The sequence below is a fragment of the Quercus lobata genome, chromosome 4 (genome assembly GCF_001633185.2).
Source record: "Quercus lobata isolate SW786 chromosome 4, ValleyOak3.0 Primary Assembly, whole genome shotgun sequence".
Classification (NCBI taxonomy): Eukaryota; Viridiplantae; Streptophyta; class Magnoliopsida; order Fagales; family Fagaceae; genus Quercus; species Quercus lobata.
This window is the reverse complement of record NC_044907.1, coordinates 22,658,449-22,730,537: the sequence shown is the minus strand read 5'-3', so window position 1 is coordinate 22,730,537 and position 72,089 is coordinate 22,658,449. Positions and strand designations below refer to the sequence as shown.

The 72,089-nt window shown below is 34.7% G+C and overlaps 1 protein-coding gene, 2 non-coding genes and 1 pseudogene across 3 annotated transcripts; 3 read left to right on the top strand and 1 right to left on the bottom strand.

The window, feature by feature from the left end:
* The first annotated feature begins 11,451 nt into the window (after positions 1-11,451).
* On the top strand, positions 11,452-11,522 carry TRNAC-GCA. The gene has a single exon. It is a non-coding gene; the product is annotated as a tRNA-Cys (tRNA).
* Positions 11,523-15,022: 3,500 nt separating this feature from the next.
* TRNAF-GAA lies at positions 15,023-15,095 on the top strand. Its single transcript has one exon. It is a non-coding gene; the product is annotated as a tRNA-Phe (tRNA).
* Positions 15,096-25,249: 10,154 nt separating this feature from the next.
* LOC115984853 lies at positions 25,250-25,870 on the bottom strand. The gene has a single exon (XM_031107847.1). It carries the CDS (start codon positions 25,868-25,870, stop codon positions 25,250-25,252), a length of 621 nt encoding a protein of 206 aa, XP_030963707.1.
* Positions 25,871-42,451: 16,581 nt separating this feature from the next.
* LOC115984852 lies at positions 42,452-55,987 on the top strand (annotated as a pseudogene).
* The last annotated feature ends 16,102 nt before the right edge of the window (positions 55,988-72,089 follow it).

The window sequence follows — 72,089 nt, the reverse complement described above, 5'->3', positions numbered from 1 at the left end:
TTAAAGCCTTGAGAGCTAATGCCAATAGCTTGTTTTAATTGCCAATGTTTGAAAGTTAAGATTTTACCAAAACAAAGGACTGTCTCTAAGCAGCCGTTATGGAGTGCCTAGCACCTTCCCCACACATAATCAGACTTTCGAACTCCAGAATCAAGATTTTTTACCCATCCGTATTAGATTAGGAAAAATCACCTTTTTGTTAGCCTAGGATTGGTACTAAAATCAATAGAGTTAGGTGACTAATCACACCTTAGAAAAAACCCAATGATTGGTGGCGACTTCATTTATTAATGGCCTTACTAATAGTCCTATAGGTAGGGCTCCAAACACCAACTAGATAGTCCAAATTGTATATTTTTTGTGAACTTTTGGACCTTTAAACCTTACCCTCTGGTAGTTCTTCTTCTTCCCTCTTTGCTCACACTACCTCTCTCTGTGTTTTCACTCTTTTCCTAGTATTTCCCCTTTTTTTCAAGTTTCCAACCAACCCTTCTTGCTTGCCTTCCCTTCCCTTATATAATCTCTCTTTAGTGGACTACTAATCATTATTGTTTCACCAGTTTTCATGCATCTCCACTTTTGCCAGAATCCCGAGGAATCATCATGCCTTCTGAGGATTCTCTTGAAACTTGTTCCAAATGCCAAATAGCATTTGGTAGCAAGTTCCCCAAAGGTACTAACAACTCTCAGCAACTGACTTTAGTTTAATCATTTCTTCATCGATTTCCCACCACCTCATCAATTGGTAGTAGGTCAAGCACTATAGGATTCCCCCAAACAATAATTTTTATGTCCCAATACACATGTTACCGGGCTGAGCTCACTCCTATATAGTTTGAGGTCCACTTCCATCTTATGGGCTGGTTTTGGCTACTCAAGCCGATCTTGGGCCTAAGTTAAATGGGTTAGTACTGATTTTTTGGGCCTAAACCCCTCCACAGAAAACATGCTTGTTTCCCCCTTTATGTGCTTTCTTTGTTTCTTTGTTATCTCTTGTACTTGTCTACTAGCTTTGTGTTTCCTTTGTTGAAGCAAGGGTGCAACTTCTAAAATGCAAGTTAAGAAGGGCAATGTTCAGTAGATTAGGAGGCTTAGTCTCTCCACGTAGTTATCTCTTTCCCTTTCTCAACCTTTTTCTTTAGAACCATGTATCTAGAGTAGGGTTGCTCTCTTTGTATCTTGCTTGGGTCACATTCCTAGCGTATGACAATGTCTATTTTATCTTTCCAATACCTTGTTGGGCCATACCTTTTGCATGTAGGCATGTATGCTTTATCATTCTTGTACCTTGCTTGGGCCGCATTCCATGAGTATGGCATTGTCTGATTTACATTTCCTATACCTTGCTAGGCATACCCTTGGAGCATTGGCAATGTCTAGTTTGGATCCCTACCAATGTTCTGAATACCGTTTCGGAACCCGTTTCAGTTTGTCAATTGGAATGGAAAATTTCGGTATCGGTCTATTTTGGTATGCCATTTCAGGTTATAGCTATTTTTTATATATTGTAGGTTATTCATCAAAATCCATATAATTTTTTAAGAATTTTATAATTATAAGTTCATATTTCAACTAATATGTCAAACTTATTAAGCCCAAATCCCAGATATCACTCAATAATGATAATAACTAGTCGCTAATCCGTGCTATGCATGGGAACCTACCTATTTGTGAGGTAAACTAAAATAATTTTATAAAATCTTAAATTGATTAAGAAACTACACCATTGCATGATTTGCTCTTGTATAACTTCAATTTGTGTTACAATTTGATGAAAAAACCATTACTTGAACATGCAATGGCTTACCAAAAATTTGTTTGTCAGACAGTTTCAGATACTGCAAAAAAGAAAACTCAAAAATTCAGATATTCAGATATTAAAACTTTTGAAAAACCAAAAAATTTTAAAAAATTAGATGATTCACTACTTAGAAATTATTGAAACAAAACAAAATATGTATGACTAAATAATGGAGAAATATAAGAGAAAGATGGATTACATTAAAAAGAATAATCCATGACTATAACTGTTGAAAGGAATCAAAAGATTCAGAGCCTATATATATGTGTATATATATATATATACACACACACATACAACAGAGAAATATAAAAAAAAAGGACGTGTTACCATCAAAAGAATAGTTCAGATGTTAAAACTTTTAAAAGACTAAAAAATATTAAAGAATCATAAGATTTACTTTATATAAATTTTTGAAACAAAAAAAAAAAATGTATATGATTACACAATAGAGAAATATAAAAGAAAAAGTGATTACCTTCAAAAGAATAATACATGGTATAGTCATTGAAATAAGTTAAACATGTTCAAATATTGCAAAAACTAACACAAATTCAGATGTTAAAACTTCCAAAATGCCAAAAAGATATATAATTAAAGAATAAGTTATTGAAACAATTTAAAAGAGAAATATAAGAAAAAGAAAAAAGTACACAAACCCATAAAACAATAAGTTTTAGATTTTAATGGGTCTAAACTTTAAATGATGAAAAACCATAAAATAATTTTTTTAAAGTTACATGAAAAACCATAAAATAATTTTTTTTTAAAATTTTTAAACAAAGTAGAGGAGAAGAAAATAACTAAAGAAGAACTCATACCTATACTCAGCTTTAAAAAAAAAATATTGGGGTTTGCACTGCTTTTATAGTGTTCATGATTAACCTTGCAAATTTGGAGATAAATGATCAACTTTTGAGTTTGAATTTAAGTTTGACTCTCTCTCTTATGTATTTGTGTATAAAAGAATACACAAATTTGTATGATTCAAGGAAAAGATGTAGATTACAAAGAAAGTATCAAAATATTCTCATAAAACCCAAACTCTAAAGAGCTCTCTCAGCACAAGGAGAAGCCTTAATTTTCCTGAAGTAAATTGTCTCAGCATGAACTCTATAACATTACAAAACCAATGTTGAGGCACAAAACATGTGTGTGTGTATATATATATATATATATATATATATATCCGTGGAGCATAATTATGGAAACCAAGCAGGACTTTTTTTATAAGCATCCAATTAGGACTTGGATTGCTTAAGTCGGCAAAAGTATTTTATATGGATTTCTAATCTATATATATATATATATATATATGTAAAACCGAAGTCATGCGATGCACCGTATAGTTAACAAATGTTAAATATTTTCACTTTATTCAATGTTACAATGAGTTAAAAAAAAAAAAAAAATCAGAGGATCCAGAGTTAGAAATTAATGAAACAAAACAAATATATATATATATATATATATATATTTGTTGAACGATGGGCTACCCTAAAAAAAAATTACATGGCTATACTCTATAGTTGTTGAAATCTGCCAAATAGTTTTAGACATTGCAAAAAATAATCCAAAAATTTAAAAGTTTAAACTTTTGAAAGGCCAAAAAATTTAAAGATTCAGAAGATTTTAAGCGTAGAAATTATTGAAACCAAAAAGAATAATAATATATACACACACACAATTGATAAGTATTAGAGAAAGATGGGTTACCTTCAAAAGAATAGTCCTTATAGCTTTGCAAAAATTAAATTCACAATATAAGGAAAGACATGACATATTTTCAAAATTTAAAAAAAAAATAAAAAAATATGAGCCACATCTACATATGCATATTTTCTAGTTTCCACCAAACTTGAGAATATGTAATAAAATTTTTGCAAGGAGAATATATATACCTATTGGAAAGTCATGCCTAATTGTTGGAATTAAAGTTGGGAAACCTTGAATATGTCTAATTCTCTTCCTCAGGCCCTATATTGTAACAATTGTATGTATATGTATCATACGCATTATAGTATTAGTTTATATACGAATAAGAAACCTTAATTAATAGAAATAGCTTATACATATATTTTAGTAAGAATATGCGTATAATTGATATGTAACAATTATTTTAAATATCATATATTACATTAGCTTTCAATAAGTATAAGGTTATTCTAAAAAAAAAAAAAAAAAAAAAGAATAAGGTCGAAAGAGTGAAATTTGTGAATTAAATTAATTGGTGGTGTTCCCATAATTTTGTTTTTTTGTTTTTTAAGTGTCAAGTTCCTTTTGTGAATGCTACTACTCTTCCTACAATTCGGCACTTTATGAATTTATTTTCTCAATTTTTCTTAACTATATTATTGAATCCAAACAATTTTAGTGTTTTAACATAGCCAACCAAGACCTCATGAATCTAGATTCCTAAGCAAATGAATTAAGATTCATAAGCAAATCTAGATATCGCTCAAAAGAATGTATTAATTCTGAAAAAGATGCCAACACCAGCAAAAAAAGGACAAAAATTTCAATTCGAAAAGAAATTTTAATTGGAAGAAATTTGTAATGATATGGGAGGAAAATATGGAAAAATAAATAAAAGCCATATGCTAACCTCCATGACCATCATAGGCACCAAGGAAAGGTGGAACTGTCCAAATTTGGATAAGCTACATGCTACAAAAGAAAAGAAAACATGGTAAAATAGCATAATCTATAGAAAATCATTGAGATTATGAGTCCACTCAATAGAACCATTGAAAAGGCAATCCAAAGAAGTCATTGAAAAATACAAAACAGATTTTGGCAAGCAGTGTTTATGAAATAGAAGCAAAACAAAAAAAATATAAAAAATTTCAAACTTATTTAGAAATTAGAACACCCAAAGTCCTTTTCACATAATCACAAAAATCAATATCTTTGTGAAGAAAGGCCAACCCCATCACCATGAATGGAGAAAAGGCCATGTTGAATTGAAGGAGTTTTTCCCTCACATTGATATTTGCTTTCTACGTTGCCTTAGTCCTTAAGTTCAAGTTTAGGTTTAAATAACACTTACGTTTAGGTTCAAGTTCAGGTTTAGTTTTCCCTTAGGTTTAGGTTTAGGTTTAGGTTTTAAGAGATTTATATATTACTTCCTAGTGGCTTCCCGTCTTCAGTTTTTATGTTTTTTTTTTCTTTTTTCTTTTTTTAAATTTGTTTTTATATTATATTTAAATATTGTGCTTGTTTTTTATATTATATTTAAATATTGTGTCGACGGATGCTCTATTACACTCATAGTCTCTGAAGGATGAGAACCAACTATGTAGCATCTACATCGAGAATTCAAGTATTGTATACGTCTCGAACAGTGATTCGATTGATGATAAAGAAATAGAATTCTTGGTTCAGTTCTCCACCTTAACAACAGAAAAAAGGATTGATCAAATTCATAATATGGATGATATTGTCTATAATGATAGTCAAATGAAAGACTTTCTCAAGACTTTTATTGATCCGCCTAAGATTTTGAAAATGAGTTGGTTGAACTTGAAAATTAACTCATTGAAATTGAATAAATAAACAATTGAATTGGATTCGATTGGATGGTACCAACGAAATCTAGTGCAGTGCGAAACCCCATTTATTATGGAATTATTATTGAATTAACCGATCAACTTGCTTTTCTATCGAACATTTTTTTATTTCAATAATTTTCGCAAAAAAAATTTCGACATATTATATTTTATTATGAGAATAAATCCTACTACTTCTGATCCTGGGGTTTTCGCGCTTGAAAAAAAAAACTTGGGACGTATAGCTCAAATCATCGGTCCGGTACTGGATGTAACTTCCCCCCCCCCCCCCCCCGGAAAATGCCTAATATTTACAACGCTTTGGTAGTTAAGGGTTGAGATACTGCCAGTCAACAAATTAATGTGACTTGTGAAGTACAACAATTATTAGGAAATAATCGCCGTATCTTGTTGGGTGGGAACGAGAGAAAGAAAGAACGGGGGGCAACCATGCATGGTACTTCTCGACCGTGTCTCCGAGGGACAGTTGAACGAGCGACTCATGAATGCTGCTGGGTTGGACGAGCCAATAACTCGAACACGTTCGGTCTGTTTTTTGAGCAAGAATCACAGCGTTACCTTACCTTCACCATGATACGGACTCCAAGTTCTTATGGTAGAGCACGAGGAGATTTTTCATCAATATGATGATGGGAATGGAAACCAGAAGCACGACTGGGGTCTTCGTGGTCCAAGATAATAAACAAAGCAGAAATTTGGAAATGAGTACGAAATGTCAATATATGAATTGTTTCATTATTCGTTATTTCCGGGTCTTTTCGTTGCATTCACTTACAACAAGAAACAACCACCAGCGTTTGGTGCAGCACCTGCATTTTGGTGCATTCTTCTTTCTTTCCTTGGTTTTTCATTCCGTCATATTCCTAATAACTTATCCAATTACAACGTATTAACCGCTAATGCACCTTTTTTTTATCAAATCTCAGGGACATGGTCTAATCATGAGGGTAGTATTTTATCATGGTGTCGGATCCCAAGTTTTTATGGATTCCTTCTTTGTTACCTCGCTCTCAGGTTGGCCCTTCTACTTGACTAAGTAGTATTCCACTCGTGCAGTGGGTGTATGGCCTAGCCCATGGTGCGGTCAGCCATGATATACTCAACTTCTTCTTTAGTAAGTTCATCTACAACATCTGGTGGTGCCCTCGTGGGCACGTTCCTCTCTTTGGGTCGGTCTGGTCTAATCAAAGTCAACTGACTCACATGGAATACGGGGTGAGTTTTCACCGAGCTAATCGCTTGAGTCTATAGGCTACCTCTCCTATCCGCTTCTCTACAAGGTCTACTTTCTTCTTCCTTCAGACCGGGCCAAGCCTTTAGGTTGTCTAAGTAGACTTCGGGAGAAGGGGTGCCTCCTCATAAAGGGGGTCGCAGTGACCAGGCCCAGACGACTATTTACCAAAAACATAGGTCTCCGCAAAGTCCTAAGACCATGTATGGGGGCTGACGCCTGCCCAGTGCCGGAAGGTCAAGGAAGTTGGTGACCTGATGACCGGGGAGCCGGCAACCGAAGCCCTGGTGAACGGCGGCCGTAACTATAACGGTCCTAAGGTAGTGAAATTCCTTGTCGGGTAAGTTTCGACCCGCACGAAAGGCGTAACGATCTGGGCACTATGTTAAATCATAAAAATAAAAGTAAGAAATCAATCTTGTATCAGACTACTTGTCGTCTTGTAGTCGGATCCCCAAGTTTTTGGAATGTTCCAAATTCTACTTGAGCATCCAAATCTGGGTCAATACCGGCAAAAACATCTCGGAACAAGGTTCTAGCACCATGCCAAATATGTCCGAAGAAGAAGAGCAGAGCAAATGAAGCATGGCCAAAAGTAAACCAACCCCTTGGACTGCTACGAAAAACACCATCGGATTTCAAAGTAGCACAATCTAATTCAAAAATTTCGCCCAATTGAGCACGTCGAGCATATTTTTTCACAGTAGCAGGATCACTATAACTGACTCCATTCAGTTCGCCACCATAGAACTCCACAGTTACACCTATAGACTTAAGCGACGAAAAATCTATTATGAAATGTTTATGCAGTAAGAGTAGAGGTTGATCGACTAAGTATTCGACTTTCTTATTAGAGTCCCCTCTAGGAAATGCACTGAGTGTTAAATGTATACATAGGGAAAGCCATGGGTGATAATTAAGACAATAGGTTCAGAAAAGAATCATGAAAATTAGAGCGTTGACATGCTTTGGCCAAGGAGACTAATGAGATTGGGGAAAGAGGATTTATTTAAATAACTAAAAAAACACGCATTTTAAGTTATTTAAATGAGATGGATACGTCTCGATAAAAAAAAGGCGTATGCCATAACATAAATTGTGCAAGAATATATGGTTCTATTCTTTTTTATTTTTAGTCCATTTACTTTACTGGAATAAAAAAAAAAAAATAATAATTAAGAAATGACACTCGGATTCTATTCTATTCTGTATGATAGGAATAGAAATTGCCTTTATTATGATTGTTCTTGAAACAACAACAATCATTAATCATTTTTTTTTTTTTTCAAATCAAATAAATCATTTTTTTTTCTAAAAATACTGTAAAGAGTGGACAACAGGGAATGAAAATTTCCCTACCGATCCGTGATCCATGATCCTTGAATGGGAGAAAGATCCCCATATCAAATTCCTTACTTTTGTCGGTCTTTTTGCTTAGGCGAAAGAGGGAAAAAGTGTTCAAACCCTTGTTGTTTTATTTTAATTAGGTTTAATCTCGCGGACCAATCACTCCCCAAAAGGTCCTATACCTCGTATTATTTCTATTTGACCTTTTTTTTTTTTAATATTTACTTTTTAATAGAAATATCGATTTATAATGAATATCAATTTATTCGTATATTTATTTTAGTTCTTATATTTATTTGACTCTCTATATTATCGAATCTAATTATTCTATGTATAATTAATTAGAAATAGAATTGGAATAATATTTCAAAGATTTGTTGTAATTATTTGTCCTTACTCGCTCAAAAGATTAAAACATTGTAATACGTAAATTTTAATAAATAATAGTAATTGAAATTTTCATTTTTTGAAGCTTCAAAAAAGTAAGTATTTACTTTTGATCAATTCTAACTTCTTGATTTGAAATGTTTTTGTTTTGAAGAGAGTATAATTTAATTTAAACAATAAATAGAGAATTAATAGTAAAGAACAATTGGTTTTGAACAATAAATGTCTTTCACATTCAACTATAGAAATAAATAACTTATTATAATTTTTTAATGGCTGTTCCAAAAAAGCGCACTTCTATATCAAAAAAACGAATTTGTAAAAATATTTGGAAAAGGGAGGGGTATTGGGTAGCATTGAAAGCTTTTTCGTTATCGAAATCTCTTTCAATAGTGAATTCAAAAAAAAATTTTGTACAACAAGAAATAAATAAGTAAATAATCAAACGTTGGAATAATTGGAATCTATCTCTGACTCTAAAAAAAGTAAAAAGTATACTTTAAGTTTCATTTTTCGGTTCTTTTCTGATTTCTTATAATATTCTATAAATATTATAAGAAATCATAATAAATCATTAAAAGAAAAAAAAAATCCAAAAGGAATGATTCCCATTCCTTAATGTTTTGAATGTATCAATATGAAATTTAAGTAGAATAAAGAGTCTTTTGTCTACTTCATTTTTAAAATGATATTTTTTGGATGTGAGCTCTTGGGGAAGATCAGCCTGTTATCCCTAGAGTAACTTTTATCCGTTGAGCGACGGCCCTTCCACTCGGCAGCGTCGGATCACTAAGGCCGACTTTCGTCCCTGCTCGACGGGTGGGTCACGATTAGATCATGCGAAACTCTTTTTCTTCTCATTAGAGATATTATGAGAATGAACCCACTACTGAATCTAATGAGGTCAAATCAAATTAAAGTAAAAAAGAAAAGGGAAAGTAATAAAGTAAAGTTAAAGTAAAAAAAGGGAGATTCTAGTATAATCTAAGGTCATTCTTTGTTCGAAAATACACAATGTATTCGATACAATAATAAAAAAAAAGATCAAAATTAAAATAGAAATGATTTTCCAATTTTAATTTTAAAGCGATTCAATTTCATTTTTTGAATGAAGTTACACAACAGAGTTTTTTATTATTTCTAATTTTGATTATTAATTATAATATATAATATTAGTATAAGAATATTAGTTTTTAAGATGAATCTGTTGATTGGGAATTAGGGGATGCTCAGATATCACAGATGATGAATTGATTTCTTACCTATGTCACTCCCATTTTTTTTTTATTACTATTTAGAAGGATTGATTAATCAAAAACTTTCAATTGAAAGAATAAGTGGAATTGGTCTTTTTGCTTATTCTTGTTTGTATCTTTCAAAATTTTGAATTTAGGGAAGTGCTTTCTAAACATATGTATAAAAAGACCATATTTCATTTAGCCTCTTTATGCTTACTATAACTAGTTATTTCGGTTTTCTTACCTATGTCACTCCCATTTTTTTTTTTATTACTGTTTAGAAGGATTGATGAATCAAAAACTTTCAATTGAAAGAATAAGTGGAATTGGTCTTTTTGCTTATTCTTGTTTGTATCTTTCAAAAATTTGAATTTAGGGAAGTGCTTTCTAAACATATGTATAAAAAGACCATATTTCATTTAGCCTCTTTATGCTTACTATAACTAGTTATTTCGGTTTTCTACTAGCGGTTTTAACTATAACCTCAGCTCTATTTATCGGGTTGAACAAGATACGACTTATTTGAAATTAATTGAACAAACGATTCATAAAAAAACAAAATCTTTCTGTGTTATTCCATATATTCTATAGTTTCTTAAGTTTCTTACCGTGTCAATTTCCAATTTTTGGTCATTGAGATTCATGGGCAATATGAATTAATAGTTAAGAATAGATATTACCTCTCCTTTTCCTCTTTCAAACAAATTGAAATGATTGAAGTTTTTCTATTTGGAATTGTCTTAGGTCTAATTCCTATTACTTTGGTTGGATACCTAGGCACCCAGAGACGAGGAAGGGCGTAGTAAGCGACGAAATGCTTTGGGGAGTTGAAAATAAGCGTAGATCCGGAGATTCCCGAATAGGTCAACCTTTCGAACTGCTGCTGAATCCATGGGCAGGCAAGAGACAACCTGGTGAACTGAAACATCTTAGTAGCCAGAGGAAAATAAAGCAAAATGGACAGACCATTGATGAAAATAATATCCAAGTACCAAACTCGCCCGCTATATAACCTTCGCAAAGCAAAGGAAGCTCTTGGGAAGATCAAAGAAATAACCCCCCCTTCCTCGGTAAAGAATTCTTGGAAGAATCCCGAATCCACTCTTTTTAAAAAAGCGCGTGCAGTACTTTTGTGTTCACGAGCCAAAGTTTTAACACAAGAAAGCCTCTTTTTTTTTTGAGGATCCGCTGTAATAATGAGAAAGATTTTTGCATAAGTTGGCTAAAGGTATGGGTCATAATTATTATGGAGAACCCGCATGGCCCAATGATCTTTTATATATTTTTCCAATAGTAATTCTAGGTCTGTCCTGGTATGGAATGAACTTATAATCTATAATCTGATGATCGAGTCGATTCCATGATTATAAGTTCATAACCCTAGCCCATTCCCATTTTGGGCGGAACAGATCTACTAATATTCCAGTTAGGTTAAGAGGGATCTTGAACTAAGAAATAGATTCTAGAAGCTAAAAAAGGGTATCCTGAGCAATTTCAATAATCGGGTTCATTGATATTCCTGGTATAGTAAATGCTATCACACATATAATCATACTCAATTCGATGGAAATTTTCATTCACATTTAATAGTTAATGGTTCCAATTTGTTCTGAATTTTTGCTTTGTGATTGAAAATACACAAATGGTTTTTCAATAGAAAAGGGGAGGGGTTTTTTTTTTCAATATTGTGTTTGTTTTAAGATACTATACAAACAATCGAAGATATATATCCAATCCAAAGAGAAAGGTAAGTATTTTTTTTTTTAGGAAAGGGGATTATTAAATAAAAGAGGATTCCAGATACAAGTACAAAAACGAATACCCCCCCCCCCCCGAAAAAAAAGTGGAATATTTTCATATATTTTTTTGTACCGTTTTGGCGACATGGCCGAGCGGTAAGGCGGGGGACTGCAAATCCTTTTTCCCCAGTTCAAATCTGGGTGTCGCCTAATCAACAAAAAAAATCGGCGTACCTTATTATATTTTGCTGATATAACTTAACATACTTTTCCAGCAGAAGTAAAGGGGGGGGGGGGAGAGTCCTCTTGATACTTGCTTGATTCTATAAGCATCTCCGGCGGTTCTGTTCTCTAAAATGATGTAAATCCTTGCGGAAAGATTATATTAGTGAATATTGAAAAGGGATCGTTAAATCTTGATATGACAACTCTTCTATTACTAATGTTTATTAATTGAATCTTGAATTTTTTTTGGATAGACGAATGGGGAATGGAATTATTCGTTGCGGAAAAGTCGAAAGATACTTTGTTTGTATACAGACTCATGAAATTCTCTAAGTGCCCTTTCTTTTTAGTTATTTGTATTTGCGGTCATTTTTATTTTTATTTTTATTTGGTATATAGTAATAAAGATAATAAAATAACAAATAGAATAGAAAGAAATTAATATTAATGGTTTGAATCGTGTATCAATGGCCAATATCCGTTAGAGGTAGAAACGAAGGTTCCATCGGAATAATTATTTATTTCTATTTCAGGGCACCTCATCTTTCTTTTTTTTAATAATTTAATAAAAAGAAAGGAGTGTGGATAAATAAATGACAAGAAGATATTGGAACATCCATTTGGAAGAAATGATGGAAGTAGGAGTTCATTTTGGTCATGGTACTAGTAAATGGAATCCTAGAATGGAACCTTATATCTCTTCAAAGCGTAAAGTTATTCATATTATAAATCTTATTAGAACTGCCCGTTTTTTATACATCCCAACCCCATCCCTTGGAAATAAAAAGGTAGCACCGAAGAAAGGAAAGAGCGAGATGGTTGTTTTTGTTGTTCCCGCGAAGCGAAGATCATTCGCTTGGTAGGGCATTTCCCATTTTTATAGGAACTTCTGTACCAGAAACAATGGTATCTCCAATTATAGCCCCTCTGGGATGTAAAATATATCTTTTCTCAAAGAAAAAACCTTGTTGATTGGATGGGTTAATTTTCTGATCTTGATGAATCGTCAGATAAAAAAGTCAAGTGAAATCCAATCCACGAAATAATTTGATCTATGGACAGCATCATTGTAGTAAAGGTCATAATGCCAGAGGAATCATTACCTCAAGTCATAGAGGGGGAGGTCATAAGCGTCTATACCGTAAAATAGATTTCTGACTCTATTTTAAATCCAAGCGATCTTTTCGTAGGCGTTTGCCCCCGATTGGGTTGGGGGATCGAATTGATTATAGAAACATGAGTTTAATTAGTCGATTTATTAGTGAACAAGGAAAGATATTATCTAGACGGGTGAATAGATTAAACTTAAAACAACAACGATGAGTAGCTCCTCTCCTAGATTTCACGAGCCTTTTGTCGGCACCGCCTTACGAAGGGTCTAGCTCTCATTTCATTCCTAGGTTTCGAGACTAGATATGACTGAAGCTGTCCTTTCCTGGCCGGCCTACGTGCCCGATGGGATCAAGTCAATACTTCAGTCTTTGACTTCGGTAATCTAAGAAAGCACAGAGCATTTACCTTACGACTGAGTCATTTAAGAGCAAAGTTCTCAGTAAAGCTCCTACCATCACAACTAGGGCCTTCGATTTATGCTTCCCTTCCTTTATGCCAAGGGGGTCGTAAAGCTCATCTTTTGAAAAAGCGCTTGCTACTTCGTTGTGAATATGCTGATCATCACACATACATATGAACCCTGAGTTGTGCTATTCACATATTTGGTCAACATCTTCCTTTTTCTCCGTAACCAATCTTCTCATTTACGATTAACATCTTCTGGAGTCCTTTTTGAACGACTCTGTTTCTATAGAAAAATAGAACATTTTGCCGAAGTCTTTGCTAATGATTTTCCAGTCATCCCATGCTTTCTCAAGGATCCTTTCATGCATTATGTTAGATATCAAGGAAAATCAATTCTGGCTTCCTTTCTTATTGATGATAGTGACAATATTGACCGTGACCTTGATATGGAGCTGGAGCTTCTAACTATGACGAATGCGTTAACTATGGATATGATGCCGGAAATAGACCGATTTTATATCACCCTTCAATTTGAATTAGCAAAAGCAAGCCGGGATCGCTAACTAATACTAAAACTAATACTAATATAATAGAAAATACTAATATAATAGAAAAGAGCTGTCCTTTCTGTATACTTCCCCGGTTCCGTAATTATTTTTGTCTCTATTTCCAGTCATTTTTTTATGTAGTGCAATGGATTCATCAAAATCCTTCTTATTCTTATAAAGACAGGCCGGGCTTTTTTCTAGGTATCTTTGATGACTTTGCTGCTGCTTACTCTTATGAACCAATGAGATACCTATGCAGGTGGATAGGTAGAGAATACCTGGGGGCGCGAGACAACTCTCTCTAAGGAACTTGGCAAAATAGCCCCGTAACTTCGGGAGAAGGGGTGCCTCCTCACAAAGGGGGTCGCAGTGACCAGGCTCGGGCGGCTGTTTACCAAAAACACAGGTCTCCACAAAGTCGATCCTTCTAAACAGTAATAAAAAAAAATGGGAGTGACATAGGTAAGAAATCAATTCATCATCTGTGATATCTGAGCATCCCCTAATTCTCAATCAACAGATTCATCTTAAAAACTAATATTCTTATACTAATATTATATATTATAATTAATAATCAAAATTAGAAATAATAAAAAACTCTGTTGTGTAACTTCATTCAAAAAATGAAATTGAATCGCTTTAAAATTAAAATTGGAAAATCATTTCTATTTTAATTTTGATCTTTTTTTTTATTATTGTATCGAATACATTGTGTATTTTCGAACAAAGAATGACCTTAGATTATACTAGAATCTCCCTTTTTTTACTTTAACTTTACTTTATTACTTTCCCTTTTCTTTTTTACTTTAATTTGATTTGACCTCATTAGATTCAGTAGTGGGTTCATTCTCATAATATCTCTAATGAGAAGAAAAAGAGTTTCGCATGATCTAATCGTGCCCAGGCACAATGACGCAATTATCAGGGGCGCGCTCTACCACTGAGCTAATAGCCCGTCGTGCGGGCCTCCCGCAGGGGCCCGCTATGCCAAAAGCGAGAGAAAGCCCATCCCTCTCTTTCCTTTTTTACGTTCCCATGTCCCCAAAAAGGCCCGTTTGATTCCCCAATTATTTATCCGATCCGCTCTTTTCGTTTCGTTAGCGGTTTAAAATTCGTTATGTTTTTCAATCATTCTACTCTTTTACAAATGGATCTGATTGGAAATTTTTTTTTTCTTATTACAATATTTGTGATATATATGATACGCGTACAAATGAACATCTTTGAGGAAGGTATCCCCACTTCCAATTTGAATGATTAACAATACATATCATTTCTTGTACTATATTAAAACTTATAAAGTTTTCTTTTTGAAGATCCAAGAAATTACAGGGTCTGGATAAAGTAAGACTTTTTTTGTCTTTTTAATTGACATAAACTCAAGTTATCTATTAAAATAAGGACGATGCACGGATAATGGTCGGGATAGCTCAGCTGGTAGAGCAGAGGATTGAAAATCCTCGTGTCACCAGTTCAAATCTGGTTCCTGGCACATGATTTATTTGTATGAGTATCCGTTTTACAAATGAATTGATATGGGTCAACATACATATTCATTACTAGTCTATATCATGATAGATACTTATCTATCTAGGTGTCTGAGAATATACCCTTTCTAGAATTATAGAATAGATGAGTAAAGAGTATGTCTATAAAATCTGTAAAAAAAAAAAAAAAAAAAAATGAGATTTGACTTCCTTTTAAGGCGTAAGTCATCGGTTCAAATCCGATAAGGGGCTTTGGCTTTTTTCATAAAATCCCAGTCAAAGTATTCTTATTTCAAGGGGGAATATAGATATTGGTGGTATTTCTACTAATACTTAAAAAGTAACAAACCTAATCATTCAATTTTATAATTGAATGATTTATTTAATGATAATAAGTTATTATTATAATGAATAATAGTATAGTAATTATAGTTATAAAGTGGAACATTTGTTTATTAATAGATAAGAGCATACTCCAACTAATTCCCAAAAAATATAAATTTGTATAAAATTAGAACTAGTAACTAATCCCAGCATTGAAGTATTGAAAAAACTCATATAAGCAAAAAATCTTAAATATCCTTGATCATAAGACATATAATTGTCGCTATAAATAAGAACGAGAATTCCAACAGTAGTAATTAAGATTGACATAATAGAAGTAAGTGGATCAATCAATTGTCCAAACTCTAAAGAAAAGTCATTATTGATAGTCCAAGACCATACATATTGATATATATAACTGTTATTTATTTGCTGAACAGACAGATTGGATGAAAAAATCATAACTATACTTAACAATAAAACACTAGGAAAAGCCCACATGCACCGAAGATTTCTTGTTGCCGTCGGGAAAAGTAGGAGTCCCACTCCTAGTGACATAGGAATTAGAACTGGAATGAAAGGTATGAACCATAAATATTGATACGTATATTCCATAAAAATAAATAAAAATCTTTTTCTTCTTCTGAATTAACTGTTTCGGATTTGCCAGTTCTTATTTTCTTTTTTTTCAAAGGAGTCAGTTAATAAAAAAATTAAGATATGTAAAACTAAAATTGAATTTCATAACCTTTTCTAATCTTAATTATTTGAAAAAGATTTCAAATCCTTCAAAAAAAAAAATGAAATATATATAGAAAGAAAAGCGATTGTAGCCTTGTGTTATTTATTGTTCTTTATTTTCGTCGTGCTATATTTATATATGTAATATAATAAAATAATCAAAAAGTTTAATAAACCAATTGAATTTAATAAAAATAAATAAATAAAAACTTTAACAATTATTTCTATTAATTGGTTAGGTTAGTTAAATTGACCAAGCTCGAAAAAAGAGTTCACCTAATTGAAATTAAAATCTTCAAATTGAAATGAGACTCGTAGTTAATCTGTTAAAAAATATATCATTTTTTTTTTTAGAGAAAAGAAGGAAAGTCATTTTACATTTTAATAATTCCTTCAATCAATTCAAAAAAGCATTGCTTAATTATTCTGAATAAACGAACTAAAATACATAACTCTTTACTTTATTGGGTTAAGTTATGGGATGTGTCTGTCTTTTATGAATCATATCAAAATAAACTACTCTTTTTGTTGTAATTATTTGTCCTTACTCGCTCTAAAGATTAAAACATTGTAATACGTAAATTTTAATAAATAATAGTAATTGAAATTTTCATTTTTTGAAGCTTCAAAAAAGTAAGTATTTACTTTTGATCAATTCTAACTTCTTGATTTGAAATGTTTTTGTTTTGAAGAGAGTATAATTTAATTTAAAAAATAAATAGAGAATTAATAGTATTAATAGTGAAGAACAATTGGTTTTGAACTAGATCAGAATCATTCTCAACGAGTCCATAAGAAGTGATCCAATTTTTTTCATCGGGTCTGGGTAAAGACCAAAGGTCTTGAGTGACCGATCCGGCAGAACAACTCAAAAGGTAAAGAAGTATCGTTAATTTCTTCATGCTCGTTCCAAGTTCGAAGTACCATTTGTACAAATAAGAATCCCCTTCGTTACATGATTTCTTCTTCATATAGATAGATATAGGATCTATGGAGCAATTACTTAGAAGTACATTTTGTGCCTTCGGTTTTATATATATATATAGATAATAATTAATAATAAAAATAATAAATTAATAATTATTTTTTAGATTATAACAAGAGTAATGATAAAATTAAAATTAAAAGAGGAAAAAAAATTAAAAATGGTGAGACATGGGAAAGCCACGTGCAATGGGGTGTCTTAGAAGTCAACACAAATGACTAAAGGTTGAAACTTTTAGCTTTCCCAAGTGACTCATGTGTGAAGGGCTCACAAAACTAAAAGAAATTAAAGTATTAACTATTAAACAATAAATCAATACAAGGCAGTGAAGGTAGACTACATGCAAAGGACTGAAAAAGAAAAAGAGAAGAAGCAAAGAACACAAAAATGCAGAAGAAGAAGAAAAAAAAAAGGAGAAGCTACCAGCTGTGAAGAGGTGGGTTCCTTCAAGAAACCAACGATGTGTTGGTGATTGCTACCATAGGATCATTTCATTCAGCAAAAATCATTTAAAATGTAAAAAGGTGTGTTCTTTTCAGTACCGCATGGAATTGATATATCGGCCAAAATTCAACGAAACAAGCCGGAATGGCTGGAACAGGCCGGAATGAACTGAAATTCAATCCAAGGTGGAACAAGGGGGTGATTCATATTGGCTAAGTGACTAGAACGAAATTTTCCAGCCATTTTGGCTGGTGCAGAATGAAATTAATCACAATGTTCCCTACTTTGTGTGCTTGCATTGTGCATGATGTATGTTTGTGTATATATTTATATGTTTGTTTTTTTGTGGGTGGTCATGCACTTTTTATTATGGATTCCCATGGTTAGGAGAGCAGCCCTCTTATGATCATGGGTGCTCTTAACCTTGTGGTGTGGGTATGCACTCAAGGTGACTGCTGTAGACATATATTCGTACTACATCGTGTGCATGATCATCACAGTGTATTTGTCTCGATCCATGTCAGCTAGTGACATTGGTTTCCCTATATATGTGACATGCATCAACATGCTTAATGCTTTGGTGAGCTTTAGCTTGCCCTTGTACGAACATGCTAACGCATGTTGTATACATAGGCACGAAACTCTGCTGGTGCACCATAGCACACCAAACACAAAACTCTACAGAATTTTTACCATGAAAATGGGGCACCTGTGTTGTGGTATTCTTACTGTGAAAACTTAGTAAGGATAGCGTTTTGTGTGCAATAACGCACTAGAGGCGAAATGCTGGATTTTCGTCCTCGATATTTGGCAATAATTCCAAATGTACTAGTAAAACATTGATAGGGATCACACCCTTCCAAAATCAAACCTAGAAGCCCAATTCTTTGAAGCCTCGTGAGCTAATGCCAATAGCTTGTTTTAATTGCCAATGTCTAAAAATTAAGATTTTACAAAAACAAAGGATTGTCTCCGAACAAGTGTTACAGGATGCCTAACACCTTCCCTACACGTAATCAGATTTTTGAACTCAAGAATCAAGATTTTTTACTCGTCTGGATTAGATTAGTAAAAACAACCTTTTCTTAGCCTAGGATTGGTAATAAAATGAAACAAAGTCAAGTGACAAATCATACCTTAGAAAAAATCCAATGATTGGTGGCTACTTCACTTACCTTTGTTAATTATAGGTTAAAATTGATTCAATTCAAGTCACACACTAGAGGTACCCTTTTCACCCTCATTTCACAGCACCTGAGCTCAAACTTTCATAAATAAGGGATTGAGTGTCACCACGATGAGTGGTCGGCCACTATAGGGCATTTAGCATTAAAAGATCTTCCCATAAATAACATGGGTAATAGCTCACCAAAGAGACAAGCAAAAGTGTAACAAACGGACCAACGTGCAGAAGGACATTAAATCCTACAATGCCCCAACATTTTTTCCCAACAGATACAAGACCATTAAGGTCATAATTTATCCCCATAATGAGGGACAAAGGCCTATAAAAAGGAACAAACAACCAAAACAAAGGTACGCAAATGTTTTGCAACGTACGCACTACAATTCTCTAGCCAAATAGCAATTCCTCTGTAAATTTAAGCTCTGATCTTATTGGCTAGCTCGTTGAAGGCCCTTTGGCACACACCACACCGTATGCTTTGAGAACCTCATCCTTTTTTGCAGGATCTCATGGCTGCTGTGTTAATGTCATCCATCCATATAGATAAGGAGTTCGATTGAGGATTTTTTGCATCATTAGTAACAATGAATTTTAAAACTAGAAAACTAAAGTGAAGGTTCAAATAAACATCCTGTAACCTTTTATAATATAAATATATATATATATATATATTTGTATTTTTATATTTCAAATCTTGCACAACTTATTAGGAGGAGTGTGATATCATCTATATTCTCCATTGACTCATAGATATCCTTGAAAATTCCCAATTTCCTTAGTCTTTCACTAAAATCCATCTAGTGATGATCTTGAAGATGAACTTTCATAAATAAGGGATGCTAGTGAAGAAGGTGGAGTGGAAGCTCATTTAGAACTTTATTCATCTGCTTATCTTCATTACATAAATGGAAAAAAATGATATTTTTCTTCTTTTTGGGTGCTCCAATTCCATATGCATTCTTCATCAAATTCCACATCCCAATTGATTTATGGTACTTGAATTTCACAGTTATAACCCTTAGAGCTTGGATCATACCTATAAACACATACTTCTCACTATGGTTATCTAGCTTGGACCTTTCTTGATCCGGTACATGCATATATGCAATGCTCCCAAACAAACATAAGTGGGAAATTGTAGGATTCTTTGAGCTCCAAGCTTGATATGTGGTGTTCTTCCTCATACAATCCTCATGTGAGACTAGAATTAGTCAAATAGACTGCATTAGCGGGTTCATCCCAAACTTCTTTGGACATTCTCATGCTCTTTAACATTCTTTTGGTCATGTTACCACTTACCACTATCTACCATACATGTTGGGGTTTGAGAAACACCTTCATTCAGATATTCCAATTATAAACAAATATAAAAAATTGGTAACCCATGAAAATTAAAAATGTTGCCATCTAGTTGGAAAAATGTCGTTCTCACCACGAATCTACTAGCTTGATACCATGTTTTTGAAGTTGGTGGGTCTTTACATAATCACATTCCCAAACACTAATACACCACATATAATGGAAGAGACAAACACTCTCAAAGCACACCAAGGAAGGTAGAATGAATGGGGAAGAGGATGAAAACTCTTTGTTTGGAACGGAGGAAAGCATACATATATATACTATACCATACAATCTTATCTTCCATTATATTAAATTGCATAATTTCAAATTTTAACTACTCCATAGAATAACTTTTTTTTTTATATATTATGGCCTGGTTGGAAGTTTAAAAAAGGAAGGGGAGTAGAGTAAAGGGAGGGAGAGTAATTTAATTACCTTGTTTGGAAGTTTTTTTAGGAAGGAGGGGGAGGAGTTTGGAGGGGTTTGGAGGGGTTTCAACCACCTCTAACTCCTCATTTTTAATTCCCCCAAATTGGAGAGATTTGGAGGGAGAGTAGAGTAGATAAATTATTGACTAGATAAATTTCTCAATTTACTACCCTTTCTAAATTAATAATAGACCAATGTTGCGAGTCCATTTTCAGATAGGGGTAAATTTGTCTATTTTAATCATTTCCTCTCCTCTCCATCCTAATTTTTAAAACATCCAAACAAGGGGAAGGGCTAATTACTCCCTTCTCCCTTACTAATTTTAAAAACATCCAAACAAAGTGGAGAGGAACCATTCCCCTCTACTCTCCTCCCCACTACTCTCCTCCCTTCTACTCCCCTCTACTCCCTCTCTAAACTTTCAAACAGACCATTAATGAATCAGAGAGTTTTATATGACATATGGCTTGTAGGTACATTTGGTGTGACATGGAAAGGAGAAGAAAATAATTCCCCCTTTATTATATTTCCCTCTTTCTTCTTAATTTTGAAACAATAATCTAAATGATCATGGACAATTGGGGTTTCTACCCGGACCACCAAAATAAAAGAAGCCTCCATAATCTTTGATATTATAGCAATTGGGTTTCTTCATGAATATCGTAGGGTCCCGGGGAGCCCTTTCAATTTGTAAACCATCAATGACATTGAGATTTTTGAAGAAACTAGCCTTGCCGGGCCCTTCTTCTGCGAAATGGCCACTACCCATTTGTGTTGTGGTGTGCTGCCCTCCTGAATTTTGATTTGTGACCTCTCCTCCCCATCTAACTCTTGAAGCACTATTAGACAAGATCGAGAATATGGATTTTGGCCAATATCCAAAGACTCTGTTATTAATATTCATCCACCAGTCTCCCTTTCCATTAACGTCCTACCTCATTGCACATGTCATGCAAATCAGTTTGTAATATTTTGAATGATAAATAAAGGTATAAAGACTAATGAAAGAGAAAACAAATGAATATTTTTTTGTAGAACAACAGCTTAAATTCACCATCTTAAAATATAAATTAGGTAAAAAGAAATTTCGCATAGGAAAAAAAAAACTTTAAATTTAAAAAGTTGTATATAAAAATACATAAACTGGGAAAAAATAATTTAAAACATACACTGTTTTAACTAAAATTAGAAGAATTTCAAACATATCAATAACATTTGTTACTGTGAATTTTTCTTGAGGAAAAAAAAAGTACATATGATATGATCATTTATGTCTATCCAAAAATTAGAATTATTTAATAAAGTAATTAAATTGAAATGTTGTACTATACCTTCGAAACATAGAACTTGAGTGCATATTGGTTACCATCATACTTGGAATAAGGGGTGACAGTTGCACCCAACGCAATTTGGTTTTCAACTTGAACAAAGCCAGGGCACAACAAATTGAAGCAACCTGTGCTTTGATATGCATCATCCTGTAGCCATGATTAAAAAAAAGACACTTTCAAAAAAGAAATAGTATATGTAAACATGGCTAGTGCTGGCAGGGAAGTCAAATATTAAAACACGTACAGTCCAAAATACGAAGAGTCTAGTGTTTTTATCCCCATATAGACTTTCGCAAACCTGTTTTTCCACAGAAAATAATTTTGTAAGAAAATGAAAAATTATTAGTAATTAATTATTTAGAATGCGCCTAAAAGAAAAGATGATGATGAAATTATATATACCACTGCGCCGGCTTCAATGGAATCAAAATCTTGACCATATTCACCATTTACCAACCAGAATTGAGATACGCTTATATCATTTTCTTCTTGGGTATGGGGGTTCCACAGGTTAATGTCTGCCGTCATTCCATAATACGTATCTCCAGCCTCACCATATGTTGCATGCTAGAAACTCAACAAGAAAAATAATGGTTATGAATATCGATTTGTGTCCTTCATTATAGTAGATACCATTGAGCTCAAACCTATTAATAATATTGGTTAAAAATTAAGTTGTACCTCATGGAATTTAGTTGGATCGTCATTACTCTGAGCATGAGGGATGGTATGGTATTTTTTCCTTCCAAAATTTGCTACAGAGCCTGCCCTTAATAAATCTTCTTCTTTAGTTCTTCTTATGGGAATAGTTCCTTCTGGGCACCTTCCATTCAAGTGCCATGGCTGAGTAAATTCGGGCTCGGAGTTTGAAGAGACGTCATTGATTTGATCAAATGAAAACCCTTTTGGGTAAGAACTTGGTCTCATCTATTGCATTTGGCATAGATACCAATGCAAACCCGGTCCATACCATACATATAATAAGTATCAAATTATTCGTGATACCAAATGAAATTTAGTAAATTAAACTAGTTACCTGAATTGTGTGATTTTTTAACAAAGGATGATCAAAAGCTGGCTGCTTGTTGATATCTACGCAGTCGATTATATCTCCATCCGGGCTCTGTATCAGATACATTTTCTCATCACACACACATAGATATTAGTCTGAATTCTCAGTGTTGTAATAAAATTACATTGCTATTGTACATGGCAGTCATGTAGACACCATTACCCACAAAAGTGAGTGACTCTTCCAAGACTAAAGCAGAAAATACTAGAACACAAACATGTTAAATGAAGTTATTAATAACCTCGATGGATTTAAGAGCGGGCTTGTTAAGGCGCTTTAATTGCTGTTGAACCTCCAGTTTTTGTTTCTTACCAAATATGGTGTTAGTGTTTCTATTTCCAGCTGATGACATTGGTATGAGAAAGAACAAGCAGTAAAAGGTCATCTTTACTACCCTCGACCACCTCCTCCCGCTTCCACAAGGGGGAGCCATGAGTGACTAGCTAATATTAGAATCAAAATTGCAGTGTATAGAGATGTAATAGCTAGCTTTGATCGTCCCCTTCGCAATACTTAAACGTGAGATGTAATAGCAATCTTTGGTTGTCCCCTTTGCAATACTTAAACGTGCATTTGTTCATCCTCTTTGAACTGTTTCACATCCTATTTATCAATATATATACACACACAAACTTCTATGGATCACTTCCTATTTAATTTCCTATTAACAACTACGATTCTTTTGTTTCTTTGTCTTTTTATAGGATTGGTCAAAATTTAAGGGAAATAATTCATCCTCTTTGAACAGTTCCACAAGCTAAAAATTTTGGAAGTTTCTTGTTTTATGTTAAAATTAGAGAATTTGAGATAAATAAGAAATTTGGTAATAATTTAATTTTAGGATTGTTTCTCAACAATTTCGGAGGTATAAAACTTATGGGCTAATTTTGAGGTAGAAATTGTGAGAGAATCTCTTTTTTTATTTTTTTTCAATTTGAAGAAGGAGGAGAGATAAGAATGTTTGTTTGTTTTGATGGAAAACCTTGTATGAAAATAGTTTTCCATGTTTTTCAATGGTTGCTAGAATAAGAAAAATAAGTCAAAAGAAAAAAAATTTGTCAACATAAAAAGTATGCCTCATTTTTAGAGATTATTTTCCACTATTTTATTTTTATGGAAAACAACTTTAATTTCATGGCAAGTTAAATAAGGGAAATTCAGAGATTGTTTTCAAAAACATTTAAGGTTACAACCAAACATAGGAAAATTAGATAGTTTTATAAAAAAAACTTTTTGAAAAATGACTTATTTTCTAGAAAAAATTAACAACAAAACAAACAGACTGGTAGTGGGAAGTGAGAATAGATGAGGTTTAAATTTTGTAAAATTATTTTATTTTACCTCATCTAGTTAATACACCATTCAATTCACATACATCAGAACATAGAAGTTTAAGCATAATAGAATTTCTATTTGACGTAGAAAAATGTTTCTTTGTCATCTTTGCTTGAATACAAATCTCACATTTCATTTCATCATCATGCTTATATGAAATCATACCATGCTTTCACAAAAATTTCAAGTATTTGAAATTTAAATGTCCTAATCTAGCATGCCACAAATACAAAGAATCAACAATATAAGCACATCTAGAAACTTCTTTATTAATAATACTTAGTTTGTACATGCCATAAGTAGCTTATCCCTTTCCTAAAAATATCCCATTCTTGGATAAGATTGACTTGTTTGATTGAAGTACAGCTTTTACATCACTCTTACATAACAAACTGGCGGATACAAGACTCTTCTTCATATCAAGGACATAAAAAACATTGGTTAAGATCAGCATTTCGTCGGAACTCATTTTCACTTCAAATGGTGCCCTTTCCAAGAACCTTTGCTTTATTATGGTTGCCCATCAGCACTTGTTGTTCTATGGAAGACTCATCATAAGTCTTGAATTGCTCCTTGTTGTTGCACAAATACACCGTTGCACCCGAATTGAACCACCAATCAAAGGGATTTGTAATCATAGCCATATGAACTTCAGTGATCATATCAATATGTATGCCACTTATCATAGCAACAATGTCCTAAATGACATTTGTTTTATTGGCTTTGCCTTCTTTATCCTTTTTCTTGTTCTTTAAGAGTTTACATTTGCAAATGTAATGACCTTTCTTTCCATAGTAGAAACAAGTTCGGTTCTTCTTGTCCTTGCTGGGATTCTTAGAGTTGTTTTTGAAACCACTCCCACTCTTGTTCACCTTCAAGTTCTTATCGGTCTTACTCGAACTCCCTCTTTGAACATTGCTCACATTGTTCACATTCACTTTAGAATCGGTGCTAGTCCCATCTCTAACCTAACTTTCCTCTTCAATTTGGAGATGATGTTCGAATTGTTCTAAAGTGAGATCTTCTGACATATGCAAAAGCTTCTTCCTAAAATTATTCCAACTTGGTGGGAGTTTTGCAATGATTTCTCCTAATTGGAATGATTCAGGAATATTGATTGACAAATCATGGAGTTCATTGACCAATATCTGTAACTCATGCCCGTGATCCAAAACTAAAATATTATCAAGCATTTTATAATCAAAGTACTTTTGAATACTAAGCTTGTTCATACCTACTTTCTCAGTTTTGTACTTTGCCTCCAAAGTATTCCAAATCTCTTTTGGTGAATTCATTGATGTGTAAAGATCATAAAGATGATCCGAAAGAGTATTGAGAATGTGCCCTCTGCAAATTAGTTTGTCTTCCTCCTTTTTCTTTCTTTGTGCCTTTATCTCATCAATGTCTTCATCAGTTGTAGTAAGTAAAGGCATCAAATTCGAGTCCAAGACATAAAAAAGTTTTAGTAAAGTAAGTAAGAATTTCATCTTGTCTTTCCATCGAGAGAAATTGGTTCCATCAAAGTGATCCAATTTCACCAACACATGATTCAACATCTTCAGTGCTGAAACATCACTTGTTCCTTCCATCATAGTAAATATTGTCTAAGATTGTTAGGGATAATACAAAAAGTAATAAAGGAAGAACAAGGATAACACAAAGACAAACAAAAATAGATAACTAGGAGGCACAAAATTGTTATCCTTAGACAATATTTGCCCCCACACGTTGATAAAGGGTTATCGCAAACTTGTCCTTAGGATACAACCAAGTTGTTAGGTTCTACAGATCACAATTCTAGAGAATGACCACAAGATTTCTTGTGTTTCTCTATAACTTACTATTTTCAAGTAAACATAATCCTCTATTAATACCCATAGGGTTATATTTCATCAAAAGACACGTATATAAAACTGTTCACAAAACTTGAAACCTTTTCAAACATTTAGTGTGTTATTGGATACCACTTATTTTGCTAAAACTTATTGCTGAAAACACTAAAACAAAATATTTTTTAATACTACAAAATACTATTCACACGTTTTTATCACTTGGCTAGTCCATGAATAGTGCCATAGACCAACAAAAAAAAAAAAACGCAACTTAAGCAAACGTAAACGCAACTGTTGCCCAAACGCACCTTTATTGTTGAAATATCATAATAAGAAATTGGTAAATATGTAAAGATCTCAATATGATCTTAAAGTGTTTCCTGAACTGCTTATAATCTTTGGCTTATTCCCAAAATTTGAAAATGAGAGACATTCACATTTCATGGATATCTGTTGCCTTCTGCCTACTCATAGTTATTAACAGTTTATTTTCTCCACCAACTTATTCTTGACAAATTTTTTTTTTCCCTAATCATTAGAGATAAGAAACTTTTTTTATTGTTCTCAACCAAATATATTCAGATGGAGCTAATCAACTAAGACTCTTTGAAGTATTCACACTTTTATTCTTGGTTGCTTTAACAAAGAGGACCATGAGGATCTTTCAGTAAAGGTGAAGTCAAGGCTCAAGGTGTCCCTCCAAAGCTTGCTAAAACCCCGGTCGCTTGGGGAGATAGCTATGATGCGGGATCTTTGTGTTAGAGCAGTTATCTCTGAGCATGCCTAGTAGAGCGGTGAGGGGGGGCTTCAACTCAAAATTTGGAACTTGGGAGAAGTTTCTCAGTGCTGCTTGAATCATTTGCATTTGCATATGATCTATTTGTACAATTCCTCTTAATAGGCATTGAGGCAGGTTTAGCCAAAGTTGATGAAATTAAGTATTGTCTCCTAATTGTTTCAGTTGGGATGCTTGTAAAGATTTGTTTATATATCGATTTATTATTGTTTTTGTAATATAGCTTAGCATGTTGGTTTATTCTTCTCATGCCCTAAACCCCAAAGGGTCCAAAGCATGAGAAAGACATCTCAGAGTACCTGTAGATTTTTTTTTTCTTTCCTTTTTGACAATCCAATCCACAAAAATTATATCAAGTTCTAATATCAAGAATTATCATAATAATTCCATTGAATATACTATCAAAGTAAGTCAGAGCTCTAAGCATTAATTACAATGACCATTGGCCACAAAATAATAGAGGTTTGAATAAATAATTTCATATCAATAGCTTGTCCCATCAGTGGAAATAAAGTCACAACCACTATAATATACAAAAGAATGAGTCAAGCCTATTCTAAGATGTACAACATCTAATATCTCCATTACAAAAGTTTAGTCTCCATCAGTAGTTTGTCTAACTACTATTAGCCACCAAAAAACTGTCTCAAAAGATTGTTGCCTACCCTGAAAAGTTTATAAAATAATGGTATGAGATAGAACCCAGTAAGTAGCACATTTAATGGAGGCGGGGGAAATGCAAGTTTCATCTTCAAAATAATAATATGACAAGAATAATTAAATAATGAAACACAAAATTTCTCAAAGTAAATTCCTTGAAACTATATACTATAATCTGTGAGCATCAACAATATAATTTCCAAGGCCATAATATCTAACGTATGATAAATTATCACAACTATACCACGCTACCACATAAACCGGTCAGGGGATCCACCCATTCACAACTGGCATGATATTATTCTCTCTGGAATGCAGACTCTTGGTCCCATGGACAGCAGCCTCACCTATACCCTCAAGGTTTTTCTCTCCCCCCATGGGTAGTAGAGAAAGCGCGTCAAATAGGGCCTTTCTTACATATGGTCTCTTGGCCCCATGGGTAGCAGTCTCACCCACACACAATCAAGGAACCTCTTCCCCCCATGGACAACAGGGAAGAACACGTTATCCAAAGTGAAAGGACACTGACCTAGATTTGATTCCGTTGTCACAAAGACTACTGAAACCAAATCGGGTGATCATCGAGAAATCACACATGGCATAGGGCTAAAACCACATAAACTCACAAGTTATATTACTTTGAAAGACATAGTTCATACCCAAGTAGTTTCAAAAAACCTTAAATAATCTAACTTCTACAAAGTTTGTAAGGTTTTCAACTTCATTTTTGTCAAGAGATTTTCTATCAATTTCCCAAATAATACAAGACAAGATAAGCATCTTTAAATTTTTCAATACACCATAAAATCAATGATTTTCTTATCAAAGATTAAATGATAGATGCTCATTTTTCCATATCAACAATTCATGCATTTTCCCAAATGTAATACCAAATATGATGCATTTCCATTTATAATCATATATATATATATATATATATATAAATAAATATATATATATATATATATTTATATATAAATATTAAGGTTACGACACAATAGTTTTTAGGAAAATATAATTTCCATAGGTAGTTTCCAAAAGCATGTCTAACCTAAAAACATTTATATAACATGGTTATTTTTCAAAATCCCATTAAAAAGCTATTTACCTCACAACCGCAAAATCCTAATTCTCCAAGCTCCAAGGAGATTAGCTAGAACCTAAACAATATCAAGTAAACCTATCACAATAAGTATAGAGCTTGAAATTGCATATAGCCACAATTTAGGAATTGCCAAATAATCACTTAATTAGGCAAGTCTAGCATCTAACCTCATCAATAATAATATATTCCACTTCCATAGTTTCTCAACAAATTGATTCACAAGGCATAAACTCCAATTATAAAGTTAACCCATTTAATATCATCTCTAACATTATGACTAGCTTCCATAAAATTTACACTACATCATTAAGAGACCCATGAAAGCAAAATCAATATATCCTCCAAGATAAGAAATTTAGAACTTCAACTAACTTCAAATAAACCCAATGGCAATAGAAAAATTAAATTCACCAAACATCACATGTTATAACTTAAAAGCCCTAAAATTTTCCACTACACATAAACCTTAGGTAGTCATCAATAGCACAAAATATATACCCACTCATCAAATAATTCCACCAATACAAAACCCATACATAAAAACACATAAATATCACTTCCAATGTTCATAAATCACATGGGTATCATTATTAAAGCTTAGATAAAAATAACCTCAAGCAAAAGTGCAAAACCCACCAAAAAGATGACAAATTTTTACCTCAAAAAAAGGATGTGAAGGTGTTTATAGGTTCTCAAGAATTTTCCGATGATCTTGCCGGAAAAATGATGGTGGAAATGGTGCTGGTGGTGGTGTGGAAGTGCCGGTGGAAATGAGGGAGTGAGCTGGCCAAAGGAATGAAAAGATAGAGTGATTGTGTGGTGGGTAGTGGGGTTAGGTGGGGCTTGGCACGTGTGAAACCAAAAATATCTGATCCTTTTCTTTCTTTTCTTTTCTTTTTTTTTTTTTTTTTTAATGACAGGACGTTACAATACTTGTATAGAATGCTTAGTTTTAAGCAAAGTAAGCAAAGTACTTAAGGTATGCTAACAAAGCTGTGTGATTCTGGAATATTGATCTGAAACTTAATAACTTTTGTAGGAAATTTTTTGAGAAAACCAATGGTCTCACTTTAAGTAACTCCTACAAAGCTTTTGTAGAATAGTTTCAGGGTTGAAACTTGAAAGTATGGTGGTAATGGTGGAGCTATGCATCTCAAAGAATTGAAATCAATAATCAAGCATAATTGTGAAACTTGAGTTTATGACAAAAAAGGGTGAAACTTGAACTAATGCGTCTTATCAAACCAAGCTAGTATAATCTTGTATACTAAGCTAGTAGACTGACAAAAATGCTTAAGGATTTGTCACTAACTTAGAAGTTTGTAGTGCAATGAAATGCCAAAGTTTTTTGTCACCAATTAGGCAAACAATTACCATCAGCATACCACACACCTGTAGTCCTCAATAGGCATCTGCACCCTTTTTTTTTCCTCAAAAAGGTGTATTGGCTATGAAAAGGTCCGCATACACAAACAATTTGACACTTGTTGAAGTGGTAGTTTGTTAGTAGTTGGTAAAAAAATGATATTAGTAGTGGGTCTAGATGAGAACTCGTGAAAGCTTTGCCAACTCAATAGATATGAAAAAAGTTTTCAATTTTTTGTGTGTATGTAGCATTGCTCATTAGCTAGTTAGTTTCAAACAATACAATGAATTACTCCTTATGACGGGAAATAGTTATCCTTAGTAATATTTGTTCTTTAAGCTATTTGTAAACATGTGTATTAAAATTGTTTGTTTTTAGACCCCTTAAAACACAATTGAATTAACCTAGTAAATTAGCCAAGTGATTACTTAGTCCAAATTTCAGATCTAGGTTAACACAATCATATAATCATATCAATGTAAAGTACGGAAAATGTTCAAACAATTCTCCTTAAATTCTCATGCTTCAAGCACATTTTGCATAAAATACAAGGAATTTTCAAACTTGGTTGGCCAAACCAAAATCACACACAATAACATATACATAGTTTAGTAAAGAGTAAATTGTGTAGTGTGTGCAACTAGCAAAAATTTGAGATACATGTGAGGTGATATGTAAATAGAAATCAATCATAGTTTCCACAAAATTCATCACATTGAATTTGAAAGAGACTATCACCTAAAGAGCTACATCATATAACTCTCACATTTTCTAGAAAACAAGCTAGCAATCATATAAGTTTCTGGAGTTTGCATCATATTGTACACACAAATTTTATTTGTTCAAAAACTTATTAATAATAGCTGGGATAATGTACACACCAATTTTATTTGTTAAGTCCAATAATGTATACACCAATTTTATCATTTAAGCCGAGGCTACACCTTATGTTCTTTTTGTGCATGTGCTACACTTTCTCGAGCACAAAATCTTACGATATGCACTAAGGTGTTCATGATTGACTAGTAAACAGTGGTGAGATGATTATTTATGTCTTTCTCAATAAGTTCAAGTCCGACAATCAAAATCATGTGACTTCAAGATCAAGATCATGTGATCAAAAACTATAAACATCTTCCCACACAACATGCACTACACAGCTTCAACTAGTAAAGTGTAATAAATAAGTTCATCAAAGTTAAACAAAGTACATAAACATGTTATGTAAGGATTAAATTGGCCAACCTAGATTTCAAATCCAAGAAAAAAAATGCAAAACACAATTTGCTCCCTTTTCCTTTTTCCTTTTTTTTTTTTTAAAAAAAAAAATTGAAAAGAAGAAACAAAAACAGTCCTAGAATGAAATGCATGAATGTTATGCAATGCAAGTCCTAGAAACAAAATAAAACAAAAAAAAATAATAATAATAATGGTCACAAAGAGTAGAGCAATGAGCCACAAGGACCATAAAAGCCAAGAAAGATCAAGGACACAGAATCACACTATTTACTTGACAAAGTGTCTCAAACTTACTTCGATCAAGAGGTTTGGTGAAGATATCAGCATTCTAACGTTTAGTAGGGATATACTCAAGACACATAATCTTTCTTTCAACAAGATCCCTAATGAAGTGATATCTAATCTCTATATGCTTAGTCTAAAAATGTTGAACAGGGTTCTTAAAGATATCAATAGCACTAGAATTATCACAATAAACAACTTGGGATATCCCATAATCAGTCAAAACCTTTTTCATCCAAAGAAGTTATGAGCAATAACTTCTAGCAGCAATATATTTTTCCTCTGCAGTAGACAAAGACACAGAATTTTGCCTTTTACTCATCCAAGCAACAAGATTGGCTTCTACATAAAAACACCCACCAGTGGTGCTTTTTCTATCATCAGCATTACCAGCCCAATCAGAATCAGAAAAACTAGCAAGAGACAGATTAGATTCTTTACTATAAAATAATCCATAATCACAAGTTCTACCAACATATTTTATGATTCTTTTTACAGCATTCAATGTGAAACTTTAGGATTAGATTGAAATCTAGAACAAACACCAACACTAAAGGCAATATCAGGTCGACTAGCAATTAAATACAAAAGGCATCCAACCATACTTCTGTATAATGTAATATCAACAGACTCACCTGATGGATCATTTGTTAATTTTGCATTTGTAGCCATTGGTGTTCTAGCATGTGCAACCTTGTCCAGTCCAAATCTCTTAACTAGATTTCTTGCGTACTTTGCTTGGTTGATGTAGATTCCTGAGTCCATTTGCTTCACCTACAATCCCAAGAAAAAGTTAGTTCACCAACCATAATCATTTCGAACATAGCCTTCATTTCATCTGCAAAAGAATGAGCAAGAGAGTCATTAGTGGCACCAAAAACAATATCGTCAACATAAATTTGAGCTACAACAAAACTATTCTTATCCTTTCTTATGAAGAGAGTAGTATCTGCAGATCCCCTTTTGAATCCATGCTCAGTGAGATATGCAGTCAATCTATCATACCAAGCCCGTGGAGCTTGTTTCAAACCATAGAGGGCTTTCTTCAACTTATACACATCATCCGGTCTGTGAGGATCAACAAAATCCTTCGGTTGTTCAACATATACCTCTTCTTGCAACATTCCATTCAAGAAAGCACTCTTGACATCCATTTGATATAGCTTGAAATTCGGATGACTAGCTATAGCCAAAAGTATCCTAATGGATTCCAATCTTGCTACCGTTACAAAAGTCTCATCAAAATCAATCCCTTCCACTTGTGTGTAACTTTGAGCAACAAGTCTTGATTTATTCCTAATAACAGTGCCATGTTCATTTGACTTGTTCTTAAAGATCCATTTAGTTCTAATCACATTTACTCTATTTGGTCTAGGAACTAATTCCCACAGATCATTACGAACAAATTGATGAAGTTCTTCATGCATAGAATTAACTCAATCAACATCTTAAAGTGCTTCATCTACCTTTTTCGATTCAAATTGAGATAGATAGCATGAGTGAGTAATTACACTTAAGGCTTTTGATCTTAATCTCATGTTATCATTTAAACTTCCCAATATATTTGTGATAGGATGATTTAGCCTTACTTTAGAGGATAGACCTTTAACTAGAGATGTGAAGGTACCTTTTTGTTCTGATGAAGGACTAAACTCATGTTGTGCTTGTTGAGTCTCATGAACCGGTGTGGAAGGTTCCAGACTTGATGGCACAGAAACTACATCATTCAGCACCATCAACTCTTCATCACTATGCTTCCCCACATAATCAATAGGAAGTGAGTCATCAATCTTCATAGGCTTATCTTGAATCGGAGTAGTGTTTTCTGAATGTGCTTCTGAACATACTTTATCATTAATCACAACATTTGATGATTCCATGACTGTTTTGGTTCTTAGATTATACACTCTATATGCTCTACTAGTAAAGGAGTATCCTAGAAAATATCCCTTGTCACTCTTTATATCAAACATTTCTAGGTTCTCTCTATCACGTAGAATGTAACAATCACTACCAAATATCCTGAAATATTTAACAACAAGCTTCTTTCCTCTCCAGAGTTCATAAGGAGTTTTCCTGGAATCAGGTCTGAAATACACCCAGTAGAGTGTATGGCAAGCAGTGTTAACTGCTTCTCCCCAGAAGGATTTAGGCAACTTTTTATTGTGTAGCATGACACGTGCCATCTCCTGAACAACCTTATTCTTCTGTTCCACTATTCCATTCTGTTGAGGTGTCTTGGGTGAAGAGAACTCTTGATGTGTGCCTTGATCATTGCAGAAGGTAGCCAACTTGGTATTCTCAAATTCTCTTCCATGGTCACTTCTCATTCTGGCTATCACGGTATCTTTCTCAATCTGCAATTTCTTGCACAGATGTATCATCTTCTCAGGAGCCTCAACTTTATCTTTCAAAAGCACAACCCAAGTATATCTAGTATCCACAACAACTAGAATATACTTCTTTCCACCTAAACTCTGAACTCTAGCAGGACCCATAAGATCAATGTGCAATAACTCTAGAGGTCTTGAAGTTTGAACAATAGCTATAGACGGATCTTTGGATTTCACTTGTTTACCTATGGTCCACATATGCACTTATCTATCTTCTCAAACTTAGGTAAACCAATAACTGCATCACAATTGGAAATATTCTCTAATTGCTTATGATTTGCATGCCCCAACCGTTGATGCCTCAAGTCAACTTGATCGATCTTTGCACTAAAGCACTTGTTGCTTATGCTTGGTGTTAAACCATAATAGTTGTCAACCAACACACATACAGTCACCTCCTCCATCAAGTATCTCACATTCATACTTAGTGAAGAGAACATTCAGTCCATTGTCACAAATATTACTGATGTTGAGTAAGTTGGCCTTCAATCCATCAATATACCATACATCTTCAAAGACTAGCAATCGTGGAATGTCCACAGTTCCAATGCCTTTGATCACAAATTTGCTTCCATCTCCAAAAGTGACTGTCCCAATCTTTCCTTCAAAAAGAGTCTTGAATAAACTTTGTTTCCTGTCATATGCCTGGGACAACCACTATCCAAATACCAAAGACAAGAATCACATGCCTTTAAGGTGGTTAAGCAGTATAACATAAATAATTATTATCAGATGTGATAAGACCAAGAAGCTCAAGGAAAGATTTAGCAAAAACAACAAGAGGCAAAAACAACAAGTAAGAAAGTTGACAAATAAGCAAAAAGATTGTCCAAGAATCCATGACAACATAGGTCAAGGATTAGCTCAGAGATCAAAAGATCTACAACAAGAGAGCAACCTGCCCTGATACCACTTGTTTATTTTTAGACCCCCTTAAAACGCAACTGAATTAACCAAGTAAATTAGCCAAATGATTACTTAGTCCAAATTTTAGATCTAGGTTAACATAATCATATAATCATATCAATGTGAAGTGTGGAATATAATGAACACAAAGACATGATGACCTAGGAAACCAAATTGGTAAAAACTTAGGGAGGATTTGACCTAGCTATCCTCAAGGTAAACCTAAATCCACTATGAAAGAATCGAAATTTTACAATAGGACTTAGATCACTAACATCCTATTACTACCCATTAGTAGAAACTTATTAACACGACTACATGCAAGCTCCGGGACCACGAACTCCTTCTTTCTTGGATTCTCCAACAAATACAAGCACACTCGCTTGTGTTTCTTTAAGCTCTTTAATGCAGCAACTGAATCGATCACCAAGTTCTTGACATAGTCTTGAATCTTGGAAACCCTAAGTATGTGTGAAGGCAACCATCTCTTGATCTCACAAAAGATTCACACACACAGCATCATGAACAACCAAAAATGTGGGTAGGGTTTTCCCTTTTATACTTACGACAAAACATAAAACCCTACACATCAAACGGGCTTGGGCTGAGTTGGAGGAATTTTGTAGAAAAACATTCTGCCCTGAGTTTCGATCGATCGAGCTAGACAAAATTGCACAATAAATTCTGCATTAACTCGATTTCAACTTTACATAAAACGCATACACTTTAAGCAAGTCTAAACAAGACTAAAATCTGTTTTGATCATGGTTTGCGAACAATACAAATTAAAGTTCTAATACATTAGTTCCTAATCCTTAGAACCTAACAAAAATTTTACTAAGTTTATATATAATGTATGTATATTTGAAAATATAAATATCTACTAATAAAATAAATAAAAGTTTATTTGAAACAAATAAAAAAAATTATTTAAATTGTTATCCAGAAATTCTCAATTTTAGTTTGTCCAACCACTATTCTTATAAAAAATAAATATTTTCTTTCTTTCTTTTTTGAGAATTTACAAGTAGAGAATTTAAACCTTAGGTTTCCTTATAAGGTAGACCAAATGCAACCCCACCAAACTACCACCAAGTGGTGAGGAGAGATCAAATTGAATTGGCAAAGAGATGAGCACACAAATCACTAACGTGGCTCAATTTTATAATCGTTAGATTAAATCAACGACTTATGTTATAATCTCATCCTTCTTTTTTCAACCACTGAAATTACATGGTATTTATGTCTCAATTTAAGATCTAGTCACTCCTAGACTTTTGTGCATGCATTATTAGTTCATTTCTTTACAAAGAAAAGACATATTGCATTTTCAGGTGTATGCAACAAGCCTCTCACAACTTGTGAGCCCCGCACACCAATAGGGCTCACATGCTATGAGTATCTTGCTCATATAGTATCTTGCTATATATCTTTTCTTGGCTTCCTATTATTTTTGTAGGTCTTTTAGTGAGTGTAGGAGGCTGTCTTGTGAATTTTGCAATTATGCTTTTTTAAATGCAATTTCTGTTAGGTTCTAAAAACCGTGAGCACAAACTTGTATAGATATAGATTATAGAGTCTATAAGCATATTAGATAATGTTCAAGGTGATGTAAGTCATAATACAAGAACAAGGAAGTTGCAAGTTTAGGAAATTTGAAACATGCCAAGTTTGACCGATCGAGATGCATTTCTGTAGAATTTAATTAAAGCCCATCAGCACATTAAGCCCATTAAGTGATTAGGGTTTCAGATCTAATCCTCCTAGTATTCAAAGGAAACCCTATGCATGTTTTAAAAAGGTTTTAGAGAGAGAAGAGTGCTTCTTGTGCCTCCTATTGTAGATCTAGGGTTTCTGTACCCAATGCTCTCTAAAATCTTCTATCGGTGTTATTCTTTGAAAAACTTAAGATCTGGTACTGTAGAAGTTGCTGCCATCACAAGATCAACTATTTCTAATGATCTAAAGGTTTGACTGGGATCTCAAAGTCATAAATGAGGGTGTTTGTGCACAATAAATTTACATAGAAGAGTTTGTGGATTTGGAGTTGCGTGTGGTCATGTGGGTAAATACTACAATAGGTAGCTTTAGATTTAGGGAAAAATTTATTGTAAAACTTCCATTCTATATAGTGAATTTGTTGCCTTGTGGATTGTTTGGGTTAAATCCTCCTAGGTTTTTTACCTTGAAACTACATGGTTTCATTGGTTTTCTTCAGTCATCATATCATTTGTCTTCTTTACTTTTCTACAATTGTTATATGATTGTTTGTGTTTTACCTAGATCTAAATAATAAACCTAAGTATCAATTTGGTTAATTAATTAAGTTAAATAATCTGAGTGTACATGGGTCTAAATAAACCAACAAATGTTATTAGAGCGAGTTCACACTGATTGGATTAACATCCTGAATGAGATCCTTGATTCCTGCTATCATAGATAACTTTAAGTGTCTTACTGCTTTTAGCTATGAAAATTTGAATAAAGAAGACACTAATGCTTCTGTTGATTTTATTGATGCCTATGAAACTCTCCATAAGGAATTATCTAAATCTATGAAAATTGCTAAGAAATTCAAGGAAGAGTTAAAACTGGCTAAACTTGAAATAGATGAATTGATTTTGAGATTGGATGAATCCTATAAAACGCCATTTTATGAGCCAATCTGCACATAAGACATGAATCCCACAACACGAATATACATACATATACATATATATTATTGGTTGAATGAATAATCAAGGAACAACAAATAAGGTACAAAAACAGGTATAATGGCAGAGATCCTCTTAAAGAGAGTGAAATTATTATTTGTAGATTCCATTTAGCTCAACTAGTAAAGTCTCTGATTGTTGAATAAGAGATCTGGGGTTCAATCCCCACCTACACGAAAAATCAATTAGTGTCTTAGTCTGATGATAAAGAGCATCATCACGAGAGGACACCATAGGTAGAAACTCTCTAGAAAAAATATTGAGTATTTGAGTACATTAAGTCCTATTTTGCTGGGATATATCACAAGGCTTAATAAAGTTAAAAAATCATAGACTTGGATAACTATCCTTGGGCTTCCAAGACTTGCGAAATTTGAATCCCTTTAAATCCAAGTGTATCCTCAAATGTTTGCCCTAGGATCCCTTACAATGCCTCACTCTTCACTCTATCTTAAGTAAAAGCTTTTGGCTCTCTTTCTGGTGCTTTCTTTGTGTTTTGAATGCTTGTTACTGAATGCCCCCTCTTAGGTTGGGCCTTACCCCCTTTTATAGTACTGTTTAAAGATTCTTTTGTATCCACAATCCATTCTTTGTGCTCTGGGTACCAGAACCAATGTTATGTCTGAAACATTAATTGCTGGTCCTTTCCGCTTTCTTCTCTTACTTCATTTTCTTGGGGGGCTGAAAGATAAAAGTCCACCTACTGACTTTCCTCTTATGGGAGATCCTTTTTTAGTAAGTCCAAATTCTTCTCTAAAGTCAAGACTTCTCATTCTTTCCCCAAGGTCTTTCCTCAAAGCTCTGAGGTTTTTATGTTAACTTCTCATAACTTGTTTCTTTCCTTAAAATGAGGCAAATTCCTTCTCGCTAATTGTGTCGCCGAAAAGGCTCTTGGCCATCTTCCTTCTTGATTCACCTTTTCTGCCTTGCCCGAGGTCCTAGGTCCCTACACCAAGTGTTAACCTCGAAATCACCATCTGTCTCTATCACTCTCTTCTGGGTCATATGAAACTGATTTTGACAAGACCTCCTTTACCTTTCATGTACCTTTTTACATGAGGATGCCATATCCTAAGCCGTCCATGTCCTAGTTGGCGCCTTCCAGATTTTCCCGAGGATCTGCTCTTTAAGACTGGCAAATCCTGTGCAATCTGGGCCTAGATCCTCATCATCCCTTTAGACCTTCTTAGGTATCATGACTTTCTTATATCCTTGGGCCAAGCCATCCTCATCCCTCCTTTTCTGGGGCCTAAGACTTACTTTTCTTCTCCTTATAGGCCAGACTCTCCTCTTTCATTTTAAGGCCCAAGCCCTCTTCCTTTTCTCATTTCCGTGGGCTGGATCTTTCTTGCTTTTGGACCTCAATAGGTGCCTACCTATCACCTTTGTGGTGTTGTTGGTCACATTAAACCAAATTGTTCTTTGTTGAGGCATGAACCAAAACTTAAGACTAATTATGCTTCTAGGAATACTGATGTTCCTAAATTTACTCATGTTTGTCACTTTTCTTGTGTTTGTGGTCACATTCGTCCTAACTAGCATAAATTGAAATTTAAGCATTCTAAGTTAATCTAGGATATGTGATGATATATCTCCTACTACAAGTCCTAATAAATTGTTTCATATGCTTTTGAAAAATTTAAACTTGTTGGCTTGTGAAAGGAAATTGCAGGATTTTAGTCTCTCTCAGAAGTAGTGTGTAATCCCTCAAATACACTCTGGTTTTCATGGATTTTCACCCACAAAGCCAAAGACTCGTGTTGTATGGGTGAGAAAAGATTTGCTAAGGTAAGTGTTGTTTACTTGTGTAAAGCTGTGATTTACAATTATGTTTTATGTTGACTTTATTCCATGACAGAAAGTGTTGTAATTACATTAATTTTTTTCTTTGTATTTTGTGGGATTTTATTGTATTGAGTTTAGTATTAAGTTAGTGAAGAATCGAGTATGAAATGAAGATTAGTGCAATTTTGTGACTAACTCGCAAGAAGTTTGTGAGTAAAGGTTCTCACGAAAAGAGCACGTGAGAAGCACATGGTGGAAGCTGAAAAGTCAAGTGCTAGGCTGCATTTCGTGAGTACTTCGTAAGACAGGCCATCTCATGAGGTACCCATGAAACATTCTGCTTGGAGGAATTCAAGTGTGATTTTTTTATCCTTCACCAATACTATATATACCCTCATTACCCACAAAAGTAAAGTAGGCTATATTTAGAGAGAAAACCTTAGATTGGTTTCTACAACACTACACACCCATCTTTTAGAGAGAGAGAGAGAGAGCTACTCATCCTTTAATGAGAAATCATTGTAGTCACTTCTCCTTTTCCTCTCTCATTGTCATACCTTGAGAGGAGATTTGTACCCAAACACAACCCACAACTTTTCAGAGTATAGAGAGTGTTTTGGAACTTGGGAAACTTTGGGGATTTTTCAAAAGAAGCCAGTGAGGCTTGGCAGATGCAATCTGGTAGTATTGTGAGATTTGGAAAGCTAGTAAAGACAAGACTATGAGAATTCTGTTAGTAGCAAGAGCTTGGAGGGCTCAAGTACATGGGGGTAGACTAGGCTTGAAGGGTCTTTTGTTATTCATGCACTCCAACTTTATTCACTAATGGATCGATTTTGACTTGGAGGGTTGCGGAGAGGTTTTTTGCCGAGTTTTTCAGTTTCCTCTTCGATAACATGTCTTAGTGTTATCTTGTGTTTGTATCTCTCTTTCCTTAGTCTTGTATTTTACTTTTATTGTTCATTGTTCATGTGTATGCACTAGAGTAGATCTGGTGATTGCGCTTCATTAACTCTTGTTCCACACTTAGATAAGTTAGAGTAAAAGCAATTAAGCCGCAATTTAATATTGGGGGTCTAAACAAGCTATTGTGTTTTAGCATGAATCTGAGCTTTCAACTTGTCCTTAATTTAATTATTTCAATTATTTATGGACATGTTTTCTTTCATTTTTTGGTTGTTTTATTTTCTTTGGTTGTTTTGATTATTAAAATAAAAATTCAAAAACATTGAAAATTTTCAAAAAAACAATTATTTTAGTTTGTGTCCAGTTTTATTTTTTATTGAGGATTACATGAATTATAATATCCCTCTCTTAATTTAGAACATGCTTGATATTGTGAAGAAATATAGAAAGTATGTGTTGCATAATTGAGTGCATGAGATATTTATGATTTTGTATGAGTATGTACTAGTTTGTACATGTACTCATGGGTTAATTAAGAAATTGATATTTCTTGTTTGTGCACCCTCTATACCTTAATTGAGCACTATTTATGCATTACATGTTGTCATGCATTGCTTTTGCATTTTTTATTTATTCATTTAGCATAATATATGCTTTTTTTTTTGTCATATTTAAAAAAAAAAAAAAAACAAAAAGATTTTTATTTTTTTATTCCACACCACTAAGTATGTAATTAATGTTGGCCAATGAAATTTACATTTCATGACTGTGTACCTTGCTTAGCTTTGATGGGCTACTTTTTGCACTTTATTAGTTTGTGTTATTTAGTGTTTAGTTGTGTGTGTTGTTTATAGTCTTTAAACAAACAATCTTGATTTTGATGTCATATATTTTAATTGTAAGGATAGAAAATTCTAGGAGAAAGGCATAAATAATCATCTCACCACTGTTACTCGCCAATCATGAACACTTGTGTGCAAATCATAAAAGTTGTACTTGGTAACAATGGCGGAGCCACGTGAGGACCGAGGGGGGCCTTGGCCCCCCCAAAATTTTTCCGCTTAGGCCCCCTAATTTTTTTTTTTTAAAAAAAAATATCTTAAATAATTTGAAGACTCTTAAATAATTGTCATTTTGGCCCCCCCATCCCTGATAATATACCTATATAAAGTCTAAAAATAAATACAATTTTCAGTACAATAAAATATAATCCACAAATACATGTAAACAAATTACAATAATTACATATTTAGCATCTTTAAAACGAATACAGATATATTAACAATTACCACAACATATTAGGCCAAAAAAACAATTATCTCAACAAATAAAAGAGAAAAAAAATTCTAATTTTCATCCCAATGTATCTAGGTCTTACTTGTACATGGCAAAAAAAATTGAAAAGTCTGAAACTTTGTCTCTCCCACACGCTGCCACACAGTTGCAGCAGTCTTGCAGTTGCAGAACAGAAAAAATCTTTCAACAGGTGACTCTCTCTCTCTCCGTTGAGGACTTGGGCTTTGCATTCTTCTTCTCTTTCTTCTTTCAGTTCTTTCTCTTTTCCTTCAGCGGTTTAGCCTCCTTCAATCCTTCTCGCCACAGCCACTGCACTGTCTTTGCCCCCTTCTTCTTTCTTTTTTTAATCTTTTCAGATTTTAGATCATTCCTTCTCATCCCTTTGTTTAAAAGTAAAATTTTTGTCTCTTTGTTTAAAGGTAAAGGTTTTGTCTCTTTATTCTGCACTTTCTAGAATTGTAATAGTTAAATATATATGTACTGTGTTCAATTTTTGTTGGGTAAACGTGATATGTGTTGAATTGAGGCCATAAAAAGTGACTAATTTTGTACCATTCTTATTGCAATTGTCAGTAGGCTACAGCTGTGGGCCCCTCAATTTGTGAAGCTTCTTGTGCTTGTGCTTGTGCTTGACAGCTTGTGTGCTGTGTCACCGTGCTCCAAGTATTTGTTTTTTTTTTTTTTTCATTGCTTTCTTTTTCAATTTCTTATAATATATTATTTATTATTATAATAATCAATATATTATAGACAATATATATATATATATATATATATATATATATTCATGTATTTAGTTGTTGTTTATTCTATATTTTTTTTATATATATATATATATTATTGTTTGTCTTTTATTTAATAAGTGATAATTTAATTTGATAATTTAGATCATGGGCAAGTTCAGGACTATTGACTCATTCTTCAAAAAAAATGAAGACAGTAATTCAGAAAATAGTACACTTTTAGGTTCTAATGTTAAAGCGTCAACTTCCAATGAGCGTCCTTCCAAATCTCCAAGAATTGATCTCGAAAAACATCCTTCTAGACCGTCAGTGGTGGAAGTGGAACTTGAAGAAATTCATTTAAAATTTTCACCACTTAGTTCCAATGAAGTTGATGTTAGAATTTTAAAACGAGATCCAGGAGAGCACATTGAAATGTGTAACTATCCAGCCAATATACGTGATGAAGTTAGACGTGCTTACTTAAAAGCTAAACCATATCAAATTTGTAAGGTTGAATTTATTCAACCATCTAATTGGCTTTATTCCGTGCCAAATTTGCTTGTAATTCAGCATTTAGTAATCCTGTATTTAGGTGGGTTTGATGTAAGGGTAGTGAGTGAGATAGAGTGAAGATTGCTCAAGAGTGTGCAAGAAAACAGAGACTCGCGGCTGGGACTTGCAGGTGACTCGCGGCTGCAAGCCACCAGACGCAGCACACGTGCCAAGCATGCTGGAAGATGAACAGTCATGCAAGCTGGAGCACTACAGGACAAAATAGGACAACTGGCCATACGGTTATCTCGCGACTGGATCTCGCGACTTAGTCAAGCCGCGAGGTCTAGCCGCGAGCCACCCTTGTTTTGTTAAACCTGACGTTTCACATTCCTCTCCCACTCCAGTATAAATACCCCTTTTACCCACGATTGAAAGAGAGCTTCCAGAGAGAATTTTGAGAGAGAAACCCTAAAGAAAAATAAGATTGATTCACCCACAATCTATACCTTAGAGTCTCTTCAAATTCCTCAACTCTCTTCCTCTCCATTGTCAAATCCTTGAGAGGCATTATACTAAACCTGGTTCTCACCATCATCATCACTGTGAGACAGCTGTTTGGATTTCTGGGAAGCAGTTAGGAAGGAACCAATCTTCATTGGTTGATGCTACGGTCTAGTAGCGGAATCCGGGAAGCTAGAAAAGAAAAAGGTTCGGTGGAACCTCGTTGGAGCAAGAAGCTTGGAGGGCTTAGGTGCACTGGGTAGATTAGGCTTGGAGGGTCTATTGCTGTCCATGTATCCCAACTGTATTTTCTAGTGGATTGTTTACCGCTTGGAGGGTGGCGGAGAGGTTTTACACCGAGGGCTTCGGTTTCTTCTTCGATAACACATCGCGTGTTGTCTTTGTGTTTGCATCTTCCTTCCTCTCTATCTTTGCCTTTTTATTATCTGCTGTGGATTATATTTTGTTTTGGCTTAGATAGTTTTTACCAATTCCACATTATAGCATATGTTAAGTTTCCGCACACTAGTTGTTTGACATATTGCTTGAATTAGTTAAGTTGTAATTTGGGGGTCTAAACGTTCAAAGGTGTTTATACACGTTTTTGAACTTTCAATTGGTATCAGAGCAGGTACACTTGTTGTGGTTTTACTACCTAAGTATGATCCTAGACCCCTGTGTTGTGGTTATTGTTATGGAAAATACCATGCTGAATTGTAGCTTAAGTGTTTGTGAAAATGACTCTATGCATATGTCTGAAAGGTGTCTTATTAATGATCTAGTAGAGTTGTTAAAAACTAAGAAACATGCTAGAGTATTTGTTCACATGCTGGAATATCTTGAAAATCAGAATCATGTCTTACACAGTAGCATATCTGAATCTAAATCATTGATTAAGAAATATAAAAGAAAGAATAGAATGTTGTGTGAGATGATTGAGAATCTGAAAATAAAAAATCAATCTGAAAGAAGCATGAAAACTGATGATGAGTTTGTGTTTGAAGGTCAAGAATGTTTGTCACATGTGAACCTATTTGTGCATACCTCATTGAAGGTGTTTAATGCGTGTTTGTGGTATCTTGACAGTGGGTGTTCTCGCCATATGACAGGGGATAAGTCACTGTTTAAGACACTCAAAGATAAGGTTGGTGACTATGTGACCTTTGGTGATGGAAGTCATGCTCAAGTCCTAGGCAAAGGAACCATTGAGATACCTGGTTTGCCGCTGTTGAAAGATGTGCTGTACATAAAAGGACTGAAGGTGAATTTGCTGAGCATCACTCAAATTTGTGATGATGATTTCCTGGTACAATTCTCTAAGAAGGGATGCTTGATCATCAATGAAGAGGGGATTCAGGTTTTGGAGGGAAATCGGACTACAGATAACTGTTATGGAATAGTTCCCACGGCACCCATATCGTGTAGAAGTGCTCGTGTGGATATGTTGGAGCTGTGGCATCACAGATTTGGGCATGCCAACTTCAAACAAGTAGCAAAAGTCTCCAAACTTGAAGCAGTCGAGGGACTTCCTAAGTTTGGAAAAGTGAAGAAGACCGTTTGTGGTGCGTGTCAAATGGGGAAGCAAACTAAGGCAAGTCATCACAAGGTGAATATGATTGCCACTTCTCGGTGCTTGGAGTTACTTCATGTTGATCTAATGGGGCCTACCAGAACTGAAAGCCTAGGGGGAAGAGATACATTATGGTCATTGTGGACGACTACTCAAGATACACTTGGGTTGAATTCCTTAGAGAAAAATCAGAAGCTTGTGAGAGGTTGGAGATTCTGTGCAAGAAACTACAAAACGAAAAAGGGATTCCGATAACCAAAATTAGAAGTGATCATGGGAGGGAATTTGAGAATGCAAGATTCGAGGCCTTCAGTGAGAAGAATGGAATTAAAAGAGAATTTTCAGCTCCCAAAACTCCACAACAAAATGGGAGTGGTAGAGAGAAAAAATCGTGTGATTCAGGAGATGGCAAGAGTCATGTTGCTTAACAAGCAAATACCTCAAAAATTTTGGGGAGAAGCTGTCAACACCTCGTGTCACATTGGCAATAGGATTTTCTTTCGAGTTGGTACAAAGAAGACTGCCTATGAGATATGGAATGGGAAGAAGCCTAAAGTGAAGTATTTCCGGGTGTTTGGAAGTAAATACTATATCCTAAATGATCGGGAGAATCTTGGGAAGTTTGATGCGAGAAGTGATGAGGGTATTTTTCTTGGGTACTCTACTACAAGTCGAGCATATAGAGTGTTTAACAAGAGAACAAAGACTGTGATGGAGTCCATAAATGTCTTACCTAAGGTGGAAATGATTGATGATGTAGAAGGGCCGAGCACCAAAGAGCCCAATGTTGAGGTAGAAGCCTTGGATATAGAAGGTGAAGAACCTATACCAGAAGTAGAATCAACTCCCATCAACCCAAGAATGTAAACGAGATCGATGTCTAGAACATCAAGTCCTCTTACTCTTTTGGAAGTTCATCCTCCTATCTCTCGTAGTGATGAAGTTTCCACTTCAAAAAGGCCATCTTCAAGAGTTATCAAGAATCATCCGGAAAGTAACATCATAGGATCTCTTGATGACAGTCTTCGCCTCAGGAAAGGAAACATTCTGCTAGCCAATCATGTAACATATCACTGCTATCTTGCACAGTTTGAACCAAAAAGGGTTGAAGAGGCTCTTCAAGATGAGAATTGGGTTGAGTCAATGCATGAAGAGCTGAATCAGTTTGTGAGGAATGATGTGTGGGAACTTGCTCCAAGGCCTGAAAACGTTCATGTTATAGGCACAAAATGGATTTTTAAAAATAAAACTGATGAAGATGGAGAGATAATTCGAAACAAATCTCGGTTAGTAGCTCAAGGATACACTCAAGTAGAAGGAGTGGATTTTGATGAATCTTTCGCTCCGGTGGCAAGACTCGAATCCATTCGAATCCTCATGTCCATTGCGTGCACTTTGAATTTCAAACTTTATCAAATGGATGTAAAGTGCGCATTTCTGAATGGATATCTAAATGAAGAAGTATTTGTTGAGCAACCAAAAGGATTTGAGGATCCTCATTTTCCAGATCATGTATTAAGATTGAAGAAAGCCCTTTATGGCTTAAAACAAGCGCCTAGAGCCTGGTACGATCGTCTTACACATTATCTTCTAGATAGAGGTTTCAAGAGAGGGAATGCCGATCAAACTCTGTTTGTCAAAAATGATGAAGATTATCTCCTTGTGGCACAAGTCTATGTTGATGACATAGTGTTTGGGGCAACCATCGAAGATCGTGCTACTGAATTTTCTGAGGAGATGAAGAAGGAGTTTGAGATGAGTATGGTGGGTGAGCTCACATTTTTCTTGGGTCTTCAAGTCAAACAACAGAAGGAAGGTATATTTGTATCTCAAGAGAAGTATGCCAGAAACATTGTCAAGAAGTTTGGACTAGACTCCAAAAAACATGCTTCCACTCCCATGAGCTCATCCACTAAACTGAATGTTGATTCGTCTGGAGTCGAAGTAAGTCCTACATTGTATAGGAGCATCATAAGGAGTTTACTCTATCTTACAGCCAGTAGACCGGGCATTGCTTTCAGTGTTGGCGTTTGTGCCAGGTACCAAGCTAATCCGAAGGAATCTCATCTCACTGCTGCTAAACGAATCATTCGATATGTGAATGGCACTGCAAACTATGGTCTGTGGAATTCAAAAGACTCAAATGCTTGTCTTGCTGGGTATTCAGATGCTGACTGGGCTGGCAGTGTAGACGATCGGAAAAGTACTCCAGGCGGCTGTTTCTACCTTGGTAACAATCTTGTCTCGTGGATGAGCAAGAAGCAGAATTCCGTATCTCTATCTACTGTTGAAGTAGAATACATCGCTGTTGGAAGTTGCTGCACTCAGCTTCTTTGGATGAAGAAATTACTTCATGACTATGGAATTCCTCAAGAAACGATGTGTGTCTTCTGTGACAACACTAGTGCCATCAATCTTTCCAAGAATCCTGTCCAGCATTCAAAATCTAAACACATAGAAATACGTTACCATTTCATTCGGGATTTGGTAGAGGAGAGAGTTGTGTGTCTTGAGTTCATACACACCGACAATCAAAAGGCGGACATCTTCACCAAACCTCTCGATGGTCCACGGTTTGAATCACTCCGTAAGACCATTGGTGTTGGTACAATTCCTTGACTCTCTTGTGTGTTGTGTGCTTCACATATTTATAATATGATAAATCTGTTTGTGTTGGGGCACACACTTTTTTGTTAGCTCTTTGTGCAACATGTTTATTGTTTGTTTGTCCATTTATGAATACTGTTGCTTCTTTCTATGTTTGTTCAATCATTTTCTTCTTTTGTGTCAAAAATCCAAAAATCACATAAAAATTAGAAAATCAAAAAGCCTGATTGACATTGTTGAGTTTTTATCTCAAAACTTGTTTTGCCTTGTACCTTTGTGCTAATGGCTTTGTGCATTTTTGAGCATTGCTTGTTTTCATGCACTCATATCTCTGTGGGAAAAATCTTGAAATCTATGTGATTGTTGTAAATAGATCTTCAAACTTGTCATGAATGATTAGTGAATGGTTATGTTGATCTTGAGACATGCATAGACTTGTGTCTATATATCTTCCCACTCTTTATTTTTGTTTTGCTAAAAAGAGCTCACCAAATGTAAATCTCCAAATGAAAAGAGATATTGAGCTGCAAAAGCCTGTCGCACATTCTAGTATTTGACTAGGAAAAAGGGTAAGCGACCTTATATTAAAGTGAATGTTTATTCAAAAAAGCCAAAGGCTTGTTCATTAAAGTGAAATATCAAATATCACTCTCACAAGGAGAGGTGATTGACTCAAACGATCAAAAAGATCAAATGTTATGATTAAAAGTGGAGTCAAATGTAAAGCTCCAAGTTAAGTTATCAAGTTTTATGGGAGGTCATATATACATATTTCTATAATTGAGATGGGTCACATGATCTAGTGCTAATTGTGTATGTCTTGGTTGAATTGATCATTGAAGCTTCACATTAGACTAAGGACTATCTCATTGTTGATATCCACACACAACACACAAGTTTATGTTCAATAAATGCCATATTCATTTTGTGATTGTACTTGATGAAATGTGTTTTCACATGCTCAATCTTTGTTAATTCAAGCACAAAAAGATTTTTGTGTGTTTGAGGTGTTTTTGGAAAGTATTTTGTTTGAAAAATCTGAAAATTTCAAAAATCCAGTTTTGCCCTGTTTTGGCGGCTCATTCGCGGGTATGTCAAGTCCCGTGCCTCAGTCGCGTCTTCGCGGGTCATTTTTGGCGACTTGTTCGCGAGTGGAAGGTCCAGTCACGCGGTTTACTCAGAGATTTTCGCGGTTTAGCTCGCGACTCACTCGCGAGTAGATCTTCCAGTCGCGAAAACACTTAGAAATTTTTTTTTCAAATTTTTGTCCTTGAGTGTTTTGGCGGCTTGATCTGGCGACTTTTTGGTGACTCGTTTCAGTCGCGAAAATCGTGTGTTTAGGAAATACAGGGGCAGTTTTTAAACTTTTTGTTTTTCCCTCGATCTTTTTGTGAACTGTTCATTGTCTTTCTCATCTGCTCTTACCCATTCACACCGTGCCTCCATTTTCGATCTCCATTGTTTGCCTCTTTTTAGCTCAAAATCATCGAGTAACAGGTATGGTTTTTCTGTCTTGAACTCTATTCTACTTGTTGTTATGGTTTTCCCTCTAGATTATTCGAATTTGATTGTGATTTTGAGATGGGTTTTTAGCTCAGCTATTACTCTTTGTCCATGCTTAGCTTATGGAAATTTTTGTTTCTGTTTTAAGCTATTTTATACTGTTGGTTTTGTTCTTCATCTTGTGCTTAGCTAGGGTTAGCTATTTTTGTCTGATCTGCTGTTGATGTGGTGTTTCAAAATGATCCTGTGTGGTATCCTGTTGATGTGTTGTTGAATGTGGGTCCTTTTTCAGCTGATTGTGTGGTTTTATTTTGACTCCCTCTACTGTGTAGTTCAATTTGGGCCATTTATGTCCCTCATTGCTATTTTCTGGCCATTTTCATCCAACTATTAGGGTTTCTTCATTGTCCCTAAATTTCCGCTAACCCACTGCTAATAAAGTTTGTTGGATTGTGTTCTGCCATTTCTCTTGTTCATAATGCAGACTAGTCATGTCACCATTCAAGAAAGTTGCTGTGAAAGGAGGTAGTTCCAAAGGGAAGGAACCAGTAATTGATGTTGATGATTATCCACCTCAAACAAAAGGGACTCGCTCTTCATCAAAGAGCTTCGATCCCAACAAGTTCAGATCATATGCAGCCTATCAGTCTTATGAGAATTACTTTCTACATGCCACACCATTACTAGAAAGAGCTGTGGATCAGCCCTCACTTCATGACACTGACATTCTGAAATGGTTTGCTCACAAGGATTGGAATTACCTTCTCTCTGATCTGGATGACGCGTATGAAAATTTGGTAAAAGAATTTTATGCTAACGCAATTATGGAAGGAGATGAACTTAAGTGCTGGGTTCGGAAAAAGAGCTTTTCTGTCTCTCCTGCATATCTGGCAGAAATTCTTCACATCAACAGACCAATTTTCCAACATTCACCGGTTTATGATGATCTCTGTCCTAATGAGGAGCTTCTCAAAGAAAGTCTTGGTCAATATTTGGAGTTCTCACCAAATGGGAAATCCATTAGTGTTTCCTCTCTTTCTCCAAAACTGAGAGTGCTTACAATTGTGACGTTTCACAATTTGTACCCTTTATCAAGCACTGGGTATATGAACCTCGGACGTGCGTTGTTTCTTCATGATCTAATCTCTGATGTGGAAATAGATATCTGTGCTCATATCTTTCATGTTCTGCGCAAAACGGTTCTTCGAACTGAGTCTCGGATATTCGTTCCTTTCTGCAGTCTCATTTCACGGATCTTGAAGCTCAAAGGAATTTATCCAACGGCAGAAGAATCTCCTATCTCAAAACCAAGTCCAATCAACATGCGTACATTCAATGCAAGCATTGGACATAGTCGGAAGAGAGCCAAACCAGAAACTTCTGCATCTCCCAGTGGATTTCATTTCAGCACTCTTTCCCTAGATGAGAAACTTGATCGCATTGTATCCTCTGTCCACGAGTTGAATACAAAGATGTCTGGACTCATAGCTTCTCTACACCATCAAAGCATTCGATGGGACATGAAGTTTACTTCTCTTCAAACTCAATTGGATCAAATTCAGAGAAAGCTGGAAGAGGATGAATAGCCTATTCCATGACAAAAAGGGGGAGTGATAGACATGATCAGAGGGGGAGGATATTACCTAAGGGGGAGTGTCTTTACATTCTTCTTCAGTTTAAGTTTTCACTTTAAGTTGATATATTGTGTTTTTGTAAACTGTTATTCAGGATGTTTTGTGGTTTGTACCCATGTGCTTTTGTAAGCTTTTAGGGTTTATGTTTTATGCATAGTTTGTAGGCTTTATGGTATGTACCTTGCTTATTGCAACCTATTGCAGCCTTTATGCTATGTTGAAATCAGTACTTTAATCTAAATGTCCTGCATTTTGGTTTATGTACTGTCACTCTTGTGCCCTTGTAGGATTGTTCCTAGATGCATATACCTTGTGTACTATGCATTGGTTGAGTGTTGAACATACAAGTGTCTTGCCCTGTGCTTGTTAACTTGTATGTCCTTGTGTTCATTCCAAGTGTGAATGAGCACTGTGATCACTACCTTGTGGTGTTCACTTGGTTGATCAAGCCATGGTTTGTTTCTTAACTCAATCTTTGCTTGATCACATATTGCCTGTTTCATATGCATTTTACGATTTTCTACTTTACAATGATCATGGTGTATTGTTGTGTTTCAGGAGTATTATGTTCATATGATTCAAGTGCTTCACAGCTTCTAGAGTTAGGTGTGAGTGATTTTTGTTCAACTGTTCCCAACTCACATGTTAAGTCTAAAGTCTGTTTTAGGGTTTTGTCACGGAATAGCCAAAGGGGGAGATTGTAAGATTGAATTTATTCAACCATCTAATTGGCTTTATTCCGTGCCAAATTTGCTTGTAATTCAGCATTTAGTAACCCTGTATTTAGGTAGGTTTGATGTAAGGGTAGTGAGTGAGATAGAGTGAAGATTGCTCAAGAGTGTGCAAGAAAACAGAGACTCGCGGCTGGGACTCGCGGGTGACTCGCGGCTGCAAGCCGCCAGACGCAGCACACGTGCCAAGCATGCTGGAAGATGAACAGTCATGCAAACTGGAGCACTACAGGACAAAACAGGACAACTGGCCATACGGTTATCTCGTGACTGGATCTCGCGACTTAGTCAAGCCGCGAGGTCAAGCCGCGAGCCACCCCTGTTTTGTTAAACCTGACGTTTCACATTCCTCTCCCACTCTAGTATAAATACCCCTTTTACCCACGATTGCTCAAGAGTGTGCAAGAAAACAGAGACTCACGGCTGGGACTCGCGGGTGACTCGCGGCTGTAAGCCGCCAGACGCAGCACACGTGCCAAGCATGCTGGAAGATGAACAGTCATGCAAGCTGAAGCACTACAGGACAAAACAGGACAACTGGCCATACGGTTATCTCGCGACTGGATCTCGCGACTTAGTCAAGCCGCGAGGTCAAGCCGCGAGCCACCCCTGTTTTGTTAAACCTGACGTTTCACATTCCTCTCCCACTCCAGTATAAATACCCATTTTACCCATGATTGAAAGAGAGCTTCCAGAGAGAATTTTGAGAGAGAAACCCTAAAGAAAAACAAGATTGATTCACCCACAATCTATACCTTAGAGTCTCTTCAAATTCCTCAACTCTCTTCCTCTCCATTGTCAAATCCTTGAGAGGCATTATACCAAACCTGGTTCTCACCATCATCATCACTGTGAGACAGCTGTTTGGATTTCTGGGAAGCAGTTAGGAAGGAACCAATCTTCATTGGTTGATGCTACGGTCTAGTAGCGGAATCCAGGAAGCTAGAAAAGAAAAAGATACGGCGCAACCTCGTTGGAGCAAGAAGCTTGGAGGGCTTAGGTGCACTGGGTAGATTAGGCTTGGAGGGTCTATTGCTATCCATGTATCCCAACTGTATTTTCTAGTGGATTGTTTACCGCTTGGAGGGCGGCGGAGAGGTTTTACGCCGAGGGCTTCGGTTTCCTCTTCGATAACACATCGCGTGTTGTCTTTGTGTTTGCATCTTCCTTCCTCTCTATCTTTGCCTTTTTATTATCTACTATGGATTATATTTTTTTTTGGCTTAGATAGTTTTTACCAATTCCACATTATAGCATATGTTAAGTTTCCGCACACTAGTTGTTTGACATATTACTTGAATTGGTTAAGTTGTAATTTGGGGGTCTAAACGTTCAAAGGTGTTTATACACGTTTTTGAACTTTCAAAATTCGTCTTTCAAACTATCCATTTTCTAGAGAAAAGCATCCTCGTCGCTTTCAAGCTTCTTGGTTCACTCAATTTTCTTCTTGGTTGGAGTATTCTCCTACTAAAGATGCTGCATACTGTCTGCCATGTTATCTTTTAACCATGGAAAGAAGTAAACGCCCTGGCTGTGATGCATTTACTTTCACAGGATTTAGAAATTGGAAAAAAGTCAATAATGGAAAGAATTGTGCCTTTTTGAATCATGTTGGAGAAGATCCTTGCTCACCCCACAACAATGCTGTGAAATATTGTGATGATCTATTGAATGAATTAGTGCATATAGATAAAGTGATGAATGTGCAAAGCTCTGAACAAATTCTAAATAATCGACTATGGGTGAAAACTTCTATTGATACTGTTCGGTGGCTCACCTTTCAAGGGTGTCCTTTTAGAGGTCATGATGAAACCCTTCAATCAAAAAACCGAGGAAATTTCCTTGAGATGATTAGAATTTTGGCATCTTATAATGATAAGGTTGCACAAGTTGTTTTGGAAAATGCTCCTAAATCTGCTAAGTACACTTCACCTATAATTCAGAAGGAGATTCTGCATGTTATTGCAAGTAAAGTGTGGAGTAAGATTCGTGAAGACATTGGGGATTCCAAATTTTGTATTATTGTTGATGAGTCACGTGATGAGTCAAAGAGAGAGTAACTGGCTCTTGTTTTGAGATTTGTTGACAATGATGGCTTTATACAAGAACGCTTCTTTGATCTTTCTCATGTTAAAGACACTGCTGCATTGACCCTGAAGAACGAAATATATGCTATTCTTTCTCATCACTATCTTGACATTCAAAATATTCGTGGACAAGGATATGACGGTGCTAGCAACATGTGTGGTGAATGGAAAGGATTGCAAGCCTTAGTTCTTAATGATTGTTCTTATGCAAACTATGTGCATTGCTTTGCTCATCGGTTACAATTAGCATTAGTTGCTGCATCAAGAGAGGTAATCCCTATCCATGAATTCTTCTTGAATTTAAATTTCATTATCACTACAGTTGGTTCTTCGTGTAAACGTAATGATGAACTAAGAGCTGCTCAAGCTGCAGAAATTGCTAGAATGTTAGCTATTGATGAACTTGAAACAGGAACAGGAGCAAACCAAATTGGAACTCTAAAAAGGGATGGAGATTCTCGTTGGGGGTCTCATTTTAATTCTATTTGTAGCCTAATAAGGATGTTTGGTCCAACTTGTTTGGTGCTTGAAAATATAAAGGAAGACGGGTCCACCTACTTGCAACGTGGAGATGCAAATGTAGCTCATAAAATGATTAATTCATTTGAGTTTATATTTAGTTTACATCTAATGAAGGAAATCATCGGTATTACTGATGTTCTTTGTCAAGCTTTACAGCAAAAATCTCAAGACATCTCAAATGCCCAAAATTTAGTTTCAGCAACAAAGGCACTCATCCAAAATTTAAGAGTAGATGGCTGGGATAATTTTCTTGAGAATGTCATAGGATTCTCCAAAATATTTGAAATTGATATTCCAGATCTAAGTGCTCAATATGTTGAAGGTAGAAGTCGTAAGAAAAGGGATCATGTTACAGTGGAGCATCATTATCATTTTGATATATTTAATGCTACAATAGATGTTCAACTACAAGAGCTTGACAATAGGTTTGGTGAACAACCAATAGAACTCTTGACACTTTGCTCTGCTTTGGATCCAAAGGATGCTTACAAATCCTTTAATGTGGATGATATATGTTGTCTTGTTGAGAAATATTATCCTCTTGATTTTTCTGAGCGTGATAGGACTGGTTTGAAAATCCAATTGTGAAAGTTCAAAAACGTGTACAAAACACCTTTGAACGTTTAGACCCCCAAATTACAACTTAACCAATTCAAGCAATATGTCAAACAACTAGTGTGCGGAAACTTAACATATGCTATAATACGAAATAGGTTAAAAACTATCTAAGCCATAACAAAATAAAACCACAACAGATAATGAAAAGGCAAAGATAGAGAGGAAGGAAGATGCAAACACAAAGACAACACGCGATGTGTTATCGAAAAGGAAACCGAAGCCCTCAGCGTAAAACCTCTCCGCCGCCCTCCAAGCGGTAAACAATCCACTAGAAAATACAGTTGGGATACAAGGACAGCAATAGACCCTCCAAGCCTAATCTACCCAGTGCACCTAAGCCCTCCAAGCTTCTTGCTCCAACGAGGTTGCACCGAACCTTTTTCTTTTCTAGCTTCCCGGATTCCGCTACTAGACCATAGCATCAACCAATGAAGATTGGTTCCTTCCTAACTGCTTCCCAGTAATCCAAACAACTGTCTCATAGTGATGATGATGGTGAGAACCAGGTTTGGTATAATGCCTCTCAAGGATTTGTCAATGGAGAGGAAGAGAGTTGAGGAATTTGTAGAGACTCTAAGGTATAGATTGTGGGTGAAACAATCTTGTTTTTCTTTAGGGTTTCTCTCTCAAAATTCTCTCTGGAAGCTCTCTTTCAATCGTGGGTAAAAGGGGTATTTATACTGGAGTGGAGAGGAATGTGAAACGTCAGGTTTTTACAAAACAGGGGTGGCTCGCGGCTTGACCTCGCGGCTTGACTAAGTCGCGAGATCCAGTCGCGAGATAACCGTATGGCCAGTTGTCCTGTTTTGTCCTGTAGTGCTCCAGCTAGCATGACTGTTCATCTTCCAGCATGCTTGGCACGTGTGCTGCTTCTGGCGGCTTGCAGCCGCGAGTCACCTGCGAGTCACCCGCGAGTCCCAGCTGCGAGTCTCTGTTTTCTTGCACACTCTTGAGCAAACTTCACTCTATCTCACTCACTACCCTTACATCAAACCCACCTAAATACAGGGTTACTAAATGCTGAATTACAAGCAAATTTGGCACGGAATAAAGCCAATTAGATGGTTGAATAAATTCAACCTTACAAATTGAAGCTATTTGAGCATGATGTGCAAAATCATTTGAAGTTTCAGAATTTGTCATCTATGGCAGAATTATGTCGAAGGTTAGTAGAGACAGAAAAGTCACAAGTATATCCTCTTATTGATCGATTGATTCGCCTTGTTTTAACTCTTCCAGTGTCCACAGCAACTGGTGAGCGAGCCTTTTCAGCTATGAAAATTGTTAAAACAAGACTGCGCAACAAAATGGAGGACGAGTTTCTCTCAGATAACTTAGTTGTCTACATTGAAAAGGAAATTGCTGAGAACTTCACTTCTGACTCAATACTTGATGACTTTAGATCTCTTAAAGAGCGTAGGTTACAGTTTTGAACAAAGATGTTTAGCTTTTATGTTATTGTATGTTTTGCGACTTTGCCCATTTTATAGTTGATTAAAGATATTAAATCATTTTTTTTAATTTTGTCTCATGATTGCTTAATTTTAATTAAATATACTTTGGTTTATACATACTCAGTTATGAAATATTGTATATTACTATTTGACATTTCATACACACAAAAAAAAAAAAAAAAAAAAAAATTATACATGGCCCCCCCAAATATAAATTCCTGGCTCCGCCACTGCTTGGTAAGGTGTAGCACTTGCACAGCAAGATAAAACAAGGTATTTGATATATATATATATATATATATATATATATAAACACACACAAACAATACATAACAAGGTTATTTCTTTTCTATCTCCTATATGTCCATGCACAATATCTTTAATTATGCTCAAAAAGAAAAAAATAATAATAAAAAAAAAAGAAAAAGCAAAAAGAATCAAAAAGCTTATAAATGATTGTAAACATTTTTCCTAGGAGAAGTGGGAGTTATAGGATGTAACTCTATAGGTGATAGTCTCTTTCAAACCAATGTGCTTGATAATGTAGAAAATTTGCTTGAATACTATCTACATATCTCCTATTTTGTGTTTTGTACACTTATTAGTTGCACACACTACAAGCAAATCTGTACTAAATTCTGTACATGAGATTGTGTGTGTTGTCTAGTCTAGTCATCTTTAATTACATAAAATTTGTTGTGCACATACAATTTTTTTTGTTTTGGTTGGGAATTTGTAGAAAAATTTGTTTTAGAATATTTAATTTTGTGATTTTAACTTCTTGATTGGTTTTAAAGTGAGGATTTGAGTGCCTTATGTTTTTGAAACTTATTGGATCTTGTTCATGTGCATTACATATCATAAAAAATGCTTTCAAGTTGTTTTTTCTACAAAAATTTCTAGATTTTTCAAGTTTAAAAATTTTTTGCTGTTTGATCAGTCGAACAATTCCCTTGACCAATCAAAAAAGTCCAATTTTTAGGCCAAAACTCTCTGCCTAATTCGATTGATGCCTAATTGATTTTTGACCAATCAAAACTAGAAAATTTCAGTTTTTAGGTTCTTGACTAATTAGTCTTGTCATGCATCATTTGTGTTTGGATTCACATGCATTGCACATATAGATTAGGACATGCATTGCATTGTTTACTTTATCTATCTTGCATTTGTGCAGTCATATTTCTCATATATTGTTTTCACACACAACACTCATACACTTTGCTAAATTGGGTACTCAACTTGATTTAAAAAATTGATTGATTGATTTTTGAGTTCTGTACATTTTAGTATATGCTATTTTTCTTTATGTATGAATTGCAAAAAAATGGGATATTTTTTTAAGAGATATGGTAGATAATAAATTTGTAAATATTTTCTCTACTCTTGAGTTTGATTTGAGTTTTCAAAATACCATGACACATGAAAACACTTTGCATGCTGAATTTTTATATCATTGAGTTCTATAATGTATAGTCTTAACTAATTTGCTTGAAGAGTTTGCATGCATCTGTTTATGAATCACATAGCGTCAAGTTTGCATATATTGAAAGAGAGAACATTCAAAATCATGTATATCTTCAAATTTTTTTTTTTTGGTGTGTGTTTCTCTTTATTTTTCCCACCTCCTAAATTTTCCTAAAACTTTTTTTTCCAAAACGTTTTTTGTTTTTCCTATTTTTATAGGTGGGGAGTTGCCTCTAATTTCTATAGAGCTTATTTGTTTTATGTTTCCTTGATTCTCTATTTTCTCTCGATTTCTGTTGTGTATTTTTTTGTCTACCTTCTAAGTGGATTGTCTTTGTCAATACGTGACAAAAAGGGGGAGAAATAGATGAAATTTAGGAATCATGTTGAAAATGTTTTTAGCTATTTTTATTTTAGGGGGGGGGGGGGGATGAATTTGTTTTTGAAAGGTGGAGAAAATAAAATATTTTGATGTATCTAACTTAGAGGGAGAGTTAGTTTGCTTATGGTTTTATATTTCCTTAGTTGTGTTCAACAAAGTTGATATCAAACTATTTGCTTTATGATTTGCAATGTGTTACTCATTTTGTTTATTTGTCTTTATTTCCACACATGCGTTGATGTGTTCTTTTGAGTGTTTCAGGAAAGACATGTACATTCCGATCAAGATCTTTTGCCTCTTCTTTCAACTTTTGGGTAAGAAGTATTAGATTGAGATTTGTGATGTATTCATGTATTTTATTGTAATAGGGTTGTTCTTGTATTTGAGCACTCACTACAGAAAAATCGTATTGTCCCAGCGTTTTTTTCCCACTGCAACTTACAAAAAAATCCGTGACAAAACTTACATACATAATGAAGTACTTCATTATGTATGTAAGTTTTGTCACGGATTGCTAAAGGGGGAGATTGCTAGGTTCTAAAAATTTAGAACAATTGGCAAACTATGAGCACAAACTTGTATAGAAATAGATCATAGAGTCTATAACGTATATTACACAATGCTTAAGGTGCTGCAAGTCAGAATACAAAAACAAGGTAGCTGCAAGTTTAGGAAGTTTGAAACATGCCAGGTTCGATCGATCAGGAAGAAGATTCGACAGATCAAGATGCATTTTTGCAGAATTTAGTTAACGCCCATCAACCCATTAAGTCAAATTAGTGATTAGGGTTTTATATCTAATTCTCCTAGTATTTAAAGAGGTTTTAGAGAGAGAAGAGTGTTTTTTGTGCCTCCTATTATAGATCTAGGGTTTTTATACCCAAAAATCTCTAAAATATTCTACCAATGTTATTGTTTGAAGAAACTCATGATTCAGTACTGTAGAAGTTGCTGCCATCACAAGATTAACTACTGTTGATAATCTAAAGTTTTGAGTGGGATTTTAGAGTCACAAATGAGGGTGTCTGTGTGCAACAAATTCAGATAGAAAAGTCCATGAATTCGGAATTGCATGTAGTCATATGAGTAAGTACTGTAAAAGGTAGCATTAAATTTAGGGAAAATTCTATTGTAAAACTTCCATTCTATATAGTGAATTTGTTACCTTGTGAACTTTTTAGGTTAAATCCTCCATAGGTTTTTTACCTTGAAAAACTAGATGATTTCATTAGTTTCCCAGAGTCGTCATATCACTTGTCTTCTTTACTTTTTTGCTATTGTGATATGATCTTTTGTGTTTAACCTAGATTTGAATAATAAACCTAAGTATTAACTTGGTTAAATAATTAGGTTAAACAATTTTAGTTTACAAGGGTCTAAATTGTAAATCTTCCATTTTATATAGTGAATTTGTTGCTTTATGGATATTTTAGGTTAAATCCTGCCTGGGTTTTTTACCTTGAAATTGGACTGTTTCATTAGTTTTCTTGGGTCATAATATCACTTATCTTATTTACTTTTTTGCTATTGTGATATGATTGTTTGTATTTAACCTAGAAATGAATAATAAACCTAAGTATCAACCTGACTAGACGATTTCATTGGTTTTCCTAGGTCATAATATCGCTAGTCTTCTTTACTTTTCTGCTATTATGACATGATTGTTTATGTTTAACCCAAATTTGAATAATAAACCTAAGTATCAACTTGGTTAATTAATTAGGTTAAACAATTTGAGTGTATAGGGGTCAAAATAAACCAACAATTTCCTTTTCTTGTTGTCCAAAAATTGTTTTATTATGGATATTAATTTTGTCACACTCATTAATGTATATCATCAATACATATCACCCATATCACTTTTTTTTTTCAAGCTTGAACATCAATAAAACATTTATATATCACTCGGGAAATTATGAAAATTGGATGTACGGAGTGAACAATAAATGTGAAATAATATAGTCTGTTCTAGTCTTCCTTTGAGGACAAAATGGCCTTATGCCCTTTTCACCCAAATTATATAGCCTTTTGCCCTTCTTCCCAAACTATTAGGGAAATGCCCCTCTTTTAAAACTCGAGTTTTTCAAAATCGAGTTTAAAAAAAAAAAAAAAAAAAAAATTCAGGAGCCCTATAGTGACGTTTTTAAGGACCTATAGTGAGGTTTTATAACTTGATATCCATGAAATCGAGTATAGGTAATTTTACAAAATGCCACTATAGGTTCATGGATATCAAGTTACAAAACACCACTATAGGTCCTTAAAAACGTCACTATAGGTCTTTGAAAACGTCACTATAGGGCTTAACTCGATTTTGAAAAAGTCGAGTTTCAAAAGAGAGGCATTTTCTTAATTAGTTTGGGAAGAGAGCCAAAAGGCTATATAATTTGGGTGAAAAGGGCATAAGGCAATTTTGTCCCTTCCTTTGACTTCACAGAGTTTACTCATTAGGTGTAAAGCATAGGTGCCCTATCTTCATTCCCCATTCTTCTTGAACAACATTCTTGCATTATCTGAATGGTCTGTGGTGAAAAGGAGACCCCTATTCTGTTTCCAAAATGATCGGTCCATAATTTGAGCAAATCATAGTTTAGTTTTTGACTAAACAATTAATTTGGGGTAATATTCCATCCATTCAAGGTTGCTAAAAGCTCCATTACAAGATTAGCTCCCGACTTTTATTCATCCCAAGTAAACAAAACCTTTTGCTTCAATAACAAAGAGCCCTAATTCAAAACTAAGTTCTGTAACTCTTGGGTACCTACTACCTAGAGTGGAAGAGTCTTTGAACGAGAGTTTGTCTTCACTGGTTCAGATGTGATTGAAGTTGCCAATAGAGTCCTTTTGATACATCATATTAATAGTGTAAGTACAATGTACCATGGTTCCCGTTATCAAAGTAGCTTTTTAATTTTTTCCTGTTAATAATGAAGTAGTAAAAGTATCAATACCATCAAAGTTTAAAAATATTGGCCCATCATTAGTCAAAAATATAGTTGAGATGATTTCATGAACCATCTGTAAATAGGGGCGGAGCCAAGGGGGGGGCAATTGCCCCCCTTGACTCCTCTTGAAAAGCCCCCTAGATTATAGTATTTAGGTTCCTTTCTTAAATGCTTTGCCCCACATAGGAAAAAAATTCAAGAAAACAAAATGTCTTGTTATAGAAAAACAATCCTGACACATAAAATAAAAAGGGAAAAAGCTGCATAGATTATCCCACTTATAGTAGTACTACTTATTTTCTCTTTTAAGCTTTTATTATTTTCCAAATTTATAGCTTATCACCATATATGACACTTTATTGTTTAACTCAATTTTCTTCTGTTATCCTTCTTATTTTTTATTATTATTTTTGGGTTTTTTTTTCACTGCAATGATGGTGGTCTTAAATTTTACACTCTATTATTATTATTTTTATATAGAAAAGATAAACTAACTAATGTCCTAGTACGGTATTGAAATTCTCAAACCTCCACTATCCATTTTTTCTCCTTCTTGACTTTTTAGTTTCCAATTTTACAGGTTATTGGCTTATTGCTATACTTTTTTACTTTGATTATTAGTGACTATGCAATAGTTTATATATAAAACGTCAAATACTGTTGAGCAAATTAAATTTGTTATGAAAAAATAAACTATAATTTATACTTATATTAAATTTTGTATAACAATTATAGTTATTTATAATTGTTTATCTATCACTACAAGAAATCTGGGTTTAGGTGACGTTTGTAAAACGTCACTAAAAACCCAAAAAACGTCGCTATAGACACAAATGGCCTACAGCGAATTTTTTTTGTGACGTTCAAAAACGTCACAATAGAGCAGTCGCTATAGGTCTATTGCGACGTTTTGAAAAACGTCACTATAAGGTACTCTTTATTGGCATTTAGAAACTTTTAGTGACGTTTTATAAAACGTCACTAAATAATATAACATTTTCGTACATTATATAAGAAAATACATTTAGCAACGTTTATAAAACGCCGCAAATAATCACACCAATAGCGACGTTTCAAAAACGTCACAAAAGCATTTTCCTTTTGCTTTTTAGTGACATTTTTAAAACGTCGCAAAACCCACTCATTATTTTTTTAAAAAAATATTAAATGCTATATAAAACTACTAAAAATTCAACAATAACTATCATGTGCTTGCCATAAGCTTGTAATAGATCAAATAGACCTATCATCATTATTCCACAATATCAAATGTCCAATGTTAATGAATCATGGTGCTTGAAAATTTAGTAACAATAAATATATAAATATATATATATTTATATACATATAAAGAGCATTTAGTTGAGATTATTTACACATTAGTGGGTAGTGAGCTTTTTTAAAAAATTAATTTTAAGCTAGCTAAACCACAAAAAAAAATTCAAAATCTACATACTACAGAAAAATTGTAGATAAAAAATAAAAAAAAACAAAAAAAAAAAACCAAGATTTACAAACTTGTACATAAACTTACAATGATTTAGCCTTTGATGCTTAGGACTTTTTGCTCAAAAATCCAAATTTGAATAAGAGTTTTCTGTACCAAACTCCAACCAAAACAAGCAAACAAAAAAAAAAAAAATTAGCACAAAAGTTCCATGACCTATTAAAGAAAAACTAAATCAAAGCAAATTCATAAGCCAAAATACAAAGACTCCATGACCCATTAAAGAAAAATCAAATCAAAGCCAACCTATAAGCCAAAACACAAAGACTTACACTTTAAAGAAACTTGAACACCAAAAAAGAGGGAAAAAAGAATGGTAGTGGCAGTAGGTGGTGGCTAGAGAGGGAAGAACTTGTACATGAATGGGTTGGTGGTGGCAACGGCGGCGGCGGCAATGGCTGGCAATAGCTAAGTGTGAAGAAGTGATAAGGGTGGGAGGGGGGAGAATATGGAAGTGGGAAGGGAAGTTTGTTTGAGAAAGAAAAAGAGTCATAAGAAAGAAAAAGGACTGAAAAAACGTGTAAGGAAAGGAGGCCAAAAAAAAAAGGACAAAATGGGGGGAACTTTCCCACTTGGTGAAATTTTGAAAGGGAAACATATGTTTATACAAAACGTCACTATTTGTTTCCTCAAAATTTTTTTGAAAATATGGTGGGAGTTCTTTAAAAACTATAGCGACGTTTTTAGAAAACGTCGCTATAAACATAAAATACACCGCTAAAACAGTACTTTTTGCGGCATTTTAAGAAACGCTGCTATTGTTTTGGGTTACAACGACGTTTTAAGAAAAACATCGCGAAAGGATCACTCTTTAGCGACATTTTTAAAAACGTCACAATTTACTACTTATAGTGGCGAATTTAAAAACGTCGCTAAAAAAAACGCCGCCTAAACCCGGATTTCTTGTAGTGTATTAGGTTATTAATATTGATTAGTTTTTTTAAGGTTATTTTAGTTTAATATTGTCTTTAAACCTTGCCCCCTCCAAACTAAAATCCTAACTCCGCCATTGTCTGTAAATTACAAACGAGGGATAACGTGACCTAATAATGCTTTTCAAACACCTGTATATTTGTGTTGTGCGGTTTCAATTAAGTGTCAACTATCAAACGCTACATTATATGATTTGCACATCCTAGCAAATTTTGGTTCATGTGTTATAGCATGTTTATCAAAAAAAATGCTATAGCATGAAACTTATATATATTTCATTTAGATTTTAGACCTAATGGTCTCTTAAAGGGCAATGTTATAATGCATGGATCCATATGGTAAATAAATTCAGGGAGACTTTACATTCAGATTAGAACCTACTTAGTGGACCTCCAAACATAGTACAATATAAGATTACAAGACATACAAGCATGAAAGATTAGTATAATACAATGACTAAATACATACAATATTTTATCATCTAAAACTATAATGAGACCCTCCCTAATAGCCTAATATCACATAGGTAAACTTCTTTGCTGCACTGTGATGCGTCCCATGAGTCTGCTTGAAATGTTACGGATGGAGTAAATTATTACCTCGATATTCTTAGGCAAATCCACCTGTATGTGAACATAAGAAAGTGGCGTGCAATTATAATTGGCAGAAAAGCCCATATGATGAGAAATAACCAACCAAGAAATTGTGGCAGAAAGAGTGAAGCCAGTGACACCGATGCAAGTGCTCCAGAAATGAAAAGAACATTGGCAAGGATTTGAGAATAATTTGCCCAATTAGTCTGAATCTCCATTTTGGTTGCAAGTGATAAGCAATATATGCACAAGGCTATAAAGAAGATCCATGTGTTTATAGGGTGTGTGTCAAATGGGGACACATTTTTGCTTTGGTCCTTCAGTTGGAGTAGGTTAATTAGTGATGGAATCAAAAATACGAAGACGACATGACTTGGGGTGGAAGGAATTATACCGTGCTCAATTGCACTAGCAGAAAAAGCAAAACACAAATACTTTAGAGCGCGCATCTATGAAATTATTGTGAAAGAGTCTTTAATTAAGATATTGTTTGAAACTTTGAATCCTTATACGAGATCATTTCTTGATCCCTCATAGCATATAAATCAAATTACGCCATGCACATCAAAATGGATATTGCGTGTATCAAATTACCAGAAGAGAGAGGGGATGATAACAGCACAAAAGAGAGGAAAATACATTCAATGAATAATGCTACTTTGTTCATGCATGTTTTCATTTCTTTCTCTCTTTTTCTACATTTTTTTTTCTCCAAACCTTTGCCAGGGTTGTGTTCATTTAAAATTTGTATCTTCATAAACAATTTATAGAATTAGCGGATATATTTGCAAAAGAAAGGAGTGCATAAATGATAAAAAAGAGCTCCATTTCCATTTATTATACTTTACCAATAAAAATGCCACTTTGTTTGTGTTCCTCTCTCTCTCTCTCTCTCATAGAAAAAGCAAGTATATTTTCTGCTCCAATTAATGGATTTCTTTTAAATGGGTGATGTACAACGGAATCATTTTGTTTCAAAATTTGAGAACAAGATTGTTTTGCTGTGCATGCCTATGACTTGTAACTTTAAACCATATTGAGAGCCAACTGAGGACTAAATTTTATGTTTTTAAACTATGCATTCACGTCCTAAGAAATCCATCAATTAAGATAGAAAATATCTTAGTTCCTTCTATTAGATATCCATTAGTACTGTGCAACTCCGTACATATACACAGGTACAATTAAAAATAATTACAACTATATAGTTCAAATTATAATTTTTTTTTTTTTTTTAGAAGAGGTTCAAATTATATATGGTATTAGTTTACACATTTTTTTAAATCATATATTTTTAAAATGTATAATAGTTTCTCATTATATATATATATATATGATTTAGAATTTAATTGATTTTAGACATTTCGATTTTTACACCTAATAATTCACTTATTACAAAAATTAAAAACTTAGATGGACTATATCCAACCAAAAAAAAACTTAAACGAACACGTGAGGAAAAATTGGACTCCAATTGAAATCCAATCAAGAATTTAATTGGATTTAAACTCTTCAATTTTTACACTTCATAATTCATTTGTTACAACAATTAAAAACTTAAATGGACACGTGATTGAGATTGACACTAGGAATAAAATCCAAGAGGGTATATTTACTATGACCGGAAAAAGGTAAACATAGATAGAGCCAACCAGCCCATTCTTTAAGAAAGCTCAAACCCATCCATGACCTCATAGTCATGACAAAGCCACTCTCTAAGGTTGAGCCCAAATCGTTAAGCTAAAAGTGACCCATCACATTTTTTAGAGGAAAGGACCTATTATGCATAACCTCGAAAAATATATGGCACTAAAAAATGATTAGTTCTAGGACTACAAATAATTCCAAATTTTTTTTACCACTATTCTAACGTAGCAAATTGTAAGTGGTTAACCATCACCTACATATAGACCTATCATTTTTTCTTCACTAATCATACTTTGTCACATCATAATTTTAACAAAAAGTTGTGAAAATTTTTGTGGTCTTAAGACTTTTTTCCCCCAAAAAATTTAATATTCCAGTGGTTTTTTACTCCCATCTCAGTTGAGAGTAAAAATTTCGGTGACTCTAGCACTAGTAGTAGTACTCAATGAGCATAGTGGTGGGCCAAGTATGGTTTATCTCAGCCTGTGGTGAACCCATAAGCCCACTATATGCAAGTCATGGGCCCAAGAAAACCCACGCTGAGTGCTGAAAGAGATTTCGAATTCCAATAGCGTAGTGGGCCAAACTGAATCTAGCAAGAAATTTAACTGGTCAGTACAATCCCAGAATCTGCCTCTATGAACGTAGAGCTTCCCAAGAAGCAGAGGGAGAGGTGGAGAGGGACTGGTGCGGAAGAAGCAAGCAGTTGCACCAACTGCATTCTGTGTTCCTAATCCTCTAACATTGCTGGATAAAAGCCGGTTTGAAAGATTAAGATGTGGTGGAATGATACGGTAACCATTTTGTTTTGTTTTGAGGAAATATGTGGGTCGATGTTGGATCATGCATGGGTGTGAGGAAACTATAAAAAGTCAGCATGCATATATGGGAGCATAATTTTGATCGCATGCATGCGCTATGTTCTAATTGAATGAGAAGGTGAAGACATGCTGAAAAGGATTGCAACTGTAGAGTAAAAGGAATTTTGGAAAGTGTTAGGAAGGAAACTGCATGCAAGGAGTTAAAGGAAGACCATGCCTCTTCAACACGCATGTATTGAGCGGTGGAGATTAAGAGCCGGTACGCATTTTTAAGACAAGAGTTCTGACGGTTTCTCGGAGAAGGAAGTAAATGGCATAATTCTAAACTAGCAAGACTGTTGTGGCTTCAAGGGGGTGACCCGAATATGCGGCATTTTCAAAGTTCAAAGTAAAGCTACTCTATATTAGGGTTTGAGAGATGATGATAGCATTTTCGGTTTTACTATTACCAACGATTCTTTGAGTCGTCTAACCTAAGCAATTTCAACCAAGATATATAGGGAGTAAACTGTGTAATGACAATAGAGATCAACGTAGACTTAACCAGTGACTCAGTGAGTTCACTTTATATGTGATGACGGAAGTTGCTCTAAAACAAATGGCTTCACTTAGAGCCCTTGGCCCGGACAGTATATATGCATGCCTCCTCCTTTTATTTTATTTTGTTATATTTTATTGAAGTTATTGGGCTTTAATTGGCAATGATGTTACAAGAGTTATGTTGTCATACTTAAAATTGGGCGGATTGCTATCATTCATTAATCATACATATATCACTTAAATTCCTAAGGTGAAAACTCCATAAGTGATAACCGGATTCAAAGACCCTTCGGTTCTATGTAACGTTGTTTATGAGTTGATCATATAAACGGTCTTGACCAATTGACTTAAAAAAATCCTCCCACTAATAATCTCAAAGTCTTAGGTTGCATTTGTTGTAGAAAGGTCGATAACATATAGTCTTATACCTTTTGAAACCTTTCATCACATGAAGACACAAATTAAGCTGAGATAGAGTAGGTCATATTTTTACAAATGAGGTGTCAACCCATCATAGGTCAAAATAAAATAAAATAAAAAAGATTATACTGAGGCCACCACAAATCAAAACAAGTACATGTTATGAAAATTTTGTGAGATTTTGTCATATCCATAGAATTTTTCAATTAAGTGTATTTGGGACATGCTGAAAATTTCAGTTTATTTGCAATTTTACCTTATTTTTGCTACTATTTATAGGTTTCATTGTATTTTTTGATACTATTCATGAATTCTATTGTATTATTTAGCTAATTTTTTCCATTATTAACAATACTTTCAGCAAAAAAATTTCAGTTTCAACTAAATAAGTTGTTCCCAAATTGACACTAAGCTGAACTAGGAAACCAGTTACCTCTTCAACTATAAAAGATATTCAATTTTCCAACCATAGTGACTAAATTTAAATAATAAAACAAAGATGGTGAAGCGAGAGAAATGGGCCAAAATCGGCAAATGCCCTTTTTTTGGAAATTAAACATCCTTTTGCCCTCTTTCTCAAACTAAATAAGGAAATGTCCCTCTTTTATAACTCGATAATACGAAAATCGAGTTATATGAAATACTCGATATTCCTATGATCGAGTTAGCTACAGCTTTTTCCCACGCTGCTTTTCCAGCGTGGCATTTTCTTTTTTGAATCTCTACATAACTCGATTTTCAATTAATCGAGTTATGTAACCAACTAATTAGATATCGAGTTATGCTCTTATTAAACCTGATTTCGTACTGTCTTTGTGTCAAGCGTAGTCTTTCAATATAACTCGATTCCTTTAATATCGAGTTATAAAGTATACTCGATCTCCATAAAGTCGAGTTATTCTCATATAATTTCTCCACACCTTCTCACACTCAGAGTGTCTTGCTTTCTGCTGAACTGAGTTGGAACTTCTCCACAGATCAACAGCTGCTTTCAAACTCAATTGAAATTTGTATCACCTCAAGTAAAAAACTCACACCACAATTTTAGGGCAATGGTATTTTCATTTGATATTGTACTAAATTTTTATTTTTTAGGTTGAATGAGTGTGAAGTAAGTACATTGGTGTGATTTTGGTTATTTGTTGTAGTAAACGTTGGTCACAAGAGAATGAAATAATATCTTTACTATAGCAACATTTTGTATTGCACATAATCATCATTGGCCAGACATTTACAACAACATTTAGTGTTGAACACAATGTGTAGACATTACCAACAATGTCTATTGTTTATGGTCAAATGTTAGTGTGATTGTTAGTATTTCATTTTTAGCATGCAATAGTACACAATTTTATGAATGTCTTTGCTGTGTACCATTCTATGCAGCATTACATTATTTAGCAAAAATTGATGCACATTGTTAACTTGATCATTTGGTGTTATTGTATTCAACGTTAATGTTTGGTTCTGGCAACCCACAACTCTATAGTCCTCATGATGTGTTCACTACTATAGGTCGTTGTTGGGTATTTGAAGATGAGTTTAGCTATCCAATCAATCCGAATTTGCGAAATAGTGCTTATGTTCATAATACCATGAGACAGGAGTGGACTTGGTTATTTCGTGAACAACAAATGTTTTATGATGAGTTGGTTGGTTTTAAGTTGCCAATGCCTCGGCGACTCGCATCGCAAATGCCCAGAGACACCATCGACGAACTTCGTAAAGCATTGAACCGCATAAGAGTAGAAAATAATCGAATGAAGAAACGTCTTAATCTATATCAGACCCAAGTCGAGATTCAAGAGTCAATGCATAAAGGGTGGTACGAGCATGCACAGTTCATGCAATCACTTCTTGCTGATCCCATTTATCAGTTAGACATGGAGATGTCAGATGAAGAGTAATCGTATCGTGTCATGGTGTAATTAGATTTTGTTAGAGAACTATTTTGCTTAACTATGTGTTATATGTATGGTTGCATTTGTACTATGTAAACCTTATTATTGATTATGAGAAGCATGCACGTTATTCGTAATGTAGATTATTCTCACATAACGCATAAAAGTTAAATATTCTCACACATGATGTTTTTCAATAAGCACCTACGACATAACACAAAAAACATAAAATAACTTACACTAACATTATTAACTTAACCATAGACATAACACACACATACCACATAGGCATTCATTATGATGGATAGTCCTCGTAGTTGAGGACATTGTTACGTTCTGCCGGAGTGAGTTGCCTGTGCGTTGCAGCGGCTAGCTCCTCCACCAATTGTAGCATATGATACCTGGACCTACGAAGTGTCATAAGATTATTCTCTTTTTTTATTTTCGTCACTGCACGCTCATATTGGTGCATGTTTTGCCGTGGCAGTGTGAGCGAGCTACAATAGACAAGACACGCTTCGAGTTGCAGGAGATCATCGTGCAAAGCGTTAGACTCGTTCACGCGAAAGTCCTATTCCCGTCGCAGTCCGGCATTGCAACGACTCAAGGAAAAGTGCTAGCCACATTTGCACTATACCTCAAAAGGACTAGTCACAATTGAGGCTCCTTGCAGTCGTTAATAAAGCCCAGATCTACCCAGTAAATACCCGATGTGGGACTCATCATACACCCACACATATCACACAATCAATCAAATTAGGGCATCACAATCTCCCTCACTTAAATCCCTAACGTCCTCGTTAGGGCCCACTTTGTGGGGTAGTGTCTCCGACCCCACACAGGATTACTGGGCCGGCTCTGATACCATATGTAACGTCCCAAGGAAAAGCGCTAGCCACATCTGCGCTATACCTCAAAAGGACTAGTCACAATTGAGTCTCCTTGCAATTGTTAATAAAGCCCAGATCTACCCAGTAAATACCCGATGTAGGACTCATCATACACCCACACACATCACACAATCAATCAAATTAGAGCATTACAATAATATGTAACGACCCAAGAAAAAGCGCTAGCCACATCTGCGCTATACCTCAAAAGGACTAGTCACAATTAAGGCTCCTTGCAATTGTTAATAAAGCCCAGTTCAACCCAGTAAATACCCGATGTGGGACTCATCACACACCCACACACATCACACAATCAATCAAATTGGGGTATCACAATCTCCCCCACTTAAATCCCTAACATCCTCATTAGGGTCTGATACCATATGTAACGACCCAAGAAAAAGCGCTAGCCACATCTGCGCTATACCTCAAAAGGACTAGTCACAATTAAGGCTCCTTGCAATTGTTAATAAAGCCCAGTTCAACCCAGTAAATACCCAATGTGGGACTCATCACACACCCACACACATAACACAATCAATCAAATTGGGGTATCACAGGCATAGTATTCCCTCTCGTCAGAATCTCTTTCCCTTCTATAGTTATCTGGAAAACGAGGTAGCATCGAATTGCGCATTGACATTGGAAAATGTGACTTTAGATCAGTATGTGTAGAATTTTTCCATAGGTAGATGTAAATGGGACTTCGGTATGTGTAGATGTTTTGCAAGGGTAGATGTAAATGGGACTTTATATAGGGGTTTTACAAGGGCAAGTATTCAGGTAGATGTGACTATAAGTATTCATATTAATAAAGATGATATGACTTGACAATATATTGTTCAGTGGCATCTGTTGGTGCATGTGATTCGTGGAGATAGCTATTTCATATGGCTATAGCTTGTGCTACAGTAGCAGGCTGGTGATGTGTACTACAAAAGAGGTTGCGTATTTATTCACGTGAAGACTATTCAACATTGATGTGCTTCATTTGACATGACTTGACAAGACAGTGTTGAGCTATGTTAAATGTATCATAAACTTCTCAGGGATGCTTTGCATCCTTTAAAAACGGTGCATTGCAAAAGGATGCATAGCTGTGTATTGATGTGCGTGTCGGTGATATGACTGGACAGGGTTCAACAGTGCGAAGCTGTTGAGCAGCACTACGAACATCAATGTAGCAAGAGTGGACAATTCACCCCCAAAATTGATGCACAAAATTTTCTGCAATGCTATGTGTATTAACGTGAGTGTAGATGGGTACTTCTGGTCAGGGTTCAACAATGCTGAGCTATCCACCATAGCTACAGTCATTGCTCCCTATGGTGGTATTTGGCAAGTGGGATTGAAGAAAACTGATAACAACATTTGGTTTTGTAATGGTTGGCAGGACTTCGCTGAATATCATTCTATCTGTTATGGTTATTTTTTAGTCTTCAGATATGAAGGAAATTCAAGCTTCCATGTTCTTATATTTAATAAGACTGCCATTGAAATTCAATAGCCACCCAGGAAGAATTGTAAATTGGAAGATCATCAGGTAAAAATAATAGACTTAGATGAAGATGATACAAACATTTCTTCCTCAATATACAGACCCATAAAACATGAAGTTAGAGAAAAATTTGTTCTAAAAAAATTACCGATTATGTCCAAAGGAATAGAGAGAGCAATCCAAGTAGCCAAAAAGTTCAAGCCTAAAAATACTTCTTTCATGGGTATCTCACGGCCACATAATATGGTGAGCCTTTATACATAATGTGATCATGATGTTCTCTTAAATATGGCTTGGAAACATATATGGGAAGCAAGTATATTATTGGGAAGCAATTTGTCACACTTCAATGTCTTGTGCTATTACCCTCCATCAAAACATATTAAGCAATGAGATTCAGGAAAGGATGGGTTGCATTTTCGAAAGACAATAATTTAGAAGAAGGAGATGTCTGTGTCTTTGAGGTGATCGAAAGGAAGCCTGTTGTGCTTAGTGTCTCAATATTTCACTTGGTTGACCATCAGAGTTTGGACTAGGATA

Coding starts and splice junctions, on each gene's coding strand:
- LOC115984853 (XM_031107847.1), bottom strand. CDS start 25,870: ATGGAAGGAACAAGTGATGTTTCAGCACTGAAGATGTTGAATCATGTG.